Below are 72,089 nucleotides of genomic sequence, written 5' to 3' on the forward strand. Positions count from 1 at the left end.
TGACTTAGTCTGCCTGCCAAGCCCTCTGGTACCTCTGCCCACCCCTGACCCAACACTGTATCACAGATTGGCCTCTGGCTTCAGCCCTGGCTACCAGCTGCTTAAAGCAGAACTCTCTAGCAGTGCTTGACTACAGAAGCATCGATCAAGTGGAGACCTGAGACCCACGGATCAGACCCAGAACAATCTCTCAGCGTCTGAGAAGGTTGGAGGCTTTTATTTAGTGGTTTCCACCTTCCACTGAGTTGATTACAGCCTCTAACCTTAATCTCTCTGTTTCAGTGGTTCCTGAATACGTTCCAGCTAGTTTCCTGCAGTTTAACATTATTTACATTAATAAAATCTTTAAACCTACTCCTGTGTCTCAGCTGAATTATTGGGTCCACTAGTTGATTCATTACACATTCAAGTTGAAATTATAAATGTGTTGTGCATTTAAATTATTTTAATTTTTAAAGTATTTAATCAAAACACCATCAGTTTGCAATGATATTTGGAAAATTATTGAGAGAACAATGGAGTTCTGGCATCCTCAAACAACTCTGCACACATGGAATAAATGAAATTAATGACAACTTCTCTTCAAATTATGAGTTAATTTACTAACAGAAATTAATTCAGTTTAAAAATATTTCAATCAACAACTCCTTAGCCAGACTAGTGATACCTAACTAAAACTACTAAGAAAATTTTATATTAAATAAACTAAAGAACAGTGAACACAATGATGTAAAAGGACAAATAAAAATGGATAAAAACCATAAAAATGATTCAATGAAGTTCAGTGAAGATGTTTTAGTTTGAGAACCAAAGTTCTCCTTAAATAATTTGGGATGAGGTTAAATGAGCTTTAAGCCATTCCTGCAGTATGAGCCACAGAGCTGTAATTGTGTGTTTTCTATTCAATGTTCATATATCTCATGGCTGTGAGGCAATAGAATAAAGATTATATTTCTGTAACATTTATCCTCGAGCAAACCTTCATATTAGGGATTCAGGGTATATACCATCTTCTCTGATTTTACTAAACATGTCATGAATAAAATGTGACCTATATTTATAATACTGACCTTCAACTTTGAGCAGCACTTGTTTCTTAGCAAGGATTGTTCCTGACTGTCTGCTGCAGAAGGTGCAGCTGTAGGTTCCTGAGTCTCTGTTTGTTGGGTTCTTCAGGGTCAGACTGAAGTCTCCAGACTTCATCTCTGTTCTGTCTTCATACTGCCAGTGTTGTTGACCGTCTTCAGAGCGATTACTGTGGACCATCCTGCCACTGTTGTTTCTCCATGTTACTGTGACTTCTTCAGTCAGACTGACTGTAGTCTTAAAGGGCAGCAGAGCAGACTCCACTCCTGAATCCACCTCCACCTTGTAGACTGAGAAAAACACAAAAGATCAGCTGCACAGACAGCAGGAGAAATGATCATGTTGATGTTCACAGTAATGGAGCCTCAGTAAAACTCCAGGAGAGAACCACCTCAGTCACAAGGAGTAACTCAGGATTTAATGACCAAATGGATGCTGACAGAGCAAGAATGGGATCAAAACCTCCTTTAAACGACTCACAGAAGAAAATATATACACATATATACATACTGGTGCCGTAGCATGTCATGAAAAGTTGTTTTTTTTTCCAGTAAATCAATTCAAAATTGGAAACTTGTACATTAGATTCATTCAGTACAGACGGTTGAATTTCAAGTGTTTATTTCTTTTCATTTTGATGATTATAATTGATAAATAATGAAAACCCAAAATTCAGTATCTCAGGAAATTAGAATATTAATTAAGAACAAAACAAAAACAGGATTTCCAGAAATGTTGGCTAACTGAAAAGTATGAGCATAGAAAATAACAGCATGTACAGCTCTTATTACTTAGTCAGGACTCCTTTACCCTGGATTACTGCAGCCATGTGGCGTGCCATGGATCCATCAGTCTGTGGTGCTGCTCAGGTGTAATCAGAGCCCAGGCTGCTGTGATTATGGCCTCCATCTCTTGTGCATTGTTAGGTCTGGTTTATCACATCTTCCTCTTCACAATACCTCAGAGATTTTCTTTGGGGTTCAGGTCAGGTGAGTTTACTTGCCAATTAAGAACAGGAATACCATGGTCCTTAAACCAGGTACTGGTAGCGTTGGCCCTGTGTGCCGGGCATCTTCATAAAGTTGGTTAGCAGCAGGGAGCATGAAGTGCTCCAGGATGCAGTCATACTTGCTGCTTGCACTTATTTTTTCTACCACATCTTTTTCTTCCCTCCGCCTCTCGATTAATGTTCTGGACACAGAGCTCTGTGAACAGAACTACAGAACTAGACAGAGAAAACGTTCGGGTGTTTTGCGTTAATTACGTGATTAGATTGTGGCACGAGGTGTCTATTGGACCTTTTCCCAATATTCTAATTTTCTGAGATACTGAATTTGGGGTTTTCATTAGTTCTCATTTATAATCGTCAAAATTAAAAGAAACATACACTTGAAATATTTCAGTCTGTGTGTAATGAATGAACATAATATGGAAGTTTCACTTCTTGAATGGAATTACTGAAAAAAATCGACTTTTTTATAATATTTTAATTATATGACCAGCATCTGTATACTGGAAAAACAACCAGCTGAGTAGGAATAGCAAAACAGAAACTGGTATAACTTAGAGTCCAGTGGGCCAGAGAAAATGGCTGGATCCACAGGATCAGTTGATATGGGACAATATACCAACCTTGAAGTGTCACCATCTGAAAATGATAAGTCACACACTAACAACAACAATGGAGATCAAATACTAGTGGTGGACGATGATATTTCCCCACAAGCCGAAGAGAACAACTGGAAAAGGAACAATGTATTTGCAGGTGGGTGTGCATACTTAACAAAATGTTGGTTACGTACCGAAACCTCAGATTCTATGGGCTTCACCCTTTAAGGCTCTCGCTAGTAGATTAAAGGTGAAGCAGGATGAGGTCCATGCCTCACTGGGTCCAACAGAACCACAAGCCTGAACCACCTGTTCTCACAAGGAGCTTCACCTCAGCCTCCAGTGCAGCTGAACCACCGAGAGGAGAAACCTCTCTGTTCAGGACGGAGGCTGAATGACAGACCTGAGTCTGTGAACAGTGATAACAAAGGTTATAAACTGTAACAGTAACGATGGGTAGAAAAGGCCAGAGGCTCACAGAGGTAACAATCTTCAGTTATTAAGTTGTTATCCTCTCTTTTGTGGTGCACATCACAACAAAGAGGAGAAACTCTGGTCTGGGCAGAGGTTGAGACCAAACCTGCTGCTGCTGACGAAGAGGACAAGTTACGAATTGTAACCGTCTAACATTTAACAAAGCAGAAGAACAACCTCTGAGAACCGAAAGGAAACAATTAGCAGCTGAACCGTGATGCTGCAACATAACCATGCTGCTCGTTTCTGTCTTCATGATCTCTGGTCACAGAGAAGTAAATGAAGATCAACACAATAACAGCAGAAGTCATCAACCAAGTAAACCTTCCCACTCCTGGTGGGAGGAGGTTGTCCAGGTGAACGTAATGATCATTCTGTCAGAACTCTGACAACAGAAGGAGTGGACCTGACATCATGTGACCTAACATCATGTGACCCGACATCATGTGACCCAGCATCATGTGTGACGGATCTATCTTGGCATCTAACACAAAAAATTCCTTAATTCAAACATTGCACCGTGTAAACAAGCTAATCAGAAAACTTAAATCAGAGAAAGTTACCCTGAGGTTTCAACACCTGGGAAACAACAAACACCTGAAATCAGGGTTCAGTGATTCCTCAATGGGAAACCTCCCGGATGGAGGTACATAAGGTGGCCTTTTCACGCTAATGGGAGAAGATGGAAAATTCTCAACCATTTGTTGGCAGTTAAAACGAATCAGAGGACTGATGGAGAGACTTTAGCACTTGCAGATGAGTTTGGTAGAGCTCTTTCTCTGGCTACACTCTATGCAGAACTCACCTTTGGTGAAGGCACATCCTGCCTATCTTCTGTGTAATGGACAACCACTCTCTGTAACTGAAAATGGTTTTGGCTAGAAATCAGCATCACCAAACAACGAACAACTCAGGGAATTAAAGAAATAATATGGACATCTACAAAATAGCGACGTGCTAACTGCTTAACAAAAGTGGGGACATCTGCACCTGGACTCCTGAGAGCCTTTGGTGAAGGTGAATGGCAACTGGAAAGACTTAGAACAAAAAAGTACACTAGTTTACTGTTCCTATCATGTTAACTTGAAAAGTTGTTACAAATTGTTCTAATCTGTTTTGTGTTCTTTAAACAAAGAGGGGAGATTGTTAATTTGCATGTAACCCACTGTGCATGTGTTAGCTGAAAAAAAGGATGTGTGGGCAGGAAAGGGTGTAAGAGAGTCTTCTTGTTATGACGGGTCCAGTTTGGTTGGTCTTGTTAATGGTCACCATTAAAGTGCAAGTCAATCACCAATGTGATTTCTGGATTATCAAAAACCAACCCTGTGAGCCTTATGTACACGTCTGCTACCTGCACTCTGCACAAAATACACTGACGGCAAAGTTTGTTTGGTAGTCAAATGTTTGAACTTGAATGACCTGCACATGCAGAAATGCAATGAACAATTCACCTATTGTTAAAGATATTATCATGAATAAAATGTGACCTATATTTATAATACTAACCTTCAACATTGAGCAGCACTTGTTTCTTAGCCAGGGTTGTTCCTGACTGTCTCCTGCAGACGGTGCAGCTGTAGGTTCCTGAGTCTCTGTCTGTGGGTTTCTTCAGGGTCAGACTGAAGTCTCCAGACTTCATCTCTGTTCTGCCTTCATACTGCCAGTGTTGTTGACTGTCTTCAGAGCGATTACTGTGGACCATCCTGCCACTGTTGTTTCTCCACGTTACTGTGACTTCTTCAGTCAGACTGACTGTAGTCTTAAAGGGCAGCAGAACAGACTCCACTCCTGAATCCACCTCCACCTTGTAGACTGAGAAAAACACAAAAGATCAGCTGCACAGACAGCAGGAGAAATCATCATTTTGATGTTCACAGTAATGGAGCCTCAGTAAAACTCCAGGAGAGAACCACCTCAGTCACAAGGAGTAACTCAGGATTTTATGACCAGGAGTTTGTAGAATGGATGCTGACAGAGTAGGAATGTGATTAAAACCTCCTTAAAATGACTCACAGAAGAAAAATAAAAGACTCACGATCATCAACATGTTCATTCATAAAGAGCAAACGCTAAATATCTTTTTCTACTTTTTAACCAACAAATGATGAACCACATCACTGCTGCCTCCTACTTGACAAGAGAGAAAAACTGATGAGTCAAATGCAGAGAAATGTTTTCAGTGACTTCATGTCAGCCTGTAATTATCGGATGGATTTGTTTAGAGGTTAGAGGAGTTGCAGAAATGTTCAGCAGGACAGTCAGGAACTCAGGATAACGAAAGTTGCGACTGTAACTACGGTTCTATGAATCCCGGATGACCGCCAGAGGTGGTGCTTAAAGCACTGAATGATCACTCTTGCGCATGCACAAGTCGAGAATTTTATACCAACATGGTCACGTGTGACCCCCAGTGACACCAGTAAGTCCATATAATTACGTGACAACCACAGCTCAGTCTCTTAATCTTCTCGCGAACAACACAATGATTCCGAGGGACCGAGCGCTCTGGCGGTCATCCGGGATTCATAGAACCGTAGTTACAGTCGTAACTTTTGTTCTATTTCATCCCTACTGACCGCCAGAGGCGGTGCTTAAAGCACTGGATGACGATTACCAAAAGAGTCCTGAGGAATCACAGAAATAAACAACCCCGAAAACACGCCCACCTCACTGGGATGACGATGTCTGCTGGGATAGGATCCCCACCAAAGGGTGAAAGTCGGCCAAGTTTACCCTGCAAAACCTTTTTATTCTGTCCCCCTAAAGAGGGGCCTTTTGGGGGGCTTTCTCATATTCAAAAACTCACCAAACTTGGCAGATGCATGGTGACTGTTTAAAAATTTTGTATTTTAAGGTCATCACAAAAATCAAAAGAAAAATGCCTCAACGGCGCCACCTAGAAATTTTCAAAGGACCCTTTGCTATTCACTTACTTCATCGTAGAGACATGAAATTTGTTACAGTTGTAGAACTCAACAAGAGGCTCAGAATTTACAATTAATGTTATAGTGCAAGTATCACAGGAAGTTGGCCATTTTAGATTGAATTTTTTAATTTTTCATGCTTACAGCATTGGTATTTGATCGAACTCGTCCTAGAGATTTTGAGTGAGCGGCTTGAAACTCGGGCAGTCAGATCATAAGGCATGGCCAATTAAAAGTTATCAAAATGGTGAGTTTTTGAACATGTTGAAGGGGCCTTAGCAGGGGTCAAAGTTCACCTATTCACAAAAAATAAAAGTGTTATATCTCCTACCCAGAAACACACAGGGGCACCAAACTTTCCATGATTGATCATCATCGGGTCTTCTACAATATCCAATCATCAAATTATGACATAATTTAGGCCACGCCCCTGACAACAGGAAGTGTCATGTTTTGCTCTAAACGGTCGCTATGTTACCCCTCTGAGCTAATCAACATGAAACTGTGTCCAGAGACAAAAGACAGGTTGGTGTGTTGTGGATTCCAGCCCCAAGTGGATTTGATGGAGAAGGTGGGCGTGGCGGCGTGGTGAAATCACCTCAAATGCGGCTGTCATACGTTTGGCTCTGAATTCCACAGTTTTGGGCCAAGCTGCTTAAAACTCACTTGGATGCATACTTATCCACCCCCCAACAGAAATCCATAACAAACTTTAGTGGGCGGGACTTTCTTTCTGTATGGCGCCACCTAGCAATTTTCAAAGGACCCTTTGCTATTCACTTACTTCATCGTAGAGTAATGAAATTTTGTACAAATGTAGATCTCTGCAAGACGCTCAGAATTTACAATTAATGTCATAGTGCAAGTATCACAGGAAGTCAGCCATTTTAGATTGAAGGTCAGATTTTGACCCCATTTTGACATTTAAGGCATTGGTATTTGATCAAACTTGTCCACCAGGTGGCAGCAAGAGACCACAAATAAACCACAAACCAATTTATCTTGGTAAGTAAGTAATCTTAACTCTTTGGTTTCCTTATATATTTAAGTTGAATAGATATACAAATCCTGCTTGAAAACTGACAAACCTACTCTTGTTCAATACATTTCAGTTTTTTATTTATATAGCACCAAATCGTGAAACATGTCATCTCAAGGCACTTTACAATGTCAAAATCAATCAGATTATACATATTAAGTCAGATTAAACAGATTAGCAAAAGAAATTCCTATATAAGGGAAACCAGTTGATTGCATCAAAGTCGTAACAAGAAGCATTCACTCCTGAAGAAGCATAGAGCCACAGGGAGAGTTGTTTGCATTGTACATAGCTTTGCAGCAATCCCTCATACTGAGCTTACCTGACTCCGCCAGATAGATTTGCTCCGCATATCCATCTGGAAACCTTCCGTTGAAGTAACTTTGGGAAGGGGCGAAAATACTGGTTAGCTGATTGGCCTATGTTGGTGATAGACGGGCCAAATGAACCAATCAGATTCGTCGTCACTCTGTTACGAGCAACGACGAAAACACAACCACAAGCCAAGCTACTCTTGCTGCTGCAGGTAAAGGCTCGTTAGCTCAGCAAATAAATACTCTGTAATTGCGATAAAACTTGCTCGATAGCCACGCTAACGCTAGTTTCATCGGCTGAAACCGCCATGTTGTTTAGACTGAACTGACGTGCTTCCCGTTGCGTCACACCTCAACCCGCCTCAAAGCCAACGCTGATTGGACGTTCGTTTGGTGAACGGCTCCAAATTTTCTTTAACGGAGAGTAACCAGACTGATCTGCGAGTGAAACCTTGAAATCTTGCGAGATCAGGATGGTCTCACGAGGCTAATACTGAGCAAGCATGAAGTGAAAGCAGAAAGAATAACTCCCCATTAACGGGAAGGAAAAACCTCCAGCAGAACCGGGCTCAGTGTGAACCGTCATCTGCCTTGACCGACTGGGGGTTACAAAAGACAGAGAAGAGACACAACAAGACAGACAAAAAAGCACAGAAGCACACATTGATCCAGTAATCTGTTCTACATTAGATGGTAGTAGCGGGTGATCTGTCTTCCCTGGATGAAGCCACAGCTAACAGAACGCCAGACCAGTTGTACCTACTATGAAGAAAAAAGAGAAAAAACAAAAAGTTAAAAGCTGAAATGACAACAGTCATGCAAAATTCAAGAACAATGGACCCTGATGTCCTCCAGTAGTCTAAGCCCATAGCAGCATAACTATAGAGGTAGCTCAGGGTAACATGAGCCACTCTAACTATAAGCTTTGTCAAAAAGGAAAGTCCCAAGAGCCAGCTTCTAGTCGAGGAGTTCAAGTATCTTGGGGTCTTGTTCACGAATGAGGGGAAGATGGAGCGGGAGATCGATAGGCGGATTGGTGCAGCGTCTGCTGTGAAGTGGGCGCTGTACCGTTCCGTTGTGGTGAAGAGAGAGCTGAGGCAAAAGGCGAAGCTCACGATTTACCTACGTTCCTACCCTCATCTATGGTCATAAGTCGTGACCGAAAGAACGAGATCCCGGATACAAGTGGCCGAACTGAGTTTTCTCCATATTGTGTCTGAGCTCTCCCTTAGGGATAAGGTGAGGAGCTCAGTCATCCGGGGAGGACTCAGAGTACAGCCGCTGCTCCTTCAAGTCGAGAGGAGCCAGTTGAGGTGGCTCGGGCAGCTGGTCAGGATGCCTCCTGGACGCCTCCCTGGTGAGGTGTTCCGGGCACGTCCCACCGGGAGGAGGCCCAGGGGAAGACCCAGGACACGCTGGACCCACCCAGGACACGCCTTGGGATTCCCCCAGAGGAGGTGCCCCAAGTGGCTGGGGAGAGGGACGTCTGGGCCTCCCTACTGAAGCTGCTACCCCCACAACCCGACCCAGGATAAGCGGAAGACGATGGATAGATGGATGGAAAAAGGAAAGTTAAAAGATCTGCCTCTCATTCTGCTTTTAGAGACTTTAAGAACTACCAGAAGACCTGCAGTCTGAGAGTGAAGTGGTCTGTTAGGAATTACGAAGATTTGTACACAACATACATATGTGGAATATTGCTAACGTGTTACTTTAGCAATATTCCAATTGCTAAAGTGTTACTTTTACATTATTACTTTTGGGTGTGTATCCACCAATTTAGATGTCAAACTTTCATAAAAGCTGTCATAATGCAAGAAACAAAACCCTTAAACACATTAAATAACAATTAACTTTAAAGAGCTAAAAAGGTTTTGTTAACTTTTGACATAAAGCTGGATTAACAGCTAGTAAGATACCTTTGATTAAATTGGTATACTAATGTTTAAACTAGGGGTGTCAAACGTACGGCCCGCGGGCCGAATTCGGCCCGCTGAACGCTTTAGTCCGATCCAGTGGCCCAATGCATTTTCATTATTCAACGGCTGTATCTCCTCGCTGCATAGACCGATCTTTACCAGATTTTTTGTGAGTCGTGGGGGAGTGCTGCCCAAAGCGTTCGTGTGAATCGCCCGGTGGACGGGCGGGAAAAATGCGTGACAACTTCTGCGGTGGCTGGCAACCGGTGGTGCGCGAACCCCCGTGGTGGCCAATAGGCCAGAGCGGCGCTTGGCTGCGAGGGCCGATCATCACCGCTTGCGGTTATAATTTTTTAATTTCTTTTTTTATTAGCAAAAATGTTTCCCAGTTGTGGTTAGGGAATTAAGAATATATACACCATTACTTAAGGTACATAAACCCCAGCTATGAACACGTTTAGGAGTATAGAAACTTATTTTATTTCGAATATTCTTTGGGGTTTTTTTTATCATCTATTTGATTTGCATATGTATTTGTGTATTTTGTACTTAATAAATGCATTTTAAAAATTATGCCTTGGCTTTGTTATGTGTTCTTTGTTCTATTCCCTATTCGGTTTTTGAAAAAAATAAACAATGCGGGTAATTTAATGACGGGGTCTTCTCTTGTTTATGATTTGTACACCAGAGGGCGCTAAACTCTTAATATATAGTTTTGACTTTCTAATAAAACACATTTTTAGTACAAGATTATTTGTATAACAAAATTCACCTTATAATTAAGGATGAAAATATTTTTTTCCAGTCCTGTTTGAACAAATAATAAAACTTATAGAGTGTATTCAGACAATACAGACAAACGTTGCGCAATAATGTATTCCCGGACTTCTGAGCACATCCGATGATGATGCCAAGCAATACAATGGAGACAATGTAAAACGCATCAATTTCTTTCAGAAAAATCTTAAATATTTTCTATACAATATAGTTAAGCATTCTTTAATGATTTTAAGTATAGAAATAAGTATTTTCAGTACTGTGATTACATTATTTTTTGGCAACCCGGAAGTTATTCTGTTCGCGCGTGCGCAAATAAGCTGATGGTACGGATCGGGTAGTGACAGGCGTTTTTCCTAAATCACCATGGCCGCAGGAAGTGGAGGTGCTGGGGGTGCTGCAGCACCCTCTAGTGGCAAGAGGTCAATTTTTAAAAAAATTATTAAAAATACTTTGCACAATTTATAAATTTCTTAAGAATATTTTTGGAAATTATTTTGACTTTTTTATTTTACTATTACATGTATTTGGATTGTAATTTAATTATTTTGAGGCCTAATCAGTACAAGTTCATGGCAAGTTGTCATGGCAACGTCAAGCAAGCTAGTGGTTGCCGAGTAAAGAGGTATCCTGCTCGCGGCAGCAGACTAGTAATGGGCCGTGGGCCAGAATCTGTAGGGCATACATTGACCTGCGAACTGATTATGTCTGAGTGTATATGACAATAAAGTAGTGAATCTAATCTATTTATTTATTTTTAGTTGTATTTTAAATAGGCCTATAGGCTCATAGGTCTTTAGTCCAAAAAAACAAAACAAAAAAAAATTCACAGCACCCCCTGTTCAAAATTATTTCCAGCGGACCTGTAAATCACTGAAGAATATTGTTGAATCAAGTCCAATTAACCTAGACGAAGGATTCCATTGGGTGGTTTCTGGCAACCAGTCGATGGTGAGTCGTTTATTTCATGTCGTTTGTTTTATATTATATTAGCAATGCGGTGGCGACACGCCCGCTTAAAATCTATGTATTGGCATCTTAAAAATGGTCTTATAGCTTAAAAGATCATTCTTTTTGTTGATTTTGCGGCCGAATAGAAGAAATGTTCTCAAAGCAATAAATAAGCCTTTTGTTTTTTCAAAATTTTGTCCTTTAAGGATAATTTTAAGTTACTGTTCATTAAATCGGTCAATGGTCTATTGAACTCTGGAATAGGTTCATTCCTTTAGAGTTGAGCAACAAAAGGAATATAGCTATTTTTTTTATGAATGTTTAGTTGTTTTGGATGGCAGTTTAACCCTGCTCAAATGCTAATTTTGTTTTTATTTACAGGGCAGTCAAAAGTAGCCGGTCACTGGCGGCAAATCGCTGTCTATAGCAGCTTTTGCCGCCGCCAACTTTTCCCTGATTATATAATGGAGCGTTCTGGTTGAGCGCAAGAACCAATCCGAGCTTAACTCTGAAAAACTCTTCTAGCGCGACGCTCGCGGAAAAACAGCCAAGCCAGTGCCCAGCACAGCTGTATGGCAATCCGTAAGGGCCAATAATCGTCGGTACAATAACGCGCGGTACCAACCCGTATTTTAAGTGAGCGCGCGTTTTTTACGTCACCGCGCGTTTCCAGCCAGAACGCGCGGTGACGTAAAAAACGCGCGCTCACGTAAAATACGGGTTGGAACCGCGCGTTATTGTACGGATGATTATTAGCCCTTACGGATTGCCATAGTACTGAGAGCGCAAGCAGAGAAGGAACTGACCGGTTTTGAGCGCTCATGTTGTCTAACTGCGTGCTCGGAAGTTAGTAAATTGTCGTATATTCACCTAATCTGATCTGTTTTATGCAAATTTGTTCAATACCTTGTTAAAAGATGATGATAACATGTGAATTTTTTTTAGGAATAATAAAAAAAACAAAGGTTGATTTTGAAGAATTGATCATTCACTTTTTTGCTTTTTATTCAATTTAAAACATGCACTCTGACTCTATTCTTTACATAATCACCTGTCTTGAAAGCTTCCAAAATACATCAGGGACACTATCAAAATTCTCCCCTCTGGGCTCGGGCACCGGCATAAGTGCACCCTCCTACTTAATAGTGTGCGGCCTGCTACTGTAAAAAAGTTTGACTGCCCTGTATTTATGACCTTGTTTAGGACAGGGTTTTTTTTTTTTCACCCCCTGTTCCGACCAAGGATGATCACCGCAGCTGTGCAGTAGAACCAAGCTATTTCATTTTCCCGGACCTATTGCCATGAATCATAGACTAAAAAAAAGATTCGGATCATTGATTGATGGACCATTAATCATATTGCAAACAAAAGGACTTATTGAATACAATAAGTCAAACTTACTACTTGTCTGTTGGTATTTATTCACACACAAGCTTCTCAGTCGGACCTTTCTGTCTTCCTTTTACCATATTTGGCCACAGTCAGGCGCCTAGCCTTAATAAGCATTAAAATCGCAACAAAATCGGAACAGCAGCACTGAGCTTCAGATGTGGAACATTGATTTTAAATAATTCCTTAATTTGTATCTGTTTGATGTATTTTGTCATGCAGGACAGTGTTTTTAAGTCCCAAAAACTGTGAATAAATATTTTTCAACATTTTACAATCACTGTGATCAGTTCCTATGCAAAGTGCACTTAAATAAATGTTTAACTGAGTAAAGGTATTGTTGAAATAGCACATATCTTTCTTAAACTCTGAGGTTATTCATAATAAATTTTGTAAAAGGGAAATTCGTTTAATATAAAAATCAACAAGTCCACTGTTATTAGTTCTATTCAATCTTGCAATGAGTTTACTTGTTTGGCCCCCTTAAGATCAGAATAAGCTGTATGCGGCCCCTAAACCAAAATGAGTTTGACACCCCTGTATTAAACTCACTCTTCATCAACCTAAAACGCCTGGTTAGACGACTTCAACATTATCCTAGAGAGATAAAAAGTCTGACATTCTGTAATCTATCTGCCCTTTCATCTGCATGGTGGTTTTTATCCATCCTGTGTCTCGGCTCTTTCTCTGGTTTCTCTGCTCCTCTTGTTAACGCTGACAGCAACACCTGCTGCTGATGTTTATAGGAAGCTGGTTTTACCTGTGATCCTCCTGAAATCAGTGTGTGTGGACCATCCAGTGGTCCTTGTTTACCTGCCTCTTCCTGACCCAGTTTGCTCTGTGGATTTCTGCCTGCTTTGCCTCTCCTCTGTCCGTCTCTCCTGTTCTCTGATCCTGAACACCAGACCTCCTGACTGTCACCTGGCTTAGCCTGATTGCCTTGCCCACTGGTTACCTCTACCTGGTTACCCCCGGCCTGTCTTCTGACCAAGTCTGCCTGCCAAGCCCTCTGGTAGTTCTGCCCACCTCTGACCCACTGTGTTTAACCCAACACTGTATCTCAGATTTCTCTCTGGCTTCAGCCCTGGCTACAAGCTCCTTCTGGCAGAGCTTGACTACATAAGCATCGAGCAAGTGGAGACCTGAGACACACAGATCAGATCCACAACAACCTCTCAGCTTCTGAGAAAATTGGAGGCTTTTATTCAGTGGTTTCCATCTTCCACTGAGTTGATTACTCCTGATTACGTTTCAGCTAGTTCCCTGCCGTTTTATATTAATAAAACATATTAACACCTTTTATATTAATAAAACCGTTAAAACTACTCCTATGTTTCGGCTGAATTGTTGGGTCAATTACTTATTCAAGATGAAATCATAAGTGCGTTGTGCAGTTAATTGAATAACATTTTTTAAATATTCAATCAAAACACCATCAGTTTGTCCTGTGAATATCTCTCCAAGTTTGTGATGATATTTGAACAATTAATGAAGGAACGGTGGAGCTCTGGCCTCCTCAAACAACACTGCACACATGGAATATATTAGTGACAACTTCTCTTCAAATTATGAGTTAATTTACTAACAGAAATGAATTCAGATTAAAGTGAAACCTAACTAAAACACCTAGGATAAAATAAATATTAAATAAACTAAAGAACAGTGAACACATAGATGTGAAAGAACAAATAAAAATGGTTGAAAACCATAAAAATTAGCAAATGATTTTAAAGTTCAGTGAAGATGTTTATGTTTTAGAACCAAAGTTAACCTTAAATAAATTGGGATTAGGTTAAATCCGCTTCAAGTCATTCCTAGAGCCTGACCAACAGAGCTGTAATTGTGTTTTCTATTCAATGTTCATATTTCTCATGGCTGTGAGGCTATAGAATAAAGATTATATTTCTGTAACATTTGTACTTGATCTAACCTTAATATTAACGATTCAAAATCAACACTCTTCTAGTTTTACTAAACCTATAATGAATCAAATGTGACCTATATTTATAATACTGACCTTCAACATTGAGCAGCACTTGTTTCTTAGCCAGGATTGTTCCTGACTGTCTGCTGCAGATGGTGCAGCTGTAGGTTCCTGAGTCTCTGACTGTGGGGTTCTTCAGGGTCAGACTGAAGTCTCCAGACTTCATCTCTGTTCTGTCTTCATACTGCCAGTGTTGTTGATCGTCTTCAGAGCGATTACTGTGGACCATCCTGCCACTGTTGTTTCTCCATGTTACTGTGACTTCTCCAGTCAGACTGACTGTAGTCTTAAAGGGCAGCAGAACAGACTCCACTCCTGAATCCACCTCCACCTTGTAGACTGAGTAAAACACAAAAGATCAGCTGCACAGACAGCAGGAGAAATGATCATGTTGATGTTCACAGTAATGGAGCCTCAGTAAAACTCCAGGAGAGAACCAACTCAGTCACAAGGAGGAACTCAGGATTTTATGACCAGGAGTTTCTAGAATGGATGCTGATAGAGCAGGAATGGGATCAAAACCTCCTTTAAACGACATACAGAAGAATATATATACACATACAGTGGGGGAAATAAGTATTTGACCCCTTGCTGATTTTGCAGGTTTGCCCACTTACAAAGAAGATAAGATAATTTTTATTGATCTCACAATGGAGAAATTCACTTGTCCCATCGGCTCAATAGTCAAAAGTCAGAAGAAGGAGTTAAATACAGTTATACAGCTATATACAATTCTATACAATCCTTTGTATAAGTGGGTTATTGCACATATGTTATAATACACTTTGTACAGGATTATTGCACGGGATAAAACACCTTGTTTAAATAGGTTATTGCGCATCTGTTGTTATACACTTTATACATGATTATTGCACAGACTTATTGCACAGAATGCAACAATCTATAATTTTAATCATATGTACATTCTAACAACAACAACTGGCTGTGTTGGTTAACGCGGCTCTGCAACATTGCGTGGACATCGGGGGCAGTTCCCCTGGATTGGCAGACTGGGGTGGTGGTCCCCCTTTTTAAAAAGGGGGACCGGAGGGTGTGTTCCAACTACAGGGGAATCACACTCTTAAGCCTCCCTGGTAAGGTCTATTCAGGGGTTCTGGAAAGGAGGGTCCGTCGGATAGTCGAATCTCGGATTCAGGAAGAGCAGTGTGGTTTTCGTCCTGGCCGTGGAACACTGGACCAGCTCTATACCCTCAGCAGGATTCTGGAGGGGGCATGGGAGTTTGCCCAACCAGTCTACATGTGCTTTGTGGACCTGGAGAAGGCATTCGACCGTGTCCCCCGAGGGATCCTGTGGGGGGTACTCCGGGAGTATGGAGTACCGGGCCCTTTAATAAGGGCTGTCAGGTCTCTGTACGACCGGTGTCAGAGTCTGGTTCGCATTGCCGGCAGTAAGTCGGACTCGTTTCCGGCGAGAGTTGGACTCTGCCAAGGCTGCCCTTTGTCACCGATTCTGTTCATAACTTTTATGGACAGAATTTCTAGGCGCAGCCAAGGTGTTGAGGGGATCCGTTTTGGTGGCCTTAGGATTGCGTCTCTGCTATTCGCGGATGACGTGGTCCTATTGGCTTCATCAGGGCGTGATCTACAGCTCTCACTGGAGCGGTTCGCAGCCGAGTGCAAAGCGGCCGGGATGAAAATCAGTGCCTCCAAATCCGAGACCATGGTCTTGAACCGGAAAAGGGTAGAGTGCCTTCTCCGGGTTGGGGAGGATGTGCTGCCCCTAGTGGAGGAGTTCAAGTATCTTGGGGTCTTGTTCACGAATGAGGGGAGGATGGAGCGGGAGATCGACATCGGATTGATGCAGCGTCTGCTGTGAAGCGGGCGCTGTACCGATCCGTTGTGGTGAAGAGAGAGCTGGACACGCTGGAGGGACTATGTCTCCCAGCTGGCCTGGGAACGCCTTGGGGTTCCTCCTGAGGAGCTGGCCCAAGTGGCCGGGGAGAGGTGGGTGTGCACACTTAAGAAAATGTTGGTTCATACCGAAACCTCAGATTCTATGAATATAGGCGTCGCCCTTTAAGGCTCTCATTAGTGGGGTTATCACTGAAAACTTTAGTCCACGCCCACCTGCTGTGTGGGCTTCACTCTGGTCAGTATAAATAACGGTCAGATTTTTCTTCAGCCATTTAGGAACCAGTGAGGCAGAGAAATTAAATGGCTACGCCTAAATTCATAGAATCTGCGGTTACAGTAACCAACGTTCTGTTTCATATCGGCTTCACCCTTTAAGGCTCTCGCTAGTAGATTAAAGGTGAAGCAGGATGAGGTCCATGCCTCACTGGGTCCAACAAAACCACAAGCCTGAACCACCTGTTCTCACAAGGAGCTTCACCTCAGCCTCCAGTGCAGCTGAACCACCGAGAGGAGAAACCTCTCTGTTCAGGACGGAGGCTGAATGACAGACCTGAGTCTGTGAACAGTGAAGACGAAGGTTATAAACTGTAACAGTAATGATGAGTAGAACAGGCCAGAGGCTCACAGAGGTAACAATCTTCAGTCATTAAGTTGTCATCCCCTCTTTTGTGGTTGGTGCACACCACAACAAAGACTAGAAACTCTGGTCTGGTCAGAGGTTGAGACCAAACCTGCTGCTGATGACGAAGAGGACAAGTTACAAACTGTAACCGTCTAGCATTTAACAGAACAGAAGAACAACCACTGAGAACCGAAAGGAAACCATTAGAAACTGAACCGTGATGCTGCAATATAACCATGCTGCTCATTTCTGTCTCCATGATTTCTGGTCACAGAGAGAATAACTGAAGAGCAACACAAATAATATTAGTCACCAACTGAATAAACCTTCCCACTCCAGGTGGGAGGAGGTTGTCCAGGTGAGCGTAACAATCATTGTGTCAGAGCTCTGAGGACAGAAGGAGTCATGGAGAAAACTAAAACATCACGCAGGTAAAACCTGATAAATGAGCACAGAGATGACCAGGAAGCTGCTGTGCAGATGTCCTCCACACTCATTCCTCCATGCAGCGCTGTGGAGGAGGAGATCCGTCTGGTGGAGTGAGCTCTGAGCTTCTCTGGAGGCTCCAACCCAGAGGAAGTATAGGCCTGAGAAATAGCCTCACACAGCCAGTGTGACAGGCGCTGTGCAGACAAAGGCTGTCCTGCAGAGTTGTCTCTGTAATGCACCAACATGCGCTATGGGCGGCGCAGTGCAGCCGTGGACAGAGGAGATGGTACGTGACTTCCTCCTCAGAGCTGTGAGGAGGAGGATAGAAACCATCCAGAGTTATCACCCTCCACCTGAAAGAGCTTGTGATGCTCTTTGGTGTGAAAGCAGGATTAGGAAGCAGCAGAGCTGAGCTGCCGTCCCCCTGTACGCTGAGACAGGAAGGAGCAACAGAGATGGCGGACAGATCACTAACTCTCTTTACAGACGTCAGAGCTAACAGCAGAGCTGTTTTCAATGACAAGAGTTTCACTGGAGCCTGATCTAAGGGCTCAAACGGTGCTTTAACCAGAGCGAGCAGGACCAGCGCTAAATCCCACTGAGGAACCAGAGGACGTGACACGGGTCTGTGTCTGCGAACACCTCTCAGGAAGCGCTTTGTCAGAGGATGGTCTAAGAATGTTCTGTCACCAAAACCCTCATGACAAGATAAAATAGCCGCAGCATAAGTCTTAATTGTGCTGAGGGCTAAATTTCTGTCCATGAGCTGCTGGAGAAACGTCAGTATGCCAGAGGACATGAGATGGATCCACGCCTTTCTCCACACACCAGCGCTCAAAAGCTTTCCATTCTGACGCATATAGCTCTGTTGTAGAGGCAGCCTGTGCTCCCTGAATGGTGCGCATGACTTCTTGCTGAAGGCCGAGCCTCTCTAACCGCTCCGGTTCAGCGGCCAGGCCCAGAGATGCTGGCCTATTTCCAGGTAGCTCCTGATCGCTCCTCCTGACTGGAGGAGCTCATCCTTCCTCCACAGCAGCTGCCACAGGCGGCCTGACAGCAACTGCTGCAGGTTGGGGAACTATGAAGCACCTGTGCGCTCAGGGGCTGTGAGAATTACAGGAAGCTGTTCGCCGCCAACCCGGTCCATGAGCCGCAGTATCAGTGGAACCAGAGGGAAGACGTAAAGGAGCGTCTGTGGCCACAGATGAGCGAAGGCGTCCACTCCTAGAGGAGGATCCTCCTTCGGGCTCAGGGAGAACCTCTGTTCAGGACAGCGGGGATGTAAACTGCTCTGATGGAGAGCAGGTTGGTGCGTTTCCAGCACAGCAGCCGTCTGGTGACGTTCAGCAGCTGAGCTGAGCCACGGCCCCTTGTTGGTTTATGTACGCCGCTGCGACCCTGTTGTTGGTGTGGATCAGAGCCTGCTGGTCCTGCAGCAGAGGAGCAAAATGCTGAGTCAGCTTCAGCATCCCCTGTGAACACTGGGATGTGTGACGTAGGTCTGCTGAGGGGAACTCCCTCTGACAGAGTGTGGGGGGGGGGGGTTCCCCAGTGGGCCAGGTCAGCTCCCACTGACGGAGGAACTGCAATCATCTGCCTCCTCTGGCGCACAAGGTTTATACGCAGGCGGGTGAACCATCTCTGCAGGCACCTCATATGAAGCAGACCCAGCAGTACCACCAGGTGAACTGCTGACATCATCCCCAGCGTGACGGAGAAAGCTGTCACTGTGCGGAGCGTCACTGACAGCGCGTCTGCTCTGGGCTATGAGAGTTTAGCTCCACCAACAGATAAACTAGCAGCTGGGACAGGAGAGCAGAACTTTTTACCAGTTTATGGAGAAGCCCAGTTCTGTCAGGTGTGGCCAGAGCTCTGGTCTGCACCGCTGCTTCCTCTCTGGACCGAGCTAACAAGAGCAGGTTGTCCAGATAAAAGAGGATCCTCATTGTGGAATCAGAGAGGAACCGAACAGCAGACGATTGTACTGATAGGGAATCCTCTGGAAGGAGAAGCGCAGATACTTCCTGTGTTTCAGGATGAAGGGAACATGGAAGTAGTCCTTCAGATCTATGGAGGTGAACCAGTCGTGCTGGTGAATGTTCTCCAGCAGCTGTCTGATTGTCAGCATGTGGAACCGTCTCTCCACGATGGTCTTGTTGAACAGGGACAGATCGAGGATGGGTCTCATTCCTCCCGTTCTTTTTGGGACCAGGAATTAACGGGAGTAGAACCCCGTATTTTCCTCCCCGTGAGGAACACTGGAAATTACGTCTTTATCCAGGAGTTCCCACAGTTCTGACAGGAGCGCAGCGCTCTGCTTTGGAGACGCTAGAACCGTGTCCTAGATGCCTCTGAACCGTGGGGGGTGAGACAGGAACTGCAGCGTGTAGCCTCTGCTGATCAGTCTGTCCATCCACCTGTACAGGGAACTCTGGCCACTCTGCAGCTCTGAGAGCAGACAAGCATTGATCTGTTCAGGGTTCTGCGGGGCAGCAGGGCCGTGCTGAGAGGAAGTGTGGAGAACACGTCGCTTCACAGCAGGCTGCTGTGATGACAGCCAGATTTCTCTGCTCCCACTGAGTGATGAGTGAGGAGGAGAGAAGGAGACATCAGCAGAGAGCTTGGTGGGCTCTGATTAAACGCGGAGAGCTTCTCTGTGCTCAGTCTGCTCGAAATGAGCAGCTCCACCTGACGTAACACCACCAAACACATCAGTGTGGGTAATACATAATTTACCAGCTGGCACAGAGAGAGAGTTTCCTCTGCTCCCACGGTGCAGAGTGAGGAAGACGAGCTGCAGCGTCAGAGAGCTTCTCTGGGCTCAGGACGCCCAGGGATTGTCTCGGTTGGAGTGGGAGAGACACTTGGCTCAGGACGCGTGAGGAAACGGTGCGTCTGAAATGAAAGTTTAGAGGCTACCGGCTCACCATGGGGGAAGAATGTGTTTGAAGCTGCTGTGAGATCAGCCGATCTCACTGCAAGACTGGAATCTGCTGGGATTCTGCCCTCAGATTAAAGTTCATGTTTTATTTCAGATTCAAAATCACACACATTCCCCCCAAGAAGTCACTCCTCGGGCTGTCTCCTCTGTCTTCTCTGCTGATGACACTCTGGGAAGGGCTGCTGGTGCCAAGAGGAGGAGGAGGATGGCAGAGTCTAGGATCCGTGGAGCACCTGAACTCCAGCCGCCAGACAAGCGAGGGACGCGAGACCTAACATCATGTGACCCGACATCATGTGTGACGGATCTCCCGGATGGAGATCCTTATGGAGGTACATAAAGTGGACATTTTATCACGCTGATGGGAGAAGATGGAAAATTCTCAACCATTTGTTGGCAGTTAAAACGAATCAGAGGAGTGGTGTGAAGTACGCTAGCTGGAGAAACTTTAGCACTTGCAGATGGGATTGATAGTGTTGATAGTGTAGTGTTTGATGGTGCAAGTCAATCACCAATGTGATTTCTGGATTATCAAAAACCAACGCCTGTGAGCCTTATGTTCACGTCTCCTACCTGCGCTCAATACACTGACGGCAAAGTTTGTTTGGTTGCCAAATGTTTGAACTTGAATGACCTGCACATGCAGAAATGCAATGAACAATTCACTTATTGTTAAAGATATTATCATGAATAAAATGTGACCTATATTTATAATACTGACCTTTGACCTTGAGCAGCACTTGTTTCTTAGCCAGGATTGTTCCTGACTTGTCATCATAGACGGTGCAGCTGTAGGTTCCTGAGTCTCTGACTGTGGGGTTCTTCAGGGTCAGACTGAAGTCTCCAGACTTCATCTCTGTTCTGTCTTCATACTGCCAGTGTTGTTGATCGTCTTCAGAGCGATTACTGTGGACCATCCTGCCACTGTTGTTTCTCCACGTTACTGTGACACCTCCAGTCAGACTGACTGTAGTTTTAAAGGGCAGCAGAACAGACTCCACTCCTGAATCCACCTCCACCTTGTAGACTGAGAAAAACACAAAAGATCAGCTGCACAGACAGCAGGAGAAATGATCATGTTGATGTTCACAGTAATGGAGCCTCAGTAAAACTCCAGGAGAGAACCACCTCAGTCACAAGGAGTAACTCAGGATTTTATGACCATGAGTTTGTAGAATGGATGCTGAGAGAGCAGGAATGGGATCAAAGCCTCCTTTAAACGACTCACAGAGGAAAAGACTCACGTTCATCAACATGTTTATCCATAAAGAGAAAACGCTAAATATCTTTTTCTACTTTTTAACCAACAGATGATGAACCACATCACTGCTGCCTCCTACTTGACAGGAGAGAAAAACTGATGAGTCAAAAGCAGAGAAATGTTTTCAGTGACTTCATGTCATCAGCCTGTAATGATGGGATGGATTTGTGTTTAGAGGTTAGAGGAGACGCAGAAATGTTCAGCAGGACAGTCAGAAACTCAGGATAACTATCAGTGTTTGTCCTTTAATTAAACTCATTCTTCATCAACCTAAAACGGCTGGTTAGACGACTTCAACATAATCAGATAAATGATAAAAGTCTGACATTCTGTAATGTCTCGGCTCTTTCTCTGGTTTCTCTGCTCCTCTTGTTAACGCTGACAGCAACACCTGCTGCTGATTATAGGGAGTTGGTTTTACCTGTAATCCTCCTGAAATATACCTGCCTCTCCCTGTGTGTTGCTGCCAGATTATTGAAAGCCATCAGTGTGTGTAGACCATCCAGTGGTCCTTGTTTTCATGCCTCTGCCTGACCCAGATAGTTCTGTGGATTTCTGCCTACTTCGCCTCTCCTCTGTCCGTCTCTCCTGTTGTTCTCTGATCCTGAACACCAGACCTCCTGACTGTCACCTGGTTTAGCCTGACTGCCTTGCCCACTGGTTACCTCCACCTGGTTACCCCCGGCCTGTCTTCTGACCAAGTCTGCCAGCCCTCTGGTACTTCTGCCCACCTCTGACCCACTGTGTTTAACCAAACAATGTATCTCAGATTTCTCTGTGGCTTCAGCCCTGGCTACCAGCTGCTTAAAGCAGACCTTCTGGCAGAGCTTGACTACAGAAGCATCGAGCAAGTGGAGACCTGAGACCCACAGATCAGATCCAGAACAACCTCTCAGCTTTTGAGAAGGTTGGAGGCTTTTATTCAGTGGTTTCCATCTTCCACTGAGTTGATTACTCCTGATTACGTTCCAGCTAGTTCCCTGCCATTTAACACCTTTTATATTAATAAAACCTTTAAAGTCTAACTCTTGGAGTGAATGTATTTTTTGCCAGATGCATTCAAATAGTCACCAGAGTAAAGAAAAGTATATTATATGTGAATTATGTGTGCCATTTTGAAGTCATTTCGATAAAACTTGCTGTATAAGCGAAACAGCCCGAGCATTTTTCAATCGGGCTGCTTCGGAATGTGACGTCACAAACAGAACTAGTACCGTGCATCCGGCTGCTAACACTATGACTTTCGCTACCGATTCATTAAATTTAATTAATAACTCTTACTCTACGTACAAAAGATTAATAAAAAAAAATTTCTGATACATCTGCAAACTCCACCTCAAGCATCAGCGACTCCGATACCGAATGAATATATATATATATATATATATATATATATATATATATATATATATATATATATATGAAGAAACGGAGTTTGTACAAGGTGAACCTGAGGAGACTATAGACATTGTAAGTACCCCTCACAGTCCTCACTCGTGAAGAGGGAATTGCATAAAACTCTTTTGTCACTGCCGGCAATCCAGTCCTTTCACGTTTCTTTTACGAATTTATCCCATTTGTTTCGGACCTTTTGATCCTTCGGCCAAGTATGCAGTGCTACTTTCTGACCTGCACTAGACCGCGGTGAAGTTGGTTTGACATTGGACATTGAAGCTCCGCGGAGTCAGCGGAGCACCCTTGACAAACAAAAATCAAATCAGATTTGTTGACGGTCCAACCGCGTATGGGAGGAGGGAGCAGCTGAGAGACGCTGGCCGAAATCGGAGTCCTTCAACCGGATCAACCGTGAGCTAGATCCCGCTGACTCCGCAGAGCTTGAATGACCAATGTCAAACCAACTTCACCGCGGTCTGCACTACAGCCACCAACTACGCAGAAGGCATTTTTTTTTAATATACTTACATGTACAATGTATGCAAACCCTCTGGCATGAGTCTGTGAAAAGGATTAATAGGACAAAAACACCGAAATAATCCGTTGTGAAAAATGTTTCTTTTAACCTACCGGGTGGGTCTTCTTCTCTGCTGAAACGCTGTGTGTCCGACTCCGCTTTCTGCTGTTACACAAACATGTCTGAACGTCCATCCATCCATTTTCTGACCCGCTTAATCCCTCATGGGGTCACGGGGGTTGCTGGTGTCTATGTCCCGATATAAAATAATTGTTGCCGTCCAGTGGTTTCATGCTTCAATGCTCTCTCGTGTGTGCTGCCTGGCGTGTTTATAAGGCAGCTGTATAGGTCGCCGTAGGGAACACCTGGCCAGCATTTCACAGACTCGCTCTGTCCCTTCAGGCTTTTGCTGTATAAATCTGGCAATATGATACCATCAACCATCAACTTACTCTTAAAACGATCTTGTGATACGTTATCTAAAGAAGAAAAATACGTAGAGAACTGGTCAGTTTCCTTCCAGTCCGGCGCGCATGCGCGAAAAACCCGGATGAAAACAATAGCAGTGAACTGGTCTATAAGCGACACTACAGCCACCAATTACGCACCTAGAAGGCATTTTATTGTGGACTTAGTTCGGCAATTTTTTTTTTAAAAGCGCTTGCTCAAAGTAGACGTGGATCAGCAGATTTGGTGTGTGAAAGAAGATACTGGAAAACATGCATATATCCTTGTTCGCCATACCGGTTGTACAACATAAACGCCTGTGTGTTTCTATGCAAGTTCGCTGCGCGCATTCTCGGTGTTCTTGAACTGACGTCACACGTCGAAAATGGCCGATCGCAAACGGAGGCAGCACTCAATCGCGAAATACCAAAATCGGTGTATAAAATGCGCAATATTTCATATTTAAACTTAATTTGAACACTTTTGACACACAAATATTCAAAGTTTACCTTGTTCTGGAAGTTATTCAATGGTTTTCTGGATTTTTTTTCAGTCCAAGAGTTAGACTTTAAAACTACTCCTATGTTTCGGCTGAATTGTTGGGTCCATTACACATTCAAGATGAAATTATAAGTGCGTTGTGCAGTTAATTTAATTAAATTTTTTAAATATTCAATCAAAACACCATCAGTTTGTCCTGTGAATATCTCTCCAAGTTTGTGATGATATTTGAACAATTAATGAAGGAACGGTGGAGCTCTGGCCTCCTCAAACAACACTGCACACATGGAATATATTAGTGACAACTTCTCTTCAAATTATGAGTTAATTTACTAACAGAAATGAATTCAGATTAAAGTGAAACCTAACTAAAACGCCTAGGATAAAATAAATATTAAATAAACTAAAGAACAGTGAACACATAGATGTGAAAGAACAAATAAAAATGGTTGAAAACCATAAAAATTAGCAAATGATTTTAAAGTTCAGTGAAGATGTTTATGTTTTAGAACCAAAGTTAACCTTAAATAAATTGGGATGAGGTTAAATCAGCTTTAAGTCATTCCTAGAGTCTCACCCACAGAGGGCTGTAATTGTGTGTTTTCTATTCAATGTTCATATTTCTCATGGCTGTGAGGCTATAAAAAGTATTATATTTCTGTAACATTTGTACTTGATCTAACCTTAATATTAATGATTCAAAATCAATGTCATCTCTTCTAGTTTTACTAAACCTATAATGAATAAAATGTGATCTATATTTATAATACTTACCTTCAACATTGACCAGCACTTGTTTCTTAGCCAGGATTGTTCCTGACTTGTCATCATAGACGGTGCAGCTGTAGGTTCCTGAGTCTCTGACTGTGGGGTTCTTCAGGGTCAGACTGAAGTCTCCAGACTTCATCTCTGTTCTGTCTTCATACTGCCAGTGTTGTTGACCGTCTTCAGAGCGATTACCGTGGACCACCCTGCCACTGTTGTTTCTCCACGTTACTGTGACTTCTTCAGTCAGACTGACTGTAGTCTTAAAGGGCAGCAGAACAGACTCCACTCCTGAATCCACCTCCACCTTGTAGACTGAGAAAAACACAAAAGATCAGCTGCACAGACAGCAGGAGAAATGATCATGTTGATGTTCACAGTACTGGAGCCTCAGTAAAACTCCAGGAGAACCACCTCAGTCACAAGGAGGAACTCAGGATTTTATGACCAGGAGTTTGTAGAATGAATGCTGACAGAGCAGGAATGGGATCAAAACCTCCTTTAAACGGCACACAGAGGAAAAGACTTTCAATAAAAAGGACAACTAAATTTTTGTCCTGTTATTAAACTCACTTCATCAACCTACACGCCTGGTTGAGTCTGGAGCTGAGCTGCTGTGGCGGTTAACCAATCCCATGTTAGACTTTATTTCATGATGTGTTATAGTAAAAGGAAACAAAAGCTAATTAAATATATTTATGTATGATTTTAAAATGCAATGTTTCAAATTTGATTAGATCCCATTACTTAACATTATTCTATAACAAACTTAGGCATTTATAATGTATAGATACATTTTGTTTTTACTTATTTCATATATATTCAATTCAATTCAATTCAATTTTATTTATATAGCGCCAAATCATGAAACATGTCATCTCAAGGCACTTTACAAAGTCAAGTTCAATCATATTATACAGATTGGGTCAGATTATACAGATTGGTCAAAAATGTCCTATATAAGGAAACCAGTTGATTGCATCAAAGTCCCGACAAGCAGCATTCACTCCTGGGGAAGCGTAGAGCCACAGGAAGAGTCATCTGCATTGTACATGGCTTTGCTGCAATCCCTCCTACTGAGCAAGCATGAAGCGACAGTGGGAAGAAAAACCACCCATTAACGGGAAGGAAAAACCTCCGGCAGAACCGGGCTCAGTATGAACGGTCATCTGCCTCGACCGACTGGGGTTACAGAAGACAGAACAGAGACACAACAAGAGAAACAAAAAAGCACAGAAGCACACATTGATCTAGTAATCTGTTCTACATTAGATGGTAGTAGCGGGTGAGCCGTCTTCTCTGGATGATGTCACAGTTAACAGAACGCCAGACCAGGTGTACCTACTATGAAGAGAAAAGAGAGAGAACAGAAAGTTAAAGCAGAAATGACAACACATAATGCATAATTGAAGAACAGTAGAACTCAATAGAGTGAGAAAATTAGATCCTGATATACTCCAGTAACCTAAGCCTATAGCAGTAAAACTATAAAGGTAGCTGAGAGTAACATGAGCCACTAGTTATAATTTTTCTCAAAAAGAAAAGTTTTAAGCCTAGTCTTAAAAGTAGACAGGGTGTCTGCCTCACGGACCAAAACTGGGAGTTGGTTCCACAGGAGAGGAGCCTGATAGCTAAAGGATCTGCCTCCCATTCTACTTTTAGAGACTCTAGGAACCACCAGCAGACCTGCAGTCTGAGAGCGAAGTGCTCTGTTATGAACATACGGGGTAATCAGAGCTCTGATATATGATGGAGTTTGATTATTAAGGGCTTTATACGTTAGAAGAAGAATTTTAAATTCTATATCTATAAAGAATTACAATAGTCCAGCCTTGAAGTAACAAATGCATGGACCAGTTTTTCAGCATCACTCCTGGACAGAATGTTTCTAATTTTGGCAATATTCCGGAGGTGAAAAAAGGAAACTCTGGAAACCTGTTTAATATGGGATTTAAATGACATGTCTTGGCCAAAAATAACACCAAGATTTTTTACTTTATTACCAGAGGCCAGGTTAATGCCACCCAGATTAAGTGATTGGTTAAGAAGTTTATTTTTTGAGGACTCTGGCCCAAAGATTACAACTTCAGTCTTGTCAGAATTTAGATGCAGGAAATTTAAAGTCATCCAGCTTTTGATGTCATCAAGACATGACTGCAGTCGAAGTAATTGATTGGATTCATCAGGATTTATGGATAAATATAGCTGAGTATCATCAGCATAACAGTGGAAATTAATCCCATGCTGTCTGATAATTTTGCCAATCGGAAGCATATATATAGTAAATAGAATTGGTCCAAGGACTGAACCCTGTGGTACTCCACAAGTGACCCTAGAGTTTGAGGAAGATTTATTATTAACATGAACAAATTGGAATCTGTCTGACAGATAAGATTTAAACCAGCCTAATGCTTTCCCCTTAATCCCTACAGTATGTTCAAGTCTTTGTAGGAGAATATTGTGATCAACTGTATCAAACGCAGCACTGAGATCTAACAGGACAAGTATAGACACAAGTCCATTATCTGAGGCCATGAGAATATCATTAGTGACCTTCACCAGAGCTGTTTCAGTGCTATGATGAGCTCTGAAGCCTGACTGAAACTCCTCAAGTAGGTCATTACTTTGTAAATGTTCACAAAGTTGATTAGCAACTACTTTCTCAAGAATTTTAGATAAGAAAAGAAGATTAGATATAGGTCTGTAATTTACTAACTCATCTTGATCAAGAGAAGGTTTCTTAAGTAAAGGTTTAATAACAGCTACTTTCAAAACCTGTGGTACATATCCATTTACTAAGGATAGATTAATCATGTCTAAAATAGGACCACTGATCAGAGGGAATACCTCCTTAAACAACTTGGTTGGGATTGGGTCTAACATACAGGTAGAAGGTTTAGATGAAGCTAAAATTTTAGATAGCTCAGAAAGCTCTACTGCTTTTAAACAGTTCAGACACTGTGCAGGTTCTAAGGATTCCTCCAACGCTGCCTCACTTACTGAGGACGAGGTAATCATGTTTGGGAGGATGCCAATTATTTTATTTTTAATGGCATCAATTTTATTTATGAAGAATCCCATAAAATCATTACTACTAAGAGCTAAGGGAATGGATGGATCAACAGAGCTGTGGCTCTGGGTAAGTTTGGCAACTGTACTAAAGAGAAATCTAGGATTATTTTTATTCTCTTCAATTAATGATGAAAAATATGCTGCTCTAACTCTGCGGAGGGTCTTGTTATACAACAATAGTCTGTCCCTCCAGATTAAGTAGGATTCCTCTTGGTGTGTAGAGCGCCATTTTCTCTCCAATTTCCTAACATTGTGCTTCAAGGAACGCAGCTCTGAATTAAACCAAGGAGCCAGCTTCCTGTGAATAATCACCTTCTTTTTCAAGGGAGCTACATTGTCTAATGCAGAACGCAATGAGGAAGTCACATTGTTAGCAAAGGTATCGATTTGTGAATGGGAAGAAACAGCAATGCTGCCATCTACAGGGCATTTCTGCAATACTGAGGATATTAAAAAGGGGACAGACTCTTTAAGTTTTGATACAGCATTATCCGATAAAAATCTACTATAATGGAACCCTCTTTTGGGGGTGGAGAACTCAGTTCGATTAAACTCAAATGTTATTAAAAAATGATCAGACAGGACAGGGTTGTGAGAGAATACTGTTAATTCTTCACAATCAATGCCATATGTCAGAACAAGGTCTAAAGTATGGAGCCGAGAGTGCGTCAGTTTATGCACATTTTGAGCAAAACCAATTGAATCTAGGATAGTTTTAAAGGCTACACTAAGGTTATCACATTCAGTGTCAACATGGATGTTAAAATCACCCACTATAATAACCTTATCAGTATTTAACACCAAATCAGATAAGAAATCTGACAACTCATCCAAAAACTGAGTGTAGGGGCCTGGTGGACGATACAAAACAACAAACAGAAGAGGTTTTACTGCTTTGCAGTTTGGATGAGGGAAACTGAGGGTTAAATGTTCAAAAGAACTGTAATTATTAGTTGGCCTGGGACTAATTAATACATCAGACTGAAAGATAGTTGCCACTCCTCCTCCTCTTCCCACAGATCTGGGAATGTGGAAATTTGAATAACTGGAGGGGGTTGACTCATTTATACTAACGTAGTCCTCTTGTAGCCAGGTTTCTGTGAGACAAAACAAATCAATCTGATTGTCAGAAATCAATTCATTAACTAACAAAGTCTTCGGAGGGAGAGACCTTATATTTAATAGACCACATTTAATTCTTTTATTTTTTGGTTCAAAGTGATCCGTATGGATTTGTATTAGATTTTTATGATTTGTTCCTTTTAGATCAGTTTTTGATCTGTTAAGTTTTGGCCGTGGGAAAGACACCGTCTCAATAGGGCAATGGGTGGGTAACAGTACAGAAGCTGCAGAGAGGTGTGTTAAACTACGGCTCTGCTTCCTGGTCTGGACCCTGGGTTGTCAGCGTTTAGGATAACTAATAAATCCGGCCAGATTTCTAGAAAGAAGAGCAGCACCATCCAAAGTAGGATGGATGCCGTCTCTCCGGATCAGACCAGGTTTTCCCCAGAAAGTTCTCCAGTTATCAATGTAGCCCACGTCGTTTTCTGAACACCACCTAGACAACCAGCGGTTGAATGATGACATGCGGCTAAACATGTCATCACTGGTCAGATCAGGCAGGGGACCAGAGAAAATTACAGAGTCCGACATAGTTTTAGCAAACTCACAAACCGAAGCAACACCAACTTTGGTGACCTCTGATCGGCGTGACCGGGTGTCATTACCGCCAGCGTGAATAACAATTTTGCGGTATTTACCCTTATCCTTAGCCAGTAGTTTTAGGTAGGATTCTATGTCGCCTGTTCTGGCCCCTGGTAGGCATTTAACTATGGTCCCTGGTTTCTTTAGTGCCACATTTCTCATTATGGAGCTGCCAATAATTAAGGTCGGCTCCACGGCGAGACTGTCGCTCAGAGGGGAAAATTTATTAGAAACGCAGACGGGTTGGTGGTGATCTGGGGTCTGTAATCTAGAGCTATGCTTCCTACGAACTGTCACCCAGCCAGCCCGGTTACCAGGCTGCTCGGGTGCTACTGCTTTAAGTTCGCTACGTGAAGTTACTCTATGCGGCTCCGCGCTAGCAAAAGAGCGGCTATCAGCTGGTTTTTCAACAGCACGGAGCCGGGTCTCCAATTTTGACACCCTCGCCTCCAAGGCTACAAAAACACTACATTTATTACATGTACCATTGTCACTAAAGGAGGCAGAGGAATAACTGAACATCTGACACAGAGAGCAGCAGATAGGAGACTTAGTCAGAGACGGAGAAGCCATTATGAGGCTAAGGCTTGGCTAGCGCTAGGCTAAAGCTAGGCTAGCGCCCTATTATCACGCCAAAGAACAAACCGTGTGAAACACGAGGAGTTCCCAAACGTGATGAGCAGCCACAGACAATGTTTTAAAAGTGCTTATGTTTGGAAACAGATGTTACAACAAAGAGGTTTAAAGATAAAAAGCGAGAGAGCCTGGAGCAAAGCTCCGTCGTTCACACAGCAACAACAGGAAGTGACACAATACGCCTTACCGCAAACAGGAAGTCCGCGAGCCAATCAGCAATATATATATATATATATATATATATATATATATATATATATATATATATATATATATATATGCTGGCCATATATTTACAGGGTTTATACAGCAATGAGTAACCCTAATTTAATGCTTTTTAATGCTCTTTTAATGCCCGTAGAAATATTTTTAATGCCATCAACAAGTACCCATATATATATATATATATATATATATATATATATATATATATATATATATATATATATATATATATATATATATATATATATATAATATACAATGTTGAACCTACAGCTGCACCGTCTATATACAATATATTAAATAACATTACTATAAACCAGTGTAACAGTGATTTTCCACAACAACTCACCTCTGCAGCAATCCTTTCATGGTCTTCTACACTGAGTATCCAACACTTCTTCACTGGCTGACTACTACCTACACTGCTTTTTCCAACCATGGAGTGGAGAGATCACTTGCCTTTTGTATTAAGACGATGCAGTCCAAGCTCCTTTATCCTGTTTTTTTCTTCAAGTGAACGCTTTGTAAAAGCATTTTTTTGTAAAGACAAAACAGAATTTTCTCTCATTTTGAAACTACTCCACTTTGCAAGCATAACCGTGAATCAACCTAACGAACTGCAGCTGCGCTGAGTCGAATCGGGGATTGTCCAATCACACAATGTTTTTAAAAAAAATAGCCAGTACTGACACTCTACCAGTAATGACACAACAGAATGGGTGTGTCCGGGACGCAGAGCCCTGCGCCCCTATGAAAAAACCTAGATAACCAATTAAAAGTCAGCCTCAGATCACGTGCTTGCCCAAGTTGATGCGCCTGCATTCACTCTCATTAGACCGGCGCCCTGCACATAGGAAAGGAAGTGTGCACAATGTGAGCAATTAAATAGAATTATGTATTTACTATTTTAATAAGTTCTAACATGTCTATTGGACACACAGTATGAATAAATACATTTTTAAGTACTTTGCAGTTCAGAAATCATTTATTATCTAAACGATTTAAAGGGGGCGGCGCCCGAGCGCCCCCTACTGGCCAGCCGCCACTGGCAAACACGCGGAATCAGTTATATCTGATAATATATCTGACGAAACTGTTTTTATGACCGTATTTTTTTCGAAAAAAATAATGCCACCAATGATCACATTTAATGACTTTTAATGCCCCGCGGAAACCCTGTATTTAGAATATTATGAAATAGTTTTTTCAGTAATTCCGTTCATAATATGTTATCATAGTATGAGCATAGAAAATAAGAGCATGTTCAGCTCTTAATACTTAGTCAGGGTTCCTTTTCCCTGGATTTCTGCAGCCGTGCGGCGTGGCATGGATCCATCAGTCTGTGGTGCTTCTCAGGTGTTATGAGAGTCCAGTTTGCTCTGATTGTGGCCTTCATCTCTTCTGCATTGTTAGGTCTGCCGTTTCACATCTTCCTCTTTACAATACCTCAGAGATTTTCTATGGGGCTAAGGTCAGGCGAGAACAGGGATACCGCGGTCCTTAAACCAGGTACTGGTAGCTTTGGCCCTCTATGCAGGTACCAAGTCCTGATGGAAAATTAATTCTGCATCTCCATAAAGTTGGTCAGCGGCAGGGAGCATGAGGTGCTCTAAAACTTCCTGGTAGATAGTGTTGACCTCTGACCTCAGAAAACATAGTGGACCAGCACCAGCAGATGACATGGAACCCCAAACCATCACTGACTGTGGAAACTTTACTCTGGACGTCTGAACCAGAAGTTCTGGAAGCTCTGACTCCAGCTGCAGTCCACTCTTTGTGAATCTCCCGCACATTTTAAATGCCTTTGGTTTCACAATCCTCTCCAGAATGTAGTCATCACTGTTGCTTGCACACTTTTTTCTACCACATAATTTCCTTCACTATAAATGTGCTTGGACACAGAACAGCCAGCCTCTTTAGGGATGACCTTCTGTGTCTTGCCCTCTTGTCAAGGTGGCATTGGTCGTCTTTTGGACCACTGTCCAATTAGCAGTCTTCCTCATGATTGTGTCGCCTACAGAACTAGACTGAGACCATTTAAAGGCCTTTGCAGGGGTTTTGAGTTATTTAACTGATTAGATTATGCCTCCAATATTGGACCTTTTCACAATATTCTTCACGATATTAACAATATTCAATAAACTTCCTGTTTGCGGTAAGGGGTATTGTGTCACTTCTTGTTGTCACGATGTGAATTGAGGTCTGTTGTTCAAGACTCTCTATTTATCTTTAATCTCTTTGCTGTAACATCTATCTGTTTCTAACACATAAGCACTTTTAAAACATTCTCTGTTGCTGCACTTCACGCTTGGGAACTCCTTGTGTTTCACACAGTTTGCTTTTCTCAGTGTGGTAAAAGGGCGCTAGCCCAACTTTAGCCTCACAATGGCTTCTTCCCCTACTCTTCCATCCGCCTCACCGTCTCTGTCTAAGTCTTCCCCTATCCCCTGCTCTCTGTGTCAGATGTTTAGTTATTCCTCTGCCTCCTTTAGTGATAATGGTACTTGTAAAATTTTTTTTATTTTTGTAGCTTTGGAGGTGAGGGTGTCAGAATTGGAGACCCGGCTCCGTGTTATGGTAAAACCAGCTGATAGCCGCCCCTTTGCTAGCGCGGAGCCACATAGAGTAACTTTATGTAGCGGTCCTCCAGAAGCACCTGAGCAGCCGAGTAACCAGGCCGGCTGGGTGACGGTTTGTAGGAAGCATAGCTCTAGATTACAGACCACCAACCCGTCTGTGTTTCTAACAAATTTTCCCCACTCAGCGACACACCCGCTGAGAAGGCGACCCTGATTATTGGGAGCTCAATAGTCAGAAACGTGGCACTAGAGACAACAGGGACCATAGTCAAATGCCTGCCAGGGGCCAGAACGGGCGACATAGAATCTTACCTGAAACTACTGCCTAAGGATAAGCGTAAATACAGTAAGATTGTTATTCACGCTGGCTGTAATGACACCCAGTCACGCTGATCGGAGGTCACTAAAGTTGGTGTTGCTTCGGTTTGTGAGTTTGCTAAAGCAATGTCGGACTCCGTAATTTTCTCTGGTCCCCTGCCTGATCTGACCAGTGATGACATGTTTAGCCGCATGTCATCATTCAACCGCTGGTTGTCTAGGTGGTGTCCAGAAAACGTTGTGGGCTACATTGATAACTGGTGAACTTTCTGGGGAAAACCTGGTCTGATCAGGAGAGATGGCATCCATCCCACTTTGGAGAATGCAGCTCTTCTTTCTAGGAATCTGGCCGGATTTATTTGTTCTCCTAAATGCTGACAACCCAGGGTCCAGACCAGGAAGCAGAGCCATAGTTTAACACACCTCTCTGCAGCTTCTGTACTGTTACCCACCCATTATCCTATTGAGACGGTGTGTTTCCCACGGTCAAAACTGAAAAGATCAAAAACAGATCTAAAAGGAACAAATCATAAAAAATTTATAAAAATTGCTATGGCTCACCTTGAACCAAAAAATAAAACTATTAAAAGTGGTCTATTAAATATAAGGGCTCTCCCCCCAAAGACTTTGTTAGTTAATGAATTGATTTCTGACAATCAGATTGATTTATTTTGTCTCACAGTCTGACACACAGAGCTGTAATGGTGTGTTTTCTATTCAACGTTCATATTTCTCATGACTTTAAGGAAAAACAATAAAGATTATATTTCTCTGAAACATTTATCCTCAATCTAACCTTCATATTAATGACTCAGAATAAACACCCTCTCCTGCAGTTTTTTTAAAAGATATCATCATGAATAAAATGTGATCTATATTTATAATACTGACCGTCAACTTTGAGCAGCACTTGTTTCTTAGCCAGGATTTTTCCTGACCATCTGAGGGAGACGGTGCAGGTGTAGATTCCTGAGTCTCTGTCTGTGGGGTTCTTCAGGGTCAGACTGAAGTCTCCAGATTTCAAATTTATCTTCATCTTTGTTCTGTCTTCATACTGCCAGTGTTGTTGACCATCTTCAGAGCGATAACTGTGGACCATCCAGTCACTGTTGTTTCTCCACATTACTGTGACTTCTTCAGGCAGACGGACTGCAGTCTTAAAGGGCAGCAGAACAGACTCCACTCCTGAATCCACCTCCACCTTGTAGACTGAGAAAAACACAAAAGATCAGCTGCACAGACAGCAGGCCTGTTTCAGAAAGATGGGTTAGTGGATGTTCAGCGTGATTTCTGTGGTAAATTCCTGCATACCCTGGCTTTTCTGTTTCAGAAAGCTCAAAAGCCGTTACCCTGAGTCAAATTATGACAAGGTACTCCGTGAAACAACCTTACTCTGTACCAAGGTTATTCTTCCTTTTTACCCGGAAAAGGTGTGTCCTTATCTGGAGTAGCCTGTATGCTGGAGCGCAAATACTCCACAGAAATCTCTGTCAGTAGAGGCTGATCAGACCATGGTTATCATTTCTGGACTAATACATTTAGAAACGTTAACATTTTTCCGCCTCTGTCATTTAACTCTCAGTTCTGAACAATTTCTTTGTGCTGCTCTTTGTTTTTATGCCAACAGCAGCTTTTTAATAACGTAGTAGATGCAGAAAATATTTCAGGGGCAAATGTATGTCGCTGTCAGGAATGTTACTGTTGCACTCAGTTATAATTTAATGGGGTTCCATAGTCTAAGACCTACAAGAATAATAAAAGAACTACACAGAATGAAAGCAAACATGTATTCTGTATCAAATTTTGAGACTTCCAGCTCTAATTTTTCATTCATATGCACCGTTAAGGTTATGGCACATTCCTTTGCTTAAATAACACCACCTTTACTTCAACTTAAAATATAAATATAGTCTATGATTAATATAAAGTGAGGTTGGCATAACATCCTTACAGAGTTAACCCAGAAACACGCTGCCGTCAGAAGAAACGGATGGAGTACATTGGAGTATTGCTGTTGAAAATAATAGTGTATGGAGTTTGCCATTTCTCCTAACAACTAGTACAAATGGTGAAGACTGCTTTTGGACAGATTTTAGGAACGTCAGTGGGGTGACTAAAGCAGATTGTTATCCACTGCATCAAAAATGAGGATTGTGTAGATCATGTTGGGGCTACAAACTTTGTGACCCAGTTGGATCTGCTGAAGGGGTTTTGGCAGATACCCCTGACGGCACGTGCCCAAGAAATTTCCACCGTTGTCACTCCTGATCACTTCCTCCAGTGCACGGTGATGGCTTTTAGGATTTGTGATGCCCCAGCAACATTTCAGCAGCTGATGAATGTGGTTCTGTCTGCTTTACCTTTCTGCAAAGCCTATCTTAATGATTTGGTGGTTTGTTCTGCCACCTGGACGGAGCACTTTGGACACATTGAGTAGTGTTTTTGGGCTTCTGAGTGAGGCGAATCTGACTATTAATTTGTCCAAATAAGAATTTGGTCAAGCGACTGTGACGTATTTTGAAAAAAAGGGTGGAGGGAGGTCAGGTTGGTAAGCAGTGCAGTACCAACACTGTTTACAGTGGGGGTGGTGTGCTGCTGACCTCGACTCGGGACGTTGTGGTTCGGTGGGCGGAATACTTCGAAGACCTCCTTAATCCCACCAACACGTCTTCCATTGCGGAAGCAGAGCCTGAGGACTCTGGGTCAGGTTCTCCCATCTCGGGTGCTGAGGTTGCCGAGGTTGTTAAAAAGCTCCTCGGTGGCAAGGCCCCGGGGGTGGATGAGATTCGCCCGGAGTACCTTAAGGCTCTGGATGTTGTGGGGCTGTGTTGGTTAACGCGGCTCTGCAACATTGCGTGGACATCGAGGGCAGTTCCCCTGGATTGGCAGACTGGGGTGGTGGTCCCACTATTTAAAAAGGGGGACCGGAGAGTGTGTTCCAACTACAGGGGAATCACACTCTTAAGCCTCCCTGGTAAGGTCTATTCGGGGGTTCTGGAAAGGAGGGTCCGTCGGATAGTCGAATCTCGGATTCAGGAAGAGCAGTGTGGTTTTCGTCCTGGCCGTGGAACACTGGACCAGCTCTATACCCTCAGCGGGATTCTGGAGGGGGCATGGGAGTTTGCCCAACCAGTCTACATGTGCTTTGTGGATCTGGAGAAGGCATTCGACCGTGTCCCCCGAGGGATCCTATGGGGGGTACTCCGGGAGTATGGAGTACCGGACCCTTTAATAAGGGCTGTCAGGTCTCTGTACGACCGGTGTCAGAGTCTGGTCCGCATTGCCGGCAGTAAGTCGGACTCGTTTCCGGTGAGAGTTGGACTCCGCCAAGGTTGCCCTTTGTCCCCGATTCTGTTCATAACTTTTATGGACAGAATTTCTAGGCGCAGCCAAGGTGTTGAGGGGATCCGTTTTGGTGGCCTTAGGATTGCGTCTCTGCTATTCGCGGATGACGTGGTCCTATTGGCTTCATCAGGGCGTGATCTACAGCTCTCACTGGAGCGGTTCACAGCCGAGTGCGAAGCGGCCGGGATAAAAATCAGTGCCTCCAAATCTGAGACCATGGTCTTGAACCGGAAAAGGGTAGAGTGCCTTCTCCGGGTTGGGGAGGATGTGCTGCCCCTAGTGGAGGAGTTCAAGTATCTTGGGGTCTTGTTCACGAATGAGGGGAGGATGGAGCGGGAGATCGACAGGCGGATTGGTGCAGCGTCTGCTGTGAAGCGGGCGCTGTACCGATCCGTTGTGGTGAAGAGAGAGCTGAGCCAAAAGGCGAAGCTCTCGATTTACCGGTCGATCTACGTTCCTACCCTCATCTATGGTCACGAGCTTTGGGTCGTGACCGAAAGAACGAGATCCCGGATACAAGCGGCTGAAATGAGTTTTCTCCGTAGTGTGTCTGGGCTCTCCCTTAGAGATAGGGTGAGGAGCTCAGTCATCCGGGGAGGACTCAGAGTAGAGCCGCTGCTCCTCCACAGCGAGAGGAGCCAGTTGAGGTGGCTCGGGCATCTGGTCAGGATGCCTCCTGGACGCCTCCCTGGTGAGGTGTTCCGGGCACGTCCCACCGGGAGGAGGCCCAGGGGAAGACCCAGGACACGCTGGAGGGACTATGTCTCCCGGCTGGCCTGGGAACGCCTTGGGATTCCTCCTGAGGAGCTGGCCCAAGTGGCCGGGGAGAGGGACGTCTGGGCCTCCCTACTGAAGCTGCTGCCCCCGCGACCCGACCCCGGATAAGCGGAAGAAGACGGACGGACGGACGGGTGGAGGGAGGTCAGGCATGCCTGGTACAAACTAAAGTGGAGGCTATTCTGTCTGTTCCTGTTCCCCGCACTGTTTCTGAACTGTCACTATTACGCTGTGGTGGGTTACTACAGAAGGTTTCATAAGAGTTTTTACTCTGTTGATTCTCCATATAGATCTGCTCAGCCTGAAAGTAAACTTTTGTTGGTCTGACTCGTGTCAGTCTGCTTTAGAGGAGACTAAATCTCTATTTGTCAATGTTCCTGTTTAATCTGTGCCTCATTTTGATCTGCCATTTAAGTTGGCTGTTGACGCTTGAGATTCTGGTGTTGGATCTGTCCCTTTACAAGATGGTGTTGATGGCGTTGAACATCCAGTTTCCTGTTTTTCAAAGAAACTTAATAAACATCAGAGGTGGTACAATATAAAAATAATTTTACTGGGAAACTTTGGCAGCTGTGATTACCAGAATATTTCTGTAAAAAATACAGTAAAAATATAAACCAGTTTAAAGAACCACCTGTAACATATTTTACATGAAAAAACTGTAGACGGCGTGTTATCTTTAAATGTATATTTAACAGCAATGAGGCACTAGTGGCCCCTTTGATTGAAGGTATGCTGACAGGAATGTTGGCTGAGAGAGAGAGAAGACATGCAGGAAAGTACTGCAAGCTGGACCCTAACTGTTACTTTTAAAAATATAAATTATGCTTATGACCAGTTCAATTACTACTCTTTTTTTAATCATAATTTATATATTCAAAATGAATAATTATTATACGTTTAAACTCTTACCTTTTGTCCATGTCCTAAATAAATATACTGTGTCCTTTTTGTTCGTAACATTTAGAAGGACAGTTGAAGCCAAATTCTGGCTAAAAGATGAATGAACATATCAGATATTTCAATCACTCAGACTGTCCATTTATTTCAGATGTTGATTATAGCTGATGCTTTAGTTGATTAAGGTTAAACATAAGAATAACTTATAACTGGACCGTATCTGATTAAAGTGTATTTTCATACTTCAACTTGATTTGCTTCCATATCCATTTTATGGCCGTCGGGTTGCACCCAGACACGTAATCAATGCATGAAGGCTTCTTTCATGCTCGCGCTTAACTCAGGGTTCATAAGACACAGAGTTCATTGTAAGTTTGTGTTACTTAGTTTGACAAAGCTGGATTGCAGTCATGTTTACAAAGCAACTCACTTTTAACGTGTTAACTTTGTTAGACCACAACACCGACAATTTTTTTGTTGCACGTTAATCGGGCATCAAAACACACACACCGTTCTCTAATGTGTTTCTTTTACCCTCGGTGCTTTCCATAGTTCCAAGAATGCTAGAGACTGTTGGAAAACCGACCCGTGCTCACTGTTGCCAAGTCCGCTTATTTCATTCATTGTTTGGCTTCTTTTTTCTAGTTGCTTGTAAATTTCATGAGTTGTGGGTTGCGTTTTTTATAAGCCTTTTTCTGAAAGTGAAATTGCTTATTTGGGCTCTAAAATAAGTGACAATAACAGGAGTTATAAAGAGACCTGCTTGCGCTACAGACATTTCGAGTATAACCAGCTGAAATATCTCTCTGCCTCAATTCGCGCTGCAGCGCATCCTCCTCTAGACATGGGAGCTGACAGACGGGAGTAAAGGCAGATGGAGCATAGATGGGTTCTAAACATGAGTTTTTACATGCTCATAACATTGCAGAAACTTAACCCATAATCCATACTTTAATGCTTATTAATTAGTTGTCTCTGTATTTGACAAACTAAGGCTGAATCACATTGCCAAATGAAGTACCTGGAGTTACAGTGTCAGCACGTGAAGCTGTGCTAAACAGCCTCTTTCAAGGGTATTAAGCTCCTGCCTCCGTTGCAAGCAAAGTGTAGGACTCTGGAATGACCTGGAAATTTAAAACCTTTTTCCAGGCTTTAAAAAAACTGTGTATGAATATGGATATAAACAGCATGCTAAAATATACAAAGAAATTATTGTAGTTGGTGTTAAAGCTCAGAATTAGATGTGTGAGAGAGAGTGAAAAAAATTAACGATAAAACTTGTGACGTGACTTTATTGAAATGTTAAATTTGTACTAATTTATATGTATATGTGTAATACCACGTCTATCTTTGCGTAAGAGGTGAAAAAATATTTCGGCATGAAAACAGGTATTTATTTCCACGTTTGTTTCCACATTGTGTAAACATCAGGGCGTTATGCCTAGTGGTTTAGCCATTATTGGCCAGAGTTTAACATTTTCTGGCACCAGGATGTTTTCATTCTAATTCTGAAAAGTGCTTGAAAATATTTTTTGTACAAGCATGTTTTTACTAGGATAAAAGGATAAAATATGCAATTAATTTGCTATTAATCTTGAGTTAACTTTTGACATTATGTGATTAACCACAATTAAAAAATTTTATCGTTTGACAGCCCTAATTGAAAAATGTTTTAATGTGTGTCTGGGTGCTGGATACTTTTAAATTTGTAACCACTGCGATAACAATGTGCTCACGGTTTACCCCTCAGAAAATTTAACCCCCTTAAGTGCAAGAAATTCTTCCACAGGTAACATGAAAGATAGCGCTCATTTTCCAGAATTTACGCGATAAATGCAATGTGGGTGAAATTTTACAGATACTCAAAGATCCCGTTCTCCATAAGCCAGCATGGAGCTACAAGCTGACAGAAACAAAGTGTTGCAGTGCCATGCATGTTTCAAGATTGCAGACCAACTTTTCTTAAATAGCTCAAAAGTTTAAACTGGTATTGTTGTGCATCTTTGGTGTAAAATATACCTTTAATGAAATGCCCACCAAAAGGATATCAACGCCCCCCTTTGGAAATATTACATTCAGCGCCCCCTGTCGGCCTTTAAACGCCCCCCAGTGGGCAGTAGTGTCACAGTTCAGAACCCCCAAATTAAGTGGAGTCATTACACTTGGGAAGTGCACTAAATATTCTAGGCTCTCCCAGTGAGTAGCTGCAAAATTCTTGAAAGCCACCCTGAGTAAACCATCCAGAATTCCTTGATTGCCTGTCTGATATCGACCTGTCTCGCCCCTGTCGGTTCTCCAGTTGGCTTCTATATTCTGGATATTGACCTCCTGCCTTTCCTCTCAACCAAGTCTGGCTGCTTCTGCATCTTTCTGCATACCTCTGCCTGGATTATGCCTCCTGTTACCGATTTGCTTGCCTGGATTCTGGAATTGACTCTTGTCTCAGCCCTATTGGATACCTCAGCCAAGTCTACTGATCTCCTGTGTATAACCTATTGGATGCCTCTGGCCCGCAAGCACATTGTGAAGTAGGTCAGTCAGTGATTCAAATCACTCAGATGGAGCCTTTGGATCCCTGCATCAGATCCAGCGCAACATCCTGAATTCTGATAAGGTTGGTGGCTTTTATTGAGTGTTTTCACATCTCCACTGAGAATGCTCCAGTTCCAGAAATACCAGTTCCTTTTAATAAACCTTTTGAAACATTCATTCCTGTGTTGGCTGAATTATCGGGTCTCCAGAATTTGCTAACTTCTTTACTGAGAAAATCCTAAAGATTATACAATCTGTCTCTACATCCATATCAACTTCAGAACCAAAGCTGTATCCAACTAGAACTTATTTTGACAAAATGTCCCAATTCAGCCAAATAAACTACAAAAGCTTAGAGGAAATTGTTCACCAGCTAAGTTCCTCCTCCTGTTGCCTTGATATTTTACCCACAGCTTTCTTTAAGAAAGCGTCTGATTTGACTCAGATAATAAACACATCCCTTCTGTCAGTCTCCCCCCCCCCACCAAGTTCCTTGAAAAAAGCAATTATCAAACCACTGTTGAAAAAGAACAATTTAGACAAACTACTACTCCAGAACTACAGGCAGAGTTTTGAAAAAGCTGTGTTTCAACAATTAAACATCTTAACAACGACCAGCCGCTTTGACGTTTTCCACTCAGGTTTCCGTGCTCACCACCGTACAGAGACCGCCCTTATCAAGGTGTTTAATGACATCCATATAAATACAGACTGTGGAAGAACCACTGTGCTGGTACTATTGGATCTCAGTGCAGCATTCAATACTGTCGATCACTCCATCCTGTTAGAACGCCTGGAGAACTGGGTCGGCCTCTCTGGTACAGCTCTCAACTGGTTTAAATCCTACTTAAAGGACAGGGAATTTTTTGTATCAGTAGGTAACTTTACATCAGAGACGACAAAAATCACATGTGGGGTTCCCCAAGGGTCCATTCTGGGTTAGAGAACATAGCAAGTTAGAACACAGCACCAGCTGCTTCAGCTAGTGACCAGAGATCAGGAGGGAAATCTGGGTGTAGTGATGGACTCAGACCTGAACCTCCAAAAGCATCTAAAGACAATTACAAGGTCGGCTTTCTATCACTTGAAGAACATTTCTAGGATTAAAGGACTAATGTCTCAGAAGGATCTAAAAACTAATCCATGCATTTATCTTTAGTAGAACTGATTACTGCAAAGGTGTTTTCACAGGCCTGCCTGAAAAGTGGATCAGACAGCTGCAGCTGATCCAGAACGCTGCTGCCCGCATCCTCACTAAGACTAAGAAAGTAGAGCACATCACCCCAGTTCTAAAGTCCTTACACTGGCTCACTGTATCTCAGAGAATAGACTTTAAAATACTTCTGTTAGTCTATAAATCCCTAAATGGCTTTGCACCTAAATACATCACAGACTTGTTATCAGTGTATCAACCCTCCAGAACACTAAGGTCTTCTGGCTCCAGCCTGCTCTGCAGAACCAGAACCAGAACCAGACATGGAGAAGGAGCATTTAGTTCCTATGCTCCACTGATCTGGAACAAACTTCCCGAAAACTGTAAAAGTGCTGATTTCTTTTAAAACAAGATTAAAAACACATTTGTTTAGAATTGCCTTTGACTGTTCAAGTTAAACTGTTTTACTGAAACATCATTAGTTCAACTTTGTAGTCCTACTGTTTTTAATATTTCCTTTTAGTTTCCATTTTCCAATGTTTTATTGTTTAATTTTTTCTACATTTTATTCCAACTTGCTTTTATTCTATTTTTATTTTCCTATATTTTTAATCATGTAAAGCACTTTACATTATCTTTGTACTGAAATGCGCTATAAAAATAAATTTACCTAGCTTTGCCTAGATCAGTGGTTTTCAATATCAATAAACACAATTACCTCGTCCTCAGTAAGTGAGGCAGCGTTGGAGGAATCTTTAGAACCTGCGCAGTGTTTGAACTGTTTAGAAGCAGTAGAGCTTTCTGAGCTATCTAAAAATTTAGCTTCATCTAAACCTTCTACCTGCATGTTGGACCCAATCCCAACCAAGTTGTTTAAGGAGATATTCCCTTTGATCAGTGGTCCTATTTTAGACATGAATAATATATCCTTAGTTCATGGATATGTACCACAGGCTTTTAAAGTAGCTGTTATTAAACCTTTACTTAAGAAACCTTCTCTTGATCAAGATGAGTTAGTACAGACCTATATCTAATCTTCTTTTCCTATCTAAAATTCTTGAGAAAGTAGTTGCTAATCAACTATGTGAACATTTACAAAGTAATGACCTACTTGAGGAGTTTCAGTCAGGCTTCAGAGCTCATCATAGCACTGAAACAGCTCTGGTGAAGGTCAATAATGATATTCTCATGGCCTCAGATAACGGACTTGTGTCTATACTTGTCCTGTTAGATCTCAGTGCTGCATTTGATACAGTTGATCACAATATTCTCCTACAAAGACTTGAGCATACTGTAGGGATTAAAGGGAAAGCATTAGGCTGGTTTAAATCTTTTCTATCGGACAGATTCCAGTTTGTTCATGTTAATAATAAATCTTCTTCAAACTCTAGGGTCACCTGTGGAGTACCACAGGGTTCAGTCCTTGGACCAATTTTCTTTACTATATATATGCTTCCGATTGGCAAAATGATCAGACAAAATGGGATTAATTTCCACTGTTATGCTGATGACACTTGGCTATATTTATCCATAAATCCTGATGAATCCAATCAATTACTTCGACTGCAGTCATGTCTTGATGAAATCAAAAGCTGGATGACTTAAAATTTTCTGCATTTAAATTCTGATAAGACAGAAGTTGTAATCTTTCGGCAAGAGTCCTCAAGAAATAAAGTTCTGTCACTTAATCTGGATGGCATTAACTTGGCCTCTGGTAATAAAGTAAAAAATCTTGGCCAAGACATGTCATTTAAATCCCATATTAAACAGGTTTCCAGAGTTTCCTTTTTTCACCTCAGGAATATCGCCAAAATTAGAAACATTCTGTCCAGGGGTGATGCTGAAAACTGGTCCATGCATTTGTTACTTCAAGGCTGGACTATTGTAATTCTTTACTATCAGGAAGTCCACAAAATGCAGTTTGAAGTCTTCAGTTGATCCAAAATGCTGCAGCAAGAGTTCTGATGAAAATCAACAAGAGGGATCATATTTCTCCAATTTTAGCTTCCCTTCATTGGCTTCCTGTTAAATCAAGAATAGAATTTAAAATTCTTCTTCTAACGTATAAAGCCCTTAATAATCAAGCTCCATCATACATCAGAGCTCTGATTATCCCGTATGTTCCTAACAGAGCACTTCACTCTCAGACTGCAGGTCTGCTGGTGGTTCCTACAGTCTCTAAAAGTAGAATGGGAGGCAGATCCTTTAGCTATCAGGCTCCTCTCCTGTGGAACCAGCTCCCAGTTTTGGTCCGTGAGGCAGACACCCCGTCTACTTTAAAGACTAATCTTAAAACTTTCCTTTTTGACAAAGCTTTTAGTTAGAGTGGCTCATGTTACCCTGAGCTACCTCTATAGTTATGCTGCTATAGGCTTAGGCTACTGGAGGACATCAGGGTCTATTTTTCTCACTCTACTGAGTTCTACTATTCTCCAGTTTTGCATGACTGTTGTAATTTCAGCTTTTATCTTTTTGTTCTCTCTCTTTTTTCTTCATAGTAGGTACACCTGGTCTGGCGTTCTGTTAACTGTGACATCATCCAGGGAAGACAGATCACCCGCTATTACCATCTAATGTAGAACAGATTACTGGATCAATGTGTGCTTCTGTGCTTGTTTGTCTCTCTTGTTGTGTTTCTGCTCTGTCTTCTGTAACCCCCAGTCGGTCGAGGCAGATGACCGTTCACACTGAACCTGGTTCTGCTGGAGGTCTTTCCTTCCCGTTAATGGGGAGTTTTTCATTCCACTGTCGCTTCAGGCTTGCTCAGTATGAGGGATTACTGCAAAGCCATGTACAATGCAGACGACTCTCCCTGTGGCTCTACGCTTCTTCAGGAGTGAATGCTGCTTGTCAAGACTTTGATGCAATCAACTGTTCCATAAAAAAGGTAAAAAACAAAGCAACTGGACTTGTTTTCCGTAGTTGAAGACGTTTCGCTTCCTCTCCCGGAAGCTTTCTCAATTCAAAAAGTCTGGAGTAATGATGAGTAACAAGCTTTATACCATACCAAACAAAGGCCTGTAATGGCTTAGATAACATGCAAATTCAACCGAAACAGGACCACCCCATAGTAATGGGCGGTCGTAAAAACCATTAAGCCAGCGGGATGGACCGAAACTGGTCCACTCCTCTGTAACGAGGAGTCGTTAGAGTGTTATTGGCTTGGCTTAAAGGAACAATGTTTTAATCACCTGAATGAGGGTGAGAGTATAGCCACAGCTATAGGTTTAATTCCAGCCAATCGTCAACTTAACTCTCACCCTCATTCAGGTGATTAAAACATTGTTCCTTTAAGCCAAGCCAATAACATGTATGCATGTTATCTAAGCCATTACAGGCCTTTGTTTGGTATGGTATAAAGCTTGTTACTCATCATTACTCCAGACTTTTTGAATTGAGAAAGCTTCCGGGAGAGGAAGCGAAACGTCTTCAACTACGGAAAACAAGTCCAGTTGCTTTGTTTTTTACCTTTTTTTTTGGAATGACCATGACCTGGATGACTGAGAATCTTCACCAGCATGCAATCAACTGGTTTCCCTTAGATAGGAATTTATTTTGACCAATCTGTATAATCTGATCCAATCTGTATAATCTGATTAAATTTCATTTTGGAAAGTGCCTTGAGATGACATGTTTCATCAATTAGCGTTATATAAATAAAATTGTATTGAACGATAAGTTTGTTTTTGTTTATTTTATTTGAAAACCATTTGTTTATTTTCTTCCCCTTTACAATTATACAATACTTTGTGTTTTTTTATTGGATAAAATAAAAATATAGTGATGGTGAGTCCTGTTCTGCTGCTCCTTTATTCAGGACTCACTACAACAAGTCATTACAAGTTAAACACAGAGTTGGTGGAGATTTTACACAGGAGGGTAGCAGATTTCAAACCTGGGTACATTGTACCAAATACTTGTGACTTAGCTCGCTACAACACCACTGAGGGACTAAAAGGAAAATATAGTTATAATGTAACAAAACGTGGATAGTTAAAGGGGTGTGAATACTTTTGGAAGGCAGCTTATCCTTTTTGGCTTGGAAAGATCCAGGTAAAACTTGAAGTGTTGCTGGGAGGAGATATGCTACGGTTTCTTTTAAATCTGTTCTCATCATCCAGATGGATGAATAGATGGTTGATGGAACATTAAAATACTTTCTATTATAAACTTTATCTGTATTCTCATTCACCCACAGCAGTGTATTGTGGTTCATTTCCTGACCACAGGACTACTGAAAGCTCAGCATGTTGGCTGTGTAACCATGGCAACCCTGAAGCATCGCTGCCTGAAATGTTCGCAATCTGTCCAGGAAAACTCAAAACCTCAGCATGTTAGACATCAGCATTGATACTGCTGTAAAAGGAACTTACCTGATATTAAATAATGTCTGAAGTGAAATAAAAGGCCTCCAGAAACAGCAAGAACCAGCAGAACCAGCAGAACTATGGCCCAGGTTGGAAAGATTTCTATGGAAAAACATAAAGACCAGTTAGATCTTAGACATTCATGATGTTTTATTTTGTCTGAAAAATGTAATAGTTTGTAGAATTATGTTAACACAAGCTCAGTTTTCTTTTAAACGTTATATTACAGTTGTCTCTGACCATTGTGAGCATTTTTAATATATATGGGAAAATATTTTGCTGATTTTTTTCCTACTTCATGAAATTCCTTAAAGTGACTGTTAAATGGTGAAAAATATACAGTTGGAATTTATATAAAGCACTATACCTGTTCAAATAGTTGCATTTCAAGAACTCAATTCTTGTTATTTACTTACTGTTGGCTGAACACAAATGAGTTTTGAAACAGCCAAATAAATAAATGTTAATATACAGAAAGGTAATATAAGGTAAAATACTTTATTGTTCATTATTAAAGTGTACACAGAAGAAAGCCAAAATAAAGAGAACATAACCCCAAACATTCAGATATAGACCATATTCCATAAATTCTGAAGCATGTCTCAGATTAAAAGGACACTTTGAATATAACATTTAAGCAGGTTAAAATCATAGTTTTCATTAAGCCCACAAGTCAGATTTCTTTTTATTGGTCTGATGAAATATTCAAATGTCATTTTTTTCACTAACTGTAAGTAGAAAATCATTATAATTAAAATAAATAATGGCTTGAAAACATCAGTCTTTGTCTAATTAATTCATATGATGTTTCACTTTGTGAAGAGAGTTACTGAATTAAAAAAACTTTTTAATAACATCCATCCATCCATTTTCTAACAGGTCTATCCCTTGTGGGGTCGTGAAAGGTTGGCGAGAGGCGGGGTACATCCTGGACAGGTCACCAGTCTATCATAGTCAATAATATTCTAATTTATTGAATATCTCTGCACATAGACACACAAAGCCATTCATGTCTAAGAAAAGTGAAAAGCTATTTCAGCATTTCCTCGTTTAAAACTGTTACAGCTGAAATAAAATATTTCAATTTTTTTTCATGCTAATGGTGCTTTATGTCTTCTGCCAGATGGCAACAACTGAACCAAAGAGTAAAGAGAAGGAGAGGAGTCTTTATTGACCTGATGGCTTCAGCAGGGATTGGTCGTATCATTTCTAGCTGTTCTGAGACAATAATCTTACTGATTGATCACCGCATTAGTTTGTTATTGTACCAAGATGTCATACTAAAGGAGAGAAGGCTCTCAGTGACTGAAATATAAACCATGGTCAACATTTGTTCCCTGGATACACATAATCTGTGGGGAATTAGAAAGAGAGTATGTTTAACACAAATCAAATCTGCCATGTTCAGCATCTTTTTAAAGCTCCTATAAAATCTCTTCAGGATGAATAAACTAGAAGAAACTTTCTCCTGTATTTCGCCCATTCAAGCTTTCGAGGACTCCGGTTCTTTAGCTACAGATGGTTTATTTATTATTTCACTTAAATAACTAGAACAGCTATTGGCAAAAATGCATCATAGACCACCATAGAACTACAAGCAAACAGAACAAACTATGAATTTACATACATTCAGTCCATAGTTAAGAACTGAATAAATATGGGGTAAGAACGCTTCCATAATAAACTTGTACATAAAAGGATAGTTGTGTCCATATTAGTCAGAAGTTGTGCATAAAAAACATTTGTAAACTCATAATAATTTAAATCGCATTCAAAAGATACAACATACAGTTTAAATAGTTACAACTTCAATAACTAATAAATACAAATTTCAAGTTTAAATTTGTGCTTTACTCTTTATGACCACAAACAGCAGCGGCTGCTTGAGAATAAGGATTTTTTTCTTTGAGAATACGAATTCACAACAGTGGTCTGACGTCACGGTTTCCAAGGCTGGTTAATGGAGTACAGAGTGCGAAGATAGGAGCCGCGCATGCGCTCTTTAGACTGGCAGTCTCTGAATGCACCGCGGCTGCAGCTTCATTCCAGACAGCGCAGAGCTCACAGTGGTAAGTTAAACACTCCCTTTTCTGCTGCTGTTGTTCAAAAGTACGTTTTCAGATCGTTTGAGGCGAGAACATTATACTTTTAAGCTTCCCTATGTGGCCTGTTTACAGAGTTAGTGCATCATTTTAATAAAAAGTCCGACGTTGAGCGTCAGCCTATTGACAGCCTATTTCCTACTTTTATCTTTAAAAAACAACAACATTGAGGATGGTATTAAACATGTGATCACGTTGAAATTGTGACTATTTATCTGTAAAGAATTAAAATGAAAACATAATTTTTATAACAGTAAAGGGAGTAGGGTTAAGCTACTTTGTTGCACCTACTAACCTTCACAGCATTGCTCATTAAGGAAAAGTTATTTCTGTCTGCACCTTTACAGCGATTAATCTATAAATTATGTGCAGTTAGTTCAGTTAATTCTTTCAGTGAAATGGTAGAAATACCAGAGATGGGAAGCCATTTGTTACATTTACTACTATACATATATTAATCTGCATGTTAACCACATATAGTTTTATGGTGTAAAAAGGTGAGAATTGAAAAAACAATTATGGTAACATTTGGCATTTTTTTATTTACAGTAAGAAACAGAAACAAAAAATGCGAGGATAAACACTTCTGTGCCGATCCTCCAAATATTTTTTAATGAAGGGGACCTGAAACCAGCCTTCAGGCTAAGAAGGGCCACCATCGTCCTCCTCCTTCAGCTGCTGCCCATCCAGAAGGTCCATGGATGGCCACAGGAGATAGAGGTGCTGCTGACCCTCTGCTGTGCATCCTATAGGGAAACAGCTTGCCAGTAAGATCTCTTACCTTCTTGTCCTTAAATAGAGCCAACAATGACACACAATTGATACATACATTATATTAATTGGATAGAAGATTAAGACAGATCAGCATATTACCTAAATTACAAGTTAATTTTATATTTGGTACAGGTCTAGTGGAGGCACGCTACAACAGGCACCACGCCAAGGCTGATAAACATCACTGAGCGTGTCTTTGGTGGTCTGAAGACACGGTGGCGTTCCATCTTCCTAAGGGTGCTGGAGGTCCGCCTGACGTTTGCCCCAAAAGTAATTGCCGCCTGCTGCATCCTCCACAGTATTTGTATAGCAGTAGGTGATCAGCTAGATGAGGAGGATGAGGAGGTTGACCCAGAGGAGGACGAGGAGGTTGACCCAGAGGAGAATGACCATCCCGCAGCTGAAGACAGGAAGCTGCTCCAGCTGGCTGCATGTTTAAGTGAACATGACTACACCTTACCTAATGTAAATCAGCTGGAGTCATGTCCACATGCTGCTTCATTATCTTTTTTTCACCACCTGGAAAAATACATAAAATAATGAGTAAATTAATTTCCATTCCAACTATTTTTAATTGTATGTTTGTAGGTGTTGTCTATTTGTATAAGATGTGAATAGAAGTTATTTCTTTGTTTTAAACCACGTTAGTAACTGTTAATTTGTTGAATATGTTACACCTTCATTCTGTTCCAAAGTTAAAACATTTGTCTAAAATAAATATCTGTATTTTTTCATATATTGTTACTATTGTTTTCATTCCCTCTTTCTTCTCTCGATTCTTCATGTCCTCACTCAGAGGAAACTCACTTAGATAGGAAAAACATTTATAGAATGTATTTATAGATTTATTTATAGATTTTATATTAGGGCTGGACGATATAGAAAAAAAGCATATTGATAAAAAAATGCATATTGATGGATAGATAATTATCAAAAAGATTTAAAACCTGGCTCTTATAATATTGCTAAATGACTTACTTTTAATATATCACACACAAACACTCAATCCCAATTTAATTCTTATTTAACCAACATTTTTAATTATAACTGATTTTTTTTTTTTTATGAAAAATGACTTAACTTAAGAGACCTGGGTGATGTTATTAAATACTGACAAAGAATAAACTAAAGTGACCGGTGCTGTTAGAGAAAAATTTGCAGCCCGGAACTTTATATCACGGGTAATTGTCTGAAGCCAGGTTTTTCAGCTGCAGACAACAGCAGCAGCATGTCCATCACTATGAAGCATGTTACTGCATGCGTGATGTCCTTACGCCGCTTGGACGCTTTGTCATTTTATCACAAAGAAGGGAGCCCAGTAGCTACTATACCTGCTTTGTTTTGGAAGAACTTCCATAAGATTCCTAAGAAGATGACGCGCAGCAGCGCGGGGCTGACACAGCTCGCGCTGCTGCGGTAGTGAGCGGCTTACGTGATGAAACAAGTTGGTTGCGTTACCAGACTTTGTTTTTACCGGTTCCTTGCAAATGTTACAGTTCATTGTGGTTTATTTCAGTCAGGCTGGCGAACAAGTAAAACCCCGTTTTGGGACCGTTTCCTCCGCCGCTCCTTGCTGCGACATATTCACGTGCTCTGTGTTGTGATTTGAGAGGGCGGGGCTTTGTGACGGCGTGCCTGGGTCCGCGATTACGATTGGTCGAGAGGAAGCAGTGACTGTAGCATCAACTAATATAGGCTAAGAGGAAGGAAGGAAAACTGTCTCTATAACCAACTTTTATCGACCCTTTTTTCCCCTTATTGTGCCACACGTCTTTCGACTGATATATATATTGTTATTAAATTATTGTCCAGCTCCATTTTATATGCTGCTGTCATTCTTTGGAGACATTTACAATTTATTCCAGCAATTATTGAGTTAATAAAGCAACACGCGTCAGCCTGATAAACACAAAACAAATAAATCACTCTTTTTTTTAAATTACGCACTAACTCTGTAAACAGGCCACATAGGGAAGCTTAAAAGTATAATGTTCTCGCCTCAAACGATCTGAAAACGTACTTTTGAACAACAGCAGCAGAAAAGGGAGTGTTTAACTTACCACTGTGAGCTCTGCGCTGTCTGGAATGAAGCTGCAGCCACGGTGCATTCAGAGACGGTCAGTCTGAAGAGCGCATGCGCGGCTCCTATCTTCGCACTCTGTGCTCCATTAACCAGCCTTGGAAACCGTGACGTCAGACCACTGTTGTGAATTCGTATTCTCAAAGAGAAAATCCGTATTCTCAAGCAGCCGCTACTGTTTGTGTTCATGAACAATAAAGCACAAATTTAAACTTGAAATTTGTATTTATTAGTTATTGAAGTTGTAACTATTTAAACTGTATGTTGTATCTTTTGAATGTGATTTAAATTATTATGAGTTTACAAATGTTTTTTATGCACAACTTCTGACTAATATGGACACAACTATCCTTTTATGTACAAGTTTATTATGGAACCGCTTTTACCCCATAAATAAAGCTTTAGATTTATATTTTCTTACCACTTTGCCAGCCTGTAGCTCCGAATGGGAAGGAAATTACTTTATCTTAAAATATCTCGTCTTTCGATCAACGACATTAACAACATTCCCGCCATCCATCAGGAGACAGGAAGTTCCAAAAACCAGGAACACAAGTCAAAGTAAAGGTGCGACCTCTGGTGGTCAACAGAGGAACAGGTGCATTACACAAAAACTATGTTCACAGCATTTACATCCTATGGGATCAGAATATCACAAACTACTACACCTAATCTGCACAAAAATGTATAGTTTTTTTTTTTAATATTTTAGTTTAGTTATCCAAATGAACTCAACTGCAACCCCAATAGTCACAATAATATATGAATCAACTACAGGGCCTATGTTGGAAATATAGTTATCATTGCTTGACATCCACTTTGTTGGACACAGTTAATTGCACTTTAATTGGAGTTATTTTAAATAACATTTTCAAAACTAAAACAATGTTAGTGTTACTTATGGTGTGTAAAGGGGACAAAATAAATAAATAATGAAATAAATAAATGTAAATCTAACATGAAACACATAAATTATTTAAATGATCCATGAAATAATGAAATATAGAATAAAATAAATGCACCATTAAATGTCCCATTAAATCACTAAATGTATCATTAAACGTACTATTAAATGAGATGAAATGTGAAATGTAAAATGAAAAAAATAAATGAATACATGTACCTTTTAATGTTCCATTAATGTACAATTTCTTTTATAAATACATTATTAAACAATTACAATGTACCATTAAATTTTGAAATGTAAAATTCAATATTTAAATGTGCCATTAGGATTAGACTTAATTTATGCAGAAAGAGTCCAAAGAAGTGCCAGAGGCATCTCCACTGATCCCACCCACCCATCAGGTAAACGCTTCAGAAATAAATAATCTTAAAAAGAGCTTCTTCTCAAGAGCTGTGAGGGCAATCGCCACCTGATGGGAGACTGCAGTCCAACGCTTTAAAATCACCCCTCTGTTACTAACCCTTCATACGTTACAATCACCATCGTCTCTAAATGTACATTGCTGTAAACCAGGGGTGTCCAAACGTTTGGCTCGTGGGCCGAAATGTTCACATCACAAGCATTTGAGGGCCAAAAAGTGAATAAAAAAAATAACAAGCAAACAATTGCTGTGATTGTTTTTTTGTTATACCTGCTCTACAGAATATGATAATTTAAAATAAACAAACTGGATTATCTGTACTTCGCCAATTTTAATAAATGACATCCAATCAGATTTCACTGCACTAAAATCTGCATTTAAGCAAAAGTCATTGGTTAGATGTAGATGTATTTACTGTGAAATTAAAGCGCATGTAAAATGTGTAATTATTGAAAGACTAATTTTTTGTGTTGTACTTGCCATTCAATTGTAACATCTTAACTTTTCTGTAGTATTTTTGCCCCAATTAAAAGTAAAACGTGCTGGTGGGCCAAATGTTTCTGGAAATGCATTTGGAGGGCCACACAAAATCAGCACAGGGGCTGCAAATGGCCCCCCGGGCCTCACTCTGGGCACGCCTGCTATGAACGAAGCCTCAATCATCATTGCACAATAAGCACCTTAAAACCTCATTATCTGTTATCTCTGACTCATGAAAGACAACAAGTTCATACAAACTTTTTGAATCATCCTTTCTTTTTTTCATCCTTTTATTTTTTTAATTTTCTGAATGCTACCAAAAAAAAAGAAATACACTGTAACTTTTGTTCATTTCCCGTTTGTTTGTCCATTTATCTTCCTCATGTGTACTCTGAACTGGAGTGGCCAAAAGGATATTTCACCTCCATAAGAAGTGGTGACAATAAAGAACCTTTGAATATTGAATCTTTAAATATGCCTTTTAAATTATTACATTTAATACTTACATTTTATTCTTCTTAAATAAATTCATTGGAATATACATTTAATTATTTCACTCTGTATCTATTTATTTCATGATGTTGCACAGCAGACCCATCATGAAATCATTTAAACCGCAGTGGCGCCACCAGAAACCTTTTGTAGGGTGGGGCCAAATGGGGCCATTTAAACTCTTGGGGTGGCACACTGAAACTAAAATGCATACATTTCAGGATTTTATTCAACTGTTGTAGTAAACCTGCCTGTAGTAAACTATCTGGAAGACTTAAGTAAATGCCTACTAACATCTTTTAGTTTATTGTTTGATTAGGGCTGGGCAAGTTAACGCGTTAATTTCGCGTTAACTCATTAGACTATTAACGGCGATATTTTCTTTAACGCGCGTTAACGCATGTTGGTCACATGCTTTTATTTTGTGAAGGTCTGTTGCTGCGGTGTAGGGGTTTGAATCAGAACAGTAGGTGGCGATAATGCGCCAATAACCTCGCTGTCAGCCCAGCCTCAGATTCAAAGAGGAAGAAAGGTGCTGGCCGGAAAAAAACACAGCTGACATGCGGAAGGCGGTGTTTCCCGCAGGTACCGCGAGCGAGCTTAGGCGAGGCGAGGCGGTGAGTTGGCGGCCGGAACAAGTTTTGTGCGGAGCGGAGCGGGGGGGGGGGTCTGCATCGACGCCGTCGGTGAAGTCGCTTCTCGTTTCAAAGTATCCATGTATTTTTGCCTGTTTTCCCCCTGCCATTCACTATATGCGCGCGAGAAAGCAACAACAAAAAACCGCGTGTCAACGTCAAATAAACGCAAGCATATCGAGTTAGCAAGCATTTCAGTTTAAAGTTCTTCCAGCATGGAATATGACAGAAACAAGTTAGTTGGAACCACTGCCAAGTTAAACTTTGGTATTGAACATAAAATGGTAATGCTGCTCCCTGCTGTTACCTCAGAAATTGCCTGTTTTTGGTAGATTTTTTCCCCATAAAGAGAATTCCCTGTCAGTGGCAATAAGCTTTAATTTATTATTATTGCTATTTTTTGTTTTACATGTTTAAGTTGAGCTTTACACTAAATATGTGTTACTGATAAGTGCTACAAATGTTACAACACTTTTGTTCATATGGCAGCAGAACATTAAAATAAAAGTGCTCTTTACACTACTTTTGAATTCATTCTTGGAGTTTGTAAATACAATGCGATTAATCGCGATTAATCGCGATTAATCAGTGCGATTAATCGCGATTAAATATTTTAATCGTTGCCCAGCCCTATGTTTGATTTTTAATGTTACTAATGATCTAATATGGATAGACGAATAACAGTGCAGTTAACATTTTGTGTTCAACAACAATTCCTTTTTATTGTGTAATTATATTAGGAATAACGTGTAGATTTATGGAAAAACAATAATAATTACTAGGGGAAAGTAGATACTGGCAGATACAAATAAAAACGCAATAGAAGGTCAGGATGAGCGGCTGCCTTGCTGGCTTTGCATAATTGGATTAAACACTAAACTGATGCTACTACAATTTACACTGGCTAGTGGGTTGGCCAGGACATGGCATGGGTGGGTGGGGTGTGTGGAGCATGGCCACCCCTGGCCACCCCCTGGTGGCGCCACTGTTAAACTGTCACCTTCCCCTATGAAATTCAGTGGGCGGGATTAGGGAGACCCTGATTTCTGATTGGCTGCTTCACACTGAACAACTTCTTGGTTGAATATTGACTCCGAGGTCAATATTTCGCTGTGAAGTTCATAAATAACTTCAATAACGTCTCACAATTTGTTTATCACAGACTGGTTGAGCAACTCAAGCCTCTATATCCTTAGTTTGATCTGAAATATATCCAAAATGTTCATGAGAGAGCTCGCTGTGGTTGTGCAAGGGGGAAGTCAAGATCAACAAGCCCCACCAACTGGCTAACACCGGCTATCGTTCTCTTACAAACTTTTTAGAGATATTTCAGACCAAACAAGCAATATAGAGACAGAAATTACTCAACCAGGTACCACATAAACCATTGTATTCAGGAGAAAATAACTGTTAAACAGCTGACTGCTGTAGTGACCGCCATGCACCAGAGATACATCTGACAGCGTGAGAGCACAAAACATGGAACTGGAAAGATGTTCCCTGAGAAACTTTCTAAATCTGTTTTTCATGCAGTGATGTGCTTTATAAGATAATAATAATAATAATGGTAATAAAAAATCAGTGCAAGCAGCCTTCGTGTTATTTAATGTGTGTGTGATGGTGAGGGGGGGGGGGGGGGGTGGGGGGGGAGCTTGGAGGACCATAAGGCACCTGGATAATGGATAGGGTGCCTGGCCCAGGGTTTTTGGCTGTACATGCAGATCGGGGTGTCCATACATAAATGCAGCAGAGGGCAGCTTCAAACATTCACACTCTGGGAGCCATTTTTAGATATTGTTGGTTTTGCCTCGTCTGGACAGAAGGATCTCTGAACTTCTTAAAAAGTTTATTGGATGAAGCCAAACCCATCTTTATGTGTACGGGGTCCTTGTTTCACAGATAGGATTGAAGATGTTCTCTATGTATCATGATAACATCTGAATTCAATAACTGACTGTCGTGACCTAAATATATTGTGTGTGTTTACTCTGAGGTTGCTGACCTTTGACATGCAGCTGAACATCCAACAGCCTAGTTTCTTTTTCATCGATGATGCTGCAGATGTAGATCCCGCTGTCAGACAGTTGTGGTTCTTTCAGAGTGAGGCTGAAGTTACCAGAGACTAGAGCATCAGGTCTCATTGATGTTCGTCCTTCAAAAAGCTGATTTTGTTCACGTAGGTCGTCTCTTTCTCTCCGTTGATGGACAGTATCAGGATTAAGACCAGAGCGGCCCCATTTCACTGTAACAAGATCTTCTTTTACTTTGCTGTACTGACAGGGCAGCATTACAGATTCTTCCCCTTTATAGACCTCCACTGTCACAGTCAAAAACTCCTCGGAGGCTGAAAGGACAAATATACAAAAGACATGTTTTAATTCAGCATGATAGAACAAATACATTTATATGAAAGATATTAATCTATCCATCCATCCATTCATTTTCCAACATGCTTATCCCTGTTGGGGTCAGGAGGGATGCTGGTTCCTATCTCCAGCTGTCAATGGGCGAAAGGCGGGGTACACCCTGTACAGGTGGCCAGTCTGTTGCAGGACATTAATCTATTGATCTATTATCAAAGTGGCTCACAATTCTCTGTATTAGGATAACACCCAAATTCAATAATGGGGTGGGGGGTGGGCATGACCTAAATATAGTGGCACTGTTTCCTTTCAGCAAGAAGTGGTGGCCTAGTGGTTAGAGCAGCGCTGAGAAGGTCATAAGAACCCAGTGCGATCCCTGCCGCTATCGGTCCCTGAGCAGGACCGTTATCTCCAGATTGCTCCCTGGGCGCCACTCAGTGTAGGCAGCCCATTGCTCCCTGAGGGATGGATTAAACGCAGAGACTTTATAGTCCCCTCTGTGGGACTATAAGGGATATCTTAATTGGCTAATCTAAATTGCCTTTAATTATCAGTGTATGCATGCATGGTTGTTTTTCCTGTTTGTATCTATGTTGCCCTGTGACAGACTGACGAATTATCCAGGGTGTACCCCACCTCTCGCACCAGCCCCAACGCAGGATAGATAAGTGGGTATAGAAAATGGATAAATGACCTAAATATACTGCATGCATTTACACCAAGGTTGCTGACCTCTTACATGTAGCTGAACATCTGACAGGATTATTTCTTCTTTATCAATGAGGCTGCAGATGTAGATCCCGCTGTCAGACAGTTGTGGTTCTTTCAGAGTAAGGTTGAAGTTACTAGAGGTCAGAGCATAAGGACTCATTGATGTTCGTCCTCTGAAAATCTGGTTTTGTTCACTTGGATAGTTTCCCAGTTTATGGACAATATTGGGATTGAGATCAAAGCGGCTCCATTTCACCGTAACAACTTCTTCTAATTCTTTGCTGTACCGGCAGGGCAACACAACAGATTCTTCCCCCTTAAGGACCTTCACTGTCATCATCAAAGACTCCGGAGAGGCTGAAAAGATAAATAAACAAAATACATATTTTAATTCAGTGTGTTAAAAAATACATTTAAATCAAAGACATTTATCTCACTTTCATTTACTTGAATTAATTGATGAATCGTGAAAGCCCTACACTTGTACTGTTTCTCTCTCACCTTCTCTCTCATCACATTAATCATCTGTTCTGTTGTCATCTAACCTGATATAAAACAGCTCAGCTAATGTTCAAGTGTTTCACCAAAAAGTTGGAAAGCATTGTTTAAGAAAACTGGGTGACATCGTCAGTTTCTACTTCGCTGCATCAAACTGAGCCACCGGATGCTCTCCAGTGGCGCCTGTTTAGATTATTCACGCGTTCACTTTTTAGAATGGTTCAAAACTGCAGCGTTTAAAGATCATTTGATTCTACTAATGATCATCTTTCCTAATAAAAGTTTAAAAAAACATGAAAGTGTGTTTTCAGCATCACAGATGTGTGAACAGTGGTGACGAGAAATCATCATACTAAGAGAATATATTGATTTCACTAATAACACAATTTATCACTGATAAACAGAGAAATAACCATCCTCTCCTCTCTGTGGAGAATGAGCACCTTCATATTCATGACAGCTGCATTGTGGTGTTTTCATGTCTGGAGTTTTGTGGCAGCTCCAGCCTCCAGTGGAGGAGTTTAAGCATCCTGGGGTTTTGCTCACAAGTGAGGAGAGAATAGAGCAGGTGATCGACAGACAGACCGGTGAGGCTGCTGCAGTAAGAGATTACTAATGTTGCACCAATTAGTCATGGTGAATATCGATTTAACAATCGCTCCACATTAGGACTTGGAAATATTTTTTTTCTATCACTTAATTTAAATTTGGAATTGATGAAGATTAAAATCAAGATTTTTTCCCCCCATTGCACTACTTGGGCTTCAATGAAACTTTGCCCTGTATTTGTTCCAAAAGGGAAAATTGCTTTGGTAATACTATCTAATGTTTAATTTATCTTTAGGAAAATGTATTGTCAAAATACTCTAAAGTGGAGGAGGCGATTTAATGTATGAATGTACTTTTTTAGGTTAGTTTGAAGTTAAATAAGTGAAGTGAAGCCTGTTCTTAGATCAGGCTCAACACAGGCTCATCATGTAAACCACCACCAGCAAATATTGTTATACTTTCATTGTTTACAACAGCAGGGCCAGCCATCTTGTTTTCTAAACATATTTTAAAGTTTGTATTTAGTTGCTCTTTTAATTCAGATAAACTCCCAGACAAATTGAAAAGTACAATGCATGCAGCAAATGGAAACCCAATATTTACATCTTTTTTGTGTTGCTGTTTCTTCTGTGCACTATCTGCATTGTTCATTGTTGTAATATATTCCTGCTGTTACATACGTTTTTTTTTTTCATTTTATTACTTTTTTGTTTATGTATAAGAATTGAGTTCACCTGACAGCTCTGCCAGGGCCCAGGACAACACTGTCTTTTTGGGCCCCACCACCACCTCCACCACACAAACATGTCTGTGTTCATGTTTTGTTTTCATGCTCTGGAAATCTCTCACAAACTCTCTGTATTTTAATTTTAATTGTTGCATATGTTCTAGGTAATTTGGTGCGCTAGTTTACCTTTTCTCAACAGCTGGGATGTTAGGTCAGATTAGGCATTATTTGAGCTGCTGTTTCACATCCAGTCCCTATCATCTTTTAGTCCATTCTGTGATGTTTAATATCTCAGATACTTTGGAAATGCATCTGCTGGCAGGTCCTTTCTCCGGGCATCTGTTTGTCATTACGTGTACCAGGTTCACTAGATCAGTATAGGTCATTTTAGTCAAAATGAAACAGATGATAGTTTCTGCTCCATTCTGCTCGCTAACCAGGCAGCCAGCCCCTCCATCTGCACTGTGACTGTTATCTGTGGTGGGCAAGGAGCAGCTTTGAGTCTATCATTGGGTGGTAAAACTCTCTGCCAATTTATTTATTTATTGAATCGGTTCATTTTGTAAAATGATTCAGGCTCATTAAACATTCCTGTACTGGAAATATTTTGTAATTCGTTTATTGTGATTTTCTGAACCTATTCTGTTTCTTGTCAGATTGACAATAAAAGGTTTAACTTTGTAATTTTCTTTCTAATTCAGCGCAAAATATTTTACATTTGTAGATTGTATTTTATGACATACCAAAATTATTACAATTTTCAGGAGTAATAATTTACTGAACTCAGGTCATCTTCGATCTTCAAATTTCTCATAAGTCTATTGGAAAGCATTGTGTAAAAAAATGTCATAAAAAAAGGGTCATACCCCCCCCCCCCCCCCCCCCCAGCGCTGTGGACTGACCATATACCCCCACCCTGACAATGAGGCATGCCCTCAAACCCCATTGAAAAAACAGACAGGAGGTCTCCCTGTTTTTCCTTTGACCAATCTGGTCACTTTATTAACCTGCTGTTAGCATTAGCGGCATTGCTGACCTCTCCTCAGTTTACAGCTTGTAGCCTATTTGTTGATTTAAAAAACAATAAAAAATTGCCTCATAAGAAACCCATTGCCTTGGAGCACAACCATTGCCGTACATTCAAGTCGATATTGGCACTTCGCATGAGAGAGGATGAGCGGAGAAAAATAATCACAGTTGTGATGTTTACCTGGCTACAAGACAGCTCAAAGAGGACCTGAATTGGAGAAGAGCTGAATGATAACTGGTGACATTGAAACCTTGAGTGAAACTGATAAATAAAAGGTTGTCTACTTTCCCTGAACATAGATTATAAAAACATTATGTATATTGTTCACTAGAAATGTTTTGCTTAAATGTTGTGGTTCTCTGCTGTATTATGAGGGGATGGAGGCCCACAGCTTGCAGCAGATGCCACTGGTGGTGCCATTAATTGCAAGCCACCTCCATCTTTGTCCTCCACAGCCGCATCCCTCCCTTTCAAGAAGCATCGCTTCCAGTGCAGCCTGACTGACAAGAAGTATAAGGCAGCGACCCTGTCTGCAAGACCCCAAAACACTTTATTCATTCAGACCGCCAAGAGTTGGAGGAAGATAATAATGAAAATATGAATATGTTTTATTTAAAAGTGCCTTTCAATGCACTCAAGGTCAAATTACAAACAATAACAACAAAACAAATAAAACATCATCAGTATAAAGTAAAAAACAAAACAAAAAAAAACTGTATATATGACAGCTAAACCAGATAACACCCTGTGGGAAGAGATATGCATCATAACAGATCATGTTTTCTGTCTCCACAAACTGGTAATACAAGCCACAGGAGAAACCATGGTTCTCATGGTACTTCAGGGGCTGTATGCTTGCTGTGGCTGACCAACCTGACGACATAGGAAAAAGTGGAGCTCCTTGACACACCAGTTGTAGCCCAGGTACTCTTTGGTGCAGCGAATACCACCATGCAAAAGAGATGTGTGAGTAGAAAAAGAAGGACAATGAGAAGCTAAAACTCTGACTAACAAGGAAAGCGCATCCTGCCGTGGCTGCCGTTCTGGTGGCGCGTCAGTCGTACGCAGCGGCCACCTGGCTTCAGGATCCCCAAGGTGTCTAAAGTGCAGGCTGTGACATCAGCACCTGGAGGTCCAAAGAAAGTGCTTGGAAACAATCCCCTCAGGCACATCCTCATCCCGTTCACCCCCTCCACCTGCAGCCGCTATGAGCGAAAGGAGGAAGAAGTGACCAGCCTGAAGACCTCTGCTCCAGGCTGCAGAGAGCCCAGTTCACTTGTTCATGGGCTGCTCTAGGTCCCCAGTTTCCGTGACAAAGTTTTTTCATGGGAAACTGTCCCAAAAAGAGTGTCATCCTCACGTTTTTCTACCCATTCCAGGACTGACAAAAGAGAAACACTGTTCAGACAGTTGTCACGGAAGCCCTTATCGGATGCATTCTGCAGTAAAGATATCACCAGTGCACGCATCCAGGTAGAAAGCCAAGGGTACCACTGCATGTTGTTAAAATAATAATAAAGAAAAATACGTTAAAATACAATGAAATGCGGTCTGCCATAACACAGCCTGGGGAGACCCATTCCTCCCTGGCTTTAAAGACTACATCCCATCCACCCCTACGCTGCTTGTGACGTTAAGGCATGCTCCAACCTTCGGTCACGGGTGGGCAGCATTGTTTCGTCTCTGACACACTGGCCGGTCAGTCCACTTTATTACTGACAACTGAACGAGGGTAAAGACTCAAGTTTAAAGTGTCCACCCTCCAGTTCAAATGATTTATATCTTCCCAGGTCAAAGGAAATTGTGTTGGTGTCTTTTTGGAAGAAATTTCAGCTTTAAAGGAGAAGGGAGCAATAACAGTTGTCCCTCCATCAGAAATCCAGTGCAGGTTTTCCTCAAGGTATTTCTGGTTTCAAAGAAAAAGGGGAGAGGAATGAAAGCCATCATGGATTTTGGGGCCCTGAACCATCATCTGAGGAAATACAAATTCAGGATGCTGACTCAGTCCGCTCTGCTGAGATCAGTGTGAGCAGGAATTGGTTCACCTCAGTGGACCTGAAAGACGCTGATTGTCACATACCCATTTATACCACATATCGTTGATACCTACAGGCTCACTACAGGCCTCTTTGATAGGATGGGGAGTTACTCATGACAGATCTCCCAATGCGCTTGACCCACAAATTGTTTAGAGTTGATGGCTGTTTATTTAGTTCTGAAACATGTTCTCCCTTGGCTCAGGGGGACTCATGTTCTGGTGAGGACAGACAATTCTACAGTGGTGGCCTACATCAACAGACTAGGGGGACTGACCCCCCCCCTCTTGCACATGCTGGCACACAAACTGATAGTCTGGAGCAGTCAGTCTCTGAGAGCAACTCAAATAGCAGAAGTCATGAATTACAGGGCAGATCTATTATCCTGGGTAAACCCCCTTTATGTAGATTGGAACCTTCAGCCGAGGCGGTAAACCAAATCTGGATGAGGTTTGGTCTGGCTGTCGTGGAAATGTTTGGATCAAAACAGAACACTGTACTGCCCGTTTTACTTCTCCCTGCAGGACAAGGGAGCTCAAGCCCCCATCTAGTCTTTTCTGCACATTCCACCAGAGGGCTCGCATCCTTATGGGCTCCTTTTAGAGGGGTCTCTATTCAGGTGTGTGCAGCTGCATGCTGGGCTTCTTACAATACATATATAAATGATATGATAAATTTATAAACATCACATTATATAAACTGGCATAGTCGTCACTGATGACAGCCACTCAGGGCCGACGTAATAATATTTAAACTTTTGATAATGTCACATAGAAGGTGTTCCACATAGGGAGACACTCACTCATGCTAACCTGGGTTATATTCATAACCCTAAATTCTCTTTCAGAGCATTAATTTCGTGTCTCACTATCATAACCTTAAGTTTGCTAACCTACAGCAGCCATGCTTCTCAGTCTGGTGTCTGAGAAGCATTTTTAGTATTACACAAACAAAAAGTAAAAGAAAAGTGAAAACCATGGATATCAAGGGGATTGGTGAATGCATGTTAAAAGAAAAATAAACTTTAAGTCAAGATTCCAAGACAGAAGACTCAGTATTCAAACCAGACAAGTCAGATGAATGATTCAGATGGTTTATTTCTCAGACTGGCAAAACAGGGACAGGCAGGCTCGGTGGTCAGAATAAACAGTCCAAGGTCGGTACACAGGCAAGCAGGAAGAACAGACGGGGGTCAAAGGCAAGCTCGGATAATCCAGAAACAGGCTAGGTCCGGTACACAAGTCAGCAGGCAGAAACAGGCAGGAGAGTCAGATACAGGGATCAGGCTGGCTCAGATAACTAGAGGTAATCAAGTCGGCATCAACAGGCAATCAGAAGAGAATGCTGGATAAGACTCACCAAAAGGCTCAAATTGATCTGGCAGAGTCCAAGGGACAGAAGCAGGTATAAATAGTGTCATAAACAGGTGACAGAGCTGAGTACTAATTGCAGGTAACAGGTGGAACTGATTGGATGGTGATTGGTGTCTGGGAGGGTAAACAGATCTGACTGGTGGTGACTGAGCTGATGATAGCTGGCAGATGAACTGAGAAACCAAAGCAAAATGAAAAACAGAACCAAAACAAAACCCAAACTAAGACAGATCCTAAACCGAAAATGTAAATCGTGACAAGATATTTCATAAAATTGTTAGGAACGTGAATCAGGCAAACCCAGTATTCAAACCAAACAAGTGAGGTTAAGGCAAAAAACAGGATTTTAATAATGAAAACAGGGACAGGCGGGCTCAATAGTCAAAAGGGCAGTCCAAAATCCGGTACACAAAAAGCAGTCCAAAATAGGCAGAGGTACAGACAGGGCAAAGCAAGCTCGGATAACCATGGGACAGAAACTAGTCGGTAAACCGGTAAATCAGTCAGACAGGGCAGGAAAAACAGATCAGGGAACAGGCTGGCTCAGAATCAAAGGCAATCGGGTTTGCATCAACAGGTCACACAAGAAAGGAACGCTGGAACAAAACTCACCGTGGCTCGTTAATGATCTGGCAGATTGCAGAGGTTTGTGGCAGGACTATATAGGGGAGTGAGCAGGTGAACAGGAGTGAAGACTAATTATAAGTGAGCAGGTGGATCTAATCAAGGCAAGAAAGCTGACAGATTGCTGAGGGGAGACCAAACAGAGCTGATAAAGTGACAGGTGGAAAACAGGTAACCTAAACAGAACAACATGTCTAAATCAAAACCAAACAAGACCCCAAAAGCAGAAACTTAACTAATAAATCTGATAACATAAACCAAGACAAAACCCAAATCGTGACAGAACCCCCTCCTCAAGGCCGGATTCCAGACGGCCTCAGAAACAAAACAGACTAGCCCGGGTGGGTGGAGGGAGGTACAGGATGGAGGGCCAGAAACAGGAAAAAGAAACACTGTCCAAACCAAAAACAACCCGACAGGGCGAACTAAAATAACATAAATAAAGTCTGACGGGTATCCCGGAGGAGGATCCTGACAAGTTAAAATCTCCGGCGGGCGTCCAGAAGGACGGCCTCGACGAGTCGGGTTCTCAGGCGGGCGTCCAGGAGGACGACCTCGACGAGTCGGGTTCTCAGGCGGGCGTCCAGGAGGACGGCCTCGACGAGTCGGGTTCTCAGGCGGGCGTCCAGGAGGACGGCCTCGGCGTGTCAGGTTGTCCGGCGGACGTCCCGAAGGACGGCCTCGGCGTGTCAGGTTGTTCGGTGGACGTCCCGAAGGACGGCCTCGGCGTGTCAGGTTGTCCGGCGGACGTCCCGAAGGACGGCCTCGGCGTGTCAGGTTCTCCGGCGGACGTCCCGAAGGACGTCCTCGGCGTGTCAGGTTCTCCGGCGGACGTCCTCGGCGTGTCAGGTTCTCCGGCGGACGTCCTCGGCGTGTCAGGTTCTCCGGCGGACGTCCTCGGCGTGTCAGGTTCTCCGGCGGACGTCCTCGGCGTGTCAGGTTCTCCGGCGGACGTCCTCGGCGTGTCAGGTTCTCCGGCGGACGTCCTCGGCGTGTCAGGTTCTCCGGCGGACGTCCCGGCGGACGACCCCTGTGAGACAGGTAATCCGGCGGGTGTCCTGTAGGACGGCCCCGGTTAGCAAAGATGTCCGGCGGCCGGTGGCGGAGCAGGTCTCTCATAGGCCGGCGGCGGAGCAGGTCTCTCATAGGCCGGCGGCGGAGCAGGTCTCTCATAGGCCGGCGGCGGAGCAGGTCTCTCGGAGACCGGCGGCAGAGCAGCAACCTCGGGGACCGTCGGTAGAACAGGACCCTCAGGAACCGACGTCTGGAGAGAGAGAGAACAGAACCTGCCGCCGGACTAAAGGCTGGAGACAGCGCCGGACTAAGAGCTAGAAGAGAGGCCTGGCTAAAGAGTTCAGGAGGCGTCTGGCTACAGAGTTCAGGAGGCGCCTGGCTACAGAGTTCAGGAGGAGCCTGGCTACAGGCTTCAGGTTCAGGAGGAGCCTGGCTACAGGCTTCAGGTTCAGTCGGCCCCTGGCTACTGGCTTCAGGTTCAGTCGGCCCCTGGCTACTGGCTTCAGGTTCAGTCGGCCCCTGGCTACTGGCTTCAGGTTCAGACGGCCCCTGGCTACTGGCTTCAGGTTCAGACGGCCCCTGGCTACTGGCTTCAGGTTCAGACGGCCCCTGGCTACTGGCTTCAGGTTCAGACGGCCCCTGGCTACAGGCTTCAGGTTCAGACGGCCCCTGGCTACAGGCTTCAGGTTCAGACGGCCCCTGGCTACAGGCTTCAGGTTCAGACGGCCCCTGGCTACAGGCTTCAGGTTCAGACGGCCCCTGGCTACAGGCTACAGGTTCAGACGGGGCCTGGCTACAGGCTACAGGTTCAGACGGGACCTGGCTACAGGCTTCAGCTTCAGGTTCAGACGGGGCCTGGCTACAGACTTCAGGTTCAGACGGGGTCTTGCTACAGGCTTCAGGTTCAGACGGGGCCTTGCTACAGGCTTCCGGTTCAGGAGGCCCCGGACTACAGACTTCCGGTTCAGGAGGCCCCGGGCTACAGACTTCAGGTTCAGGAGGCCCCGGACTACAGACTTCAGGTTCAGGAGGCACCGGGCTACAGACTTCAGATGCTCCCAGACCCTTTAACACCCAGAACCTCAGCAGTAACCTTTCCAGAACCTCCGACAAAGAGAGCTTGGTCAGCCACTTGGGAAATTGGCTGTCAAGCCAAAGATGAGGGGGTAAGAGCTTCAGAAGAGGTCCAGGGACCTCTAAGTCTCCATGGGGCTCTGGGTGCTTGTCTTCTCGGCGAGACCCCCGACGGAGCTTGTAGTTTGGATGAGGGCCGCGACACCGCTTGTCGTCTGGGCGAGGACCACGACGCCGCTTGTCGTCTGGGCGAGGGCCACGGCGGCGCTTGTCGTCTGGGCGAGGGCCACGGCGGCGCTTGTCGTCTGGGCGAGGGCCACGGCGGCGCTTGTCGTCTGGGCGAGGGCCACGGCGCCCAGTGTCCCGATGAGCCCCCGAGTTGCGGCCTGAAAGAGGGCTCGTCTGAACCCCCTCATCGTGGGCCAGTGGTAGACCCTCCTGGGTTCCCACGTCGCAGACTGGCGGCGGACCCTCCTGGGTTCCCACGTCGCAGACTGGCGGCGGACCCTCCTGGGTTCCCACGTCGCAGACTGGTGGCGGACCCTCCTGGGTTCCCACGTCGCAGACTGGCGGCGGACCCTCCTGGGTTCCCACGTCGCAGACTGGCGGCGGACCCTCCTGGGTTCCCACGTCGCAGACTGGCGGCGGACCCTCCTGGGTTGCAGCGTCTCGGGCCGGCTGCGGACCCTCCTGGGTTGCAGCGTCTCGGGCCGGCTGCGGACCCTCCTGGGTTGCAGCGTCTCGGGCCGGCTGCGGACCCTCCTGGGTTGCAGCGTCTTGGGCCGGCTGCGGAGCCTCCGAGGTTGCAGCGTCTTGGGCCGGCTGCGGATCCTCCGGGGTTGCAGCGTCTTGCGCCGGCTGCGGACCCTTCGGGGTTGCAGCGTCTTGGGCCGGCTGCGGAGCCTCCGGGGTTGCAACGTCTTGGGCCGGCTGCGGAGCCTCCGGGGTAGCAACGTCTTGGGCCGGCTGCGCAGACAGTGCTGCTTTATAGCTGCCGGAGGCCGGCACTGGAGCTGAGGTAGGAGGCGGGTCCTCTGGGACAGGTGCAGGTGCCGAGGCGTCGGCTGGACCCTTGGGGACAGGATTGAGTCCACTATAGAAACCCTGGAGAGCCGCTCTATAGTGCCCCTCGACCTCCTTTAATTTAGCCTCCAGCTCCTCTGAATACTGGCTGAAAAGAGCCTCCCTAAGGTATTTAATAACAGGGGCAAAAGCTCTTAACTGGTCCTCCAGAGCCAGATCCTCAGCATCACGGGCGCCACCAGGAGGCGCTGTGGGCTGCTCAGCTCTGGGGAGCACCGGACTCCGATCCACTGGGCAGGAAGTGGCAACGGACGGGCGCGGTACTGACTCGCCTATCGGCCGAACAGAACGGGTGAGGGAGCGACCCACAGGTTTCCGTCCCCTCCTCCGACGGCGGGACGGCAGGACTTGCTGGAGGTTTGATTCTGTCGGTAGAGCCGGGATCGGCGGAGCCCACAGCGTTCCCTGCATCTCCTCCTCTGGAGGGAGAGAGAGAAAAAGATCCGGGCGAAGATCCCGCACCACCTCCGCTTCCACCTCCACAAACAAAGCCGGGTCCGGACAAAACCCATGGGCAGAGCCGACAGCGGTGTCGCTGGGTGAGTGATCCCTTCTATTCTGAGCAGAACCTGAATCTGTTAAAAACAGCCCTCCCAAGCGTAGGCTCCGAGCAGGCAGCGAGTTACTGCTGCTGCGGCTACTGGAGAGATGGCGTCTGGGACCGACACCAGGGGGACAGAACGCCAATCTGGAACCCTCCAAAGCCATAATTTGTGGAGGGGGAAAAAAAAAACCTCTACAAACTTGTTTGGCGAGGGGTTTTAGTTGGCCAGATCATTCTGTTAGGAACGTGAATCAGGCAAACCCAGTATTCAAACCAAACAAGTGAGGTTAAGGCAAAAAACAGGATTTTAATAATGAAAACAGGGACAGGCGGGCTCAATAGTCAAAAGGGCAGTCCAAAATCCGGTACACAAAAAGCAGTCCAAAATAGGCAGAGGTACAGACAGGGCAAAGCAAGCTCGGATAACCATGGGACAGAAACTAGTCGGTAAACCGGTAAATCAGTCAGACAGGGCAGGAAAAACAGATCAGGGAACAGGCTGGCTCAGAATCAAAGGCAATCGGGTTTGCATCAACAGGTCACACAAGAAAGGAACGCTGGAACAAAACTCACCGTGGCTCGTTAATGATCTGGCAGATTGCAGAGGTTTGTGGCAGGACTATATAGGGGAGTGAGCAGGTGAACAGGAGTGAAGACTAATTATAAGTGAGCAGGTGGATCTAATCAAGGCAAGAAAGCTGACAGATTGCTGAGGGGAGACCAAACAGAGCTGATAAAGTGACAGGTGGAAAACAGGTAACCTAAACAGAACAACATGTCTAAATCAAAACCAAACAAGACCCCAAAAGCAGAAACTTAACTAATAAATCTGATAACATAAACCAAGACAAAACCCAAATCGTGACAAAAATAGAGAACAAAGACTGATGAAATTTATATAAAGTATATAAAAATAAGTTGGTGTTAACAATGAGACAGGCTAAGAAGGATTATTATAATAAAATGTTAAATGTTAATAGAAATAATATTAAATTAACATATTCTGAATATATTAATGGGTAATAAATCACCATCTACTGTCCTGCCTGATCATTTAATTAACAATAATAGGATGTTACATATTATGAATGACGTAGCTGATGAATTTAATACATTTTTTTTGTAAATGTGGGGCCAAATCTGGCAGATAGCATTAAGTTGCATGAAACTTTATTACAGGAAGGGTGGAGAGGAGAAAGTAGTGTTGTCGTCAATGATTTTGGGGGATGTTACTGAAGTCGAAATAAGTCTATTGTTTCTAAATGAAAGAATAAGGGTTCCATTGACTGTGATGGGACAGACATGGTTATGTTTAAAAAAATTGGTTGTAATAAACCCCTCTGTAATATTTATAACCTTTCCTTAAGAAAGGGGATATTTCCTGTCAGAATAAAGATATCAAAAGTTATTCCACTATTTAAATTAAGAGATAAGCAAAGCTTCAATAATTATAGACTGGTTTCCTTACTATACCAGTTCTCAAAAGTACTTAAACCTTTTTTCTTCTTTAGGCAACAACGGTCCATAGCGACTGCCTTAATGAATTTCACTGAAGAAATAATAACAGCAACAGATGAAAATAAACTTACAATAGGGGTGTTTATTGATTTGAGAAAGGCATTTGATTCTTTGGGTCATGATATTTTAATTTCTAAATTACGTTTGTATGCTATGAGAGGAATAGTAATAAATTGGTTGAGAAGTTATCTTCACAATAGGAAACAATATGTACAGTTAACAGATGTCAAATCTGAACTGATGAAAATTTATTGTGGGGTCCCACAGGGCTTGGTTTTGGGGCCTAAACGTTTTCTTTTGTATATTAATAATATTTATGATGTATCCAAATTATTATAGTTTGTTTTATTTGAGGATGGCACTAATTTATTCAGTTCTGGAAATTATGTACGGGAACTTTTACAATGCATGAAATATGAAAGGCAAGGCAGATTTATTTGTATAGCACAATTCAGTACAGAGACAATGCAAAGTGCTTTACATGATTAAAATATAGAAAAATAAAACAGAATAAAAGCAAGTAGGAAATAGGAAGCAAGTAGGAATAAAATGTATAAACAAAATAGAACATTAAAAACATGTGGACTAAAAAAGTTGATCTAATGATGTTTCAGTAAAACAGTTTAACTAGAACAGTCGAAGGCAAGCCTAAACAGATGTGTTTTCAATCTTGATTTAAAGGAACTCAGGCTTTCAGCACTTTCACAGTTTTCTGGAAGTTTGTTCCAGATCAGTGTAGCATAGGAACTAAATGCTGCTTCTCCGTGTTTGGTTCTGGTTCTAGGTATGCAGAGCAGGCTGGAGCCAGAAGACCTGAGTGGTCTGGAGGGTTGATACACTGATAACAAGTCTGTGATGTATTTAGGTGCTAAGCCATTCAGGGATTTATAGACTAACAGAAGTATTTTAAAGTCTATCCTCTGAGATACAGGGAGCCAGTGTAGTGACTTTAGAACTGGGGTGATGTGCTCTACTTTCTTAGTCTTAGTGAGGACACGGGCAGCAGCGTTCTGGATCAGCTGCAGCTGTCTGATCCACTTTTTAGGCAGACCTGTGAAAACACTGTTGCAGTAATCAATTCTACTAAAAATAAACGCATGGATTAGTTTTTCCACATCATGCTGAGACATCAGTCCTTTGAAAGGTTATTTAATTTAAAAAAGACAAAATTTATGATTTTTTTTTAAAATCGGAAAATAGAAGGTGTTAAATTATTTGTAGATGGAGTTTTGTTTTATTGGTGTAATTTTGCATGATAAGTTATCATGGAAACCTCACATAGCACATATCCAAAGAAAAGTTTCCTAAACATTTTTTGTTATAAATAAAGTGAAGGATGTGTTAAATTATGAACCAATTCACTCATTGTGCTATATTTTAACAACTGCGTAGAAGTCTGGGGGATCACATATTGGTCAAATATAAAATCTTTAATTATTTTACAGAAGAGAACTGTAAGAATTATACACAAAATTTGTTATCAAGAACATACCAGTTAATTATATTTTAAATCCAGGACATTAAAGCTTGAAAATTTGGTTACACTTACGAACACCAATAATTATGTTTAAAACGAGATGTACAATTTTCCAGAAAAAAATACATCACTTTTTCCATTTAGAAAATGAGTTTAGTAAAAGAAAATATAATTTCAAACACCAGTTTGCATGTACAACACTTAAACAGATGTGTTGTAAAACTGTGGAATTCACTTCATGAAGATCTCAAAAGTTGTAACAGTATTTGTCAATTTAAGTATATGTATAAACAAAGTATATTTAGTCAGTATTACAGTAACATGTAGAGGTTCATCTTAGTTTTTCTGTATATTTATTGGGTCTTGGTATGTATGTATTTATACATATATACTGGGTGCGATTTGCTGGGGGAGAATGGTTTTTTTTACCCCCCCTCTGTTTGTGATTTCCCCCCCCCGTCTGGTCATTCATGTTTTATCTCTGGGGGGATACATTCCTCCCCCTCTGATCTGAGTAAGTAATATGGATTTTTTGAAATTTATATTAATACATGTCTTGTGTCCTTCACATTTGTAAATAAAATTTTTTGTTTGTTTTTAAAGAGTATTATTAAGTTTTCTGCTCAAAGCGGTTAAAGTAAACTAATACCCACTCCCGACTCCCGACAGCAGATGGCGAAAGTTTAAAAACAATAGTCTAACCCATAGACATAATATACGTAGACGCGTCGTTGGGCGCAGGTTCGCACGT

At 42.4% G+C, this 72,089-nt stretch overlaps 1 protein-coding gene across 1 annotated transcript; it reads right to left on the reverse strand.

Annotated features, from left to right (window-relative positions):
• Window positions 1-4,607: 4,607 nt before the first annotated feature.
• On the reverse strand, window positions 4,608-21,476 carry LOC118563775. Its single transcript, XM_036139669.1, has 3 exons — window positions 21,054-21,476; window positions 14,499-14,804; window positions 4,608-4,980 (listed from the first exon to the last, which is right to left on the reverse strand). Exons 1-3 carry the CDS (start codon window positions 21,247-21,249, stop codon window positions 4,670-4,672), a joined length of 813 nt encoding a protein of 270 aa, XP_035995562.1. The 5' UTR covers window positions 21,250-21,476; the 3' UTR covers window positions 4,608-4,669.
• Between the last annotated feature and the right edge of the window lie 50,613 nt (window positions 21,477-72,089).

The sequence above is a fragment of the Fundulus heteroclitus genome, chromosome 7 (genome assembly GCF_011125445.2).
Source record: "Fundulus heteroclitus isolate FHET01 chromosome 7, MU-UCD_Fhet_4.1, whole genome shotgun sequence".
Taxonomy (NCBI): domain Eukaryota; kingdom Metazoa; phylum Chordata; class Actinopteri; order Cyprinodontiformes; family Fundulidae; genus Fundulus; species Fundulus heteroclitus.

Coding starts and splice junctions, on each gene's coding strand:
- LOC118563775 (XM_036139669.1), bottom strand. CDS start 21,249: ATGGTCCACAGTAATCGCTCTGAAGACGATCAACAACACTGGCAGTAT. Junction 14,805..21,053: donor AGTGCTGCTCAAGGTCAAAG/GTCAGTATTATA, acceptor TGTTTTACTCAG/TCTACAAGGTGGAGGTGGAT. Junction 4,981..14,498: donor AGTGCTGCTCAATGTTGAAG/GTCAGTATTATA, acceptor TGTTTTTCTCAG/TCTACAAGGTGGAGGTGGAT.